The sequence below is a fragment of the Bos grunniens genome, chromosome 15 (genome assembly GCF_055505025.1).
Source record: "Bos grunniens cultivar Pamir isolate PY7600 chromosome 15, Bosgru_T2T1.0, whole genome shotgun sequence".
Classification (NCBI taxonomy): Eukaryota; Metazoa; Chordata; class Mammalia; order Artiodactyla; family Bovidae; genus Bos; species Bos grunniens.
The window spans coordinates 47,732,045-47,804,133 of NC_141179.1; the positions used below are offsets into that span (position 1 = coordinate 47,732,045).

A 72,089-nucleotide genomic window follows, 5' to 3' on the forward strand; every position below is an offset into this window, starting at 1 on the left:
AAAACTTTTCTCAGATTTATCCTTAGTTTAAGAAATTATACTGTGTGTATACTATATGTATCCCTCTTATTATTAATTACTTCACTTACATACATTTATTTTTCATCAGAATGTGATTTTCATACAGTGGGCATCCCTTAGCTGGGAAAACTGGAAATGCTTGAATACTTAGTTCAGCCTGTACTCAAAACTTAGTCTTTCTTGTTTAAACTACCAGTTTTTGATTTATCTCATTTTTGTGGCTGATTCATCTCTAAAACTTAGATTTGAAACATCCTACTTTCTGACTATCACCTTCTAACTGCAGGCTCAAATTTTTAACTATCCTTAATGCAGTCACAATTGTTGAACATCAAGACTACCAAGCCACTGAAAAAAATTTCCTTCATTTTATTATTTTTCTCTTTTCTTGACTTCTCAAGCTGAGCATCTACGGCCCATCATGCAATTATGCTCTTGGAAATAATCTGACCTTCTTTGTTCTCTTCCTCCATTGTAGTTGCTTGAAATAACCCAAACACTGACTAAATCTAAATATCTATTTCCTTTGTGGAAGATTGAAGCTTTCTAGAAAAAAATCCCCTGAGTAACTTGTTGATTTCACATTAAATTTATCATTATGAACTTCAAATGTAAGCTCAACAATTCCCAGAAATCTCACTATGTGATACAATTATAGTAAATGGGTCCATGTCTACTAGGTTATCAAAGAGAATCCTAGAATTATATTTGATTTCTACACTGAATGCCTCATTTTCTAATTCATCAGTATATTTATTTGACTATTCCTCCAAAATTTGTCCCCTCAAATTCATTTCCTCTGCCACCAGTCTGGTCCAGGCCACCATCTTGTCTGGGCAAGTAACAGTCTTCTGACTGGCTTCTCTGCTTCTACTCTTGTTTTTCTTCCCATTCATACCTCTCTTCCTTAAGGCCATTTTGATTCAACAACTTATCTAAAGTAATGCTCCCACAGTAATGTTCTATGATGGCTTTTGACAGGATTCTGTATATTTTCTTTTGTAAATTTTTTCTTTCGTAAATTTTACAGAATTTTCTTTTGTAAAATTACCAAAGCTTTCTACATTTTAATTGTATGATCAAAAGAATAAAATTAAAAGCATATTTAATTAAAAAATAGAAAATATATACACATAGTTCAAAGTTTTAAAAGTTAAAGGTATTCAGTAAAAATAATTAATTTTCCGTATCAGTTTTATTTCTGACGGCATATGTTAGAAAACCTAAATAATTATGGCCTAAACAAAATAGAAAATACTTTTTCTTCCATGTAGAAGAGTCTCAGAAATGGACATCTAGGACTGAAACCAGAGCTTCACTGTTTCTCTATTTCTGCTTTACCATGCTTAGAATCTAATGTTCATCCTCAATGTTACTGATAGTTTAAGGTGCTTACTAGAAATTCAGGCATCAGTCCTGTGCCTGTTCTACGTGGAAGGAAAGAGGGCAAATGACCTTCATTCCTCAGCTAAATTAGTTCACTTTAGAGAGTTTTCTTGGAAAGTTTGCCAAATTACATCTACTAACATTTGAAATCTGAGAGGTGTAGTATTTTGGTGCTATACGTGGGTACCCAAATAAAATAATGTTTTTTGTTATTAAGGAAGAATGGAGGTATTGGGTAAATAACCAGTAATCTCTAACATACCATTTACCCATCTGCCAAGTTTGACAAATTTGTCTTTCTCAGAAAGACCTACTCTTACAGGTTTGTTGTGTATCCTTTCAGAGGTAATTTGATTTCATCTAAGAACATATAATAAATTGTGTATATATATACACACTTATTTATATTATATTCTTGGTATAGCATTGCAAAATTATTTTGTATAGCATTCTACATACTGTTTTTGCCTCTTGCTTCTTTGCTAAACAATGTGTCTTAGAAATTATTCAAATAAATACATTTAGAGATGCCATTTTCTTTTAACAACCATATAATTAGAATGCACTCTTGATGAAGGCAAGAGCACATTTGCTTATTTACCATTGTATTGGGTTGGCCAAAAAGTTCGTTTGGGTTTCCATATGCTATTACGGAAGAACCCAAACAAGCTGTTTGGCCAATCTAATATTCAGTGTCCAAGACAGTTTGTGGATCACAAGATATAGTTAGTGTTTGTTTAATGGGTGGGTCATGCAAACAGCCGGGGAAGGCAGTGGCACCCCACTCCAGTACTCTTGCCTGGAAAATCCCATGGATGGAGGAGCCTGGTAGGCTGCAGTCCATGGGGTCGCTAAGAGTCGGACACGACTGAGCGACTTCACTTTCACTTTTCACTTTCATGCATTGGAGAAGGAAATGGTAACCCACTCCAGTGTTCTTGCCTGGAGAATCCCAGGGACAGGGGAGCCTGGTGGGCTGCCGTCTATGGGGTCGCACAGAGTCGGACATGACTGAAGCCACGTAGCAGTAGCAGCACGCAAACAGCAAATGCCAGAGCTGTGATTCAAATCTGTTTGTGATTTGAATGATTTTATTCCTTTATTTAATTCACAACCTTGATGTCTTAAATTAGATTGTCAGATTTCCTTTTCTTTCTCTTCACTCTTTAGGGGATAAATATATTTATTAGTTAAATAAATCTTAACAGTTTTCTGAACTTGATGTGCTAGGATTTTGTTTAGGAATTAAATACTTACAGTCACATTCATCAGATTAGTGGTGACAGTGGGAAAGGGTCATTTAGAACATAGACATTGAAGTCAGACGGATGTAGCTATAAATGTAGCCTAACTGTGTACCTTTGGGGACGTTTCCATCTCTCTAGCTACCCCCTACACACAGTAGGGATAATAGTTTCTACTCCAAAGAGTTGCTCATCCATATCCAAGAGAGATGATTCAATGAGAAAAATTATATAAAGAACTTAAGTAGTTTAGGTCACTCAGAAAGCACTCAAAACATTGGACTTACTGTAATAAAGACTCTGTAGTCTCTTTTTCTCCATTTTCAACAGGTTTGTGTGTCAGGGCTTATGCACCAGATCCTTGGCTTCTGGGCAATTTCTTACCTTAGTTTAAAACCAGTCCATTTTTCACATGTTAACTCCCTACCTGCAGGAGCATAATATGACACAGTTCCCAAAGGACTCAGCTTTTTACCCGTCAAGTCTCTGCTTCCCAAGTTCCCTTTTCCCATCTGGGTCTAAGAAAAAGGGTAGGAGAGGAATCAAATCAGATCAGATCAGTAGCTCAGTTGTGTCCGACTCTTTGCGATTCCATGAATCGCAGCACGCCAGGCCTCCCTGTCCATCACCAACTCCTGGAGTTCACTCAGACTCATGTCCATCGAGTCAGTGATGCCATCCTCTGTCGTCCCCTTCTCCTCCTGCCCCCAATCCCTCCCAGCATCAGAGTCTTTTCCAATGAGTCAACCCTTCGCATGAGGTGGCCAAAGTACTGGAGTTTAAGCCTCAGCATTATTCCTTCCAAAGAAATCCCAGGGCTGATCTCCTTCAGAATGGACTGGTTGGATCTCCTTGCAGTCCAAGGGACTCTCAAGAGTCTTCTCCAACACCACAGTTCAAAAGCATCAATTCTTCGGCGCTCAGCCTTCTTCACAGTCCAACTCTCACATCATACATGACCACAGGAAAAACCATAGCCTTGACTAGACAAACCTTTGTTGGCAAAGTAATGTCTCTGCTTTTGAATATGCTATCTAGGTTGGTCATAACTTTCCTTCCAAGGAGTAAGCATCTTTTAATTTCATGGCTGCAGTCACCATCTGCAGTGATTTTGGAGCCCAGAAAAATAAAGTCTGCCACTTTTTCCACTGTTTCGCCATCTATTTCCCATGAAGTGGTGGGACTGGATGCCATGATCTTCGTTTTCTGAATGTTGAGCTTTAAGCCAACTTTTTCACTCTCCACTCTCACTTTCATCAAGAGGCTTTTGAGTTCCTCTTCAGTTTCTGCCATAAGGGTGGTGTCATCTGCATATCTGAGGTTATTGAGATTTCTCCTGGAAATCTTGTGTTTCTTCCAGTCCAGCGCTTCTCATGATGTACTCTGCATAGAAGTTAAATAAACAGGGTGACAATATACAGCCTTGACGAACTCCTTTTCTTATTTGGAACCAGTCTGTTGTTCCATGTCCAGTTCTAACTGTTGCTTCCTGACCTGCATACAAATTTCTCAAGAGGCAGATCAGGTGGTCTGGTATTCCCATCTCTTTCAGAATTTTCCACAGTTTATTGTGATCCACACAGTCAAAGGCTTTGGCATAGTCAATAAAGAAGAAATAGATGTTTTTCTGGAACTCTCTTGCTTTTTCTATGATCCAGCAGATGTTGGCAATTTGATCTCTGGTTCCTCTGCCTTTTCTAAAACCAGCTTGAACATCAGGAAGTTCACGGTTCACATATTGCTGAAGCCTGGCTTGGAGAATTTTGAGCATTACTTTACTAGCATGTGAGATGAGTGCAATTGTGTGGTAGTTTGAGCATTCTTTGGCATTGCCTTTCTTTGGGATTGGAATGAAAACTGACCTTTTCCAGTCCTGTGGCCACTGCTGAGTTTTCCAAATTTGCTGGCATATTGAGTGCAGCACTTTCACAACATCATCTTTCAGGATTTGGAATAGCTCCACTGGAATTCCATCAGCTCCACTAGCTTTGTTCGTAGTGATGCTTTCTAAGGCCCACTTGACTTCACATTCCAGGATGTCTGGCTCTAGGTCAGTGATCACACCATCGTGATTATCTGGGTCATGAAGATCTTTTTTGTACAGTTCTTCTGTGTATTCTTGCCATCTCTTCTTAATATCTTCTGCTTCTGTTAGGTCCATATCATTTCTGTCCTTTATCGAGCCCATCTTTGCATGAAATGTTCCTTTGGTATCTCTGATTTTCTTGAAGAGATCCCTAGTCTTTCCCATTCTTTTGTTTTCCTCTATTTCTTTGCATTGATCACTGAAGAAGGCTTTCTTATCTCTTCTTGCTATTCTTTGGAACTCTGCATTCAGATGTTTATATCTTTCCTTTTCTCCTTTGCTTTTCGCTTCTCTTCTTTTCACAGCTATTTGTAAGGCCTCCCTAGACAGCCATTTTGCTTTTTTACATTTCTTTTCTATGGGAATGGTCTTGATCCCTGTCTCCTGTACAATGTCACGAACCTCATTCCATAGTTCAAGAGGCACTCAATCTATCAGATTTAGGCTCTTAAATCTATTTCTCACTTCCACTGTATAATCATAAGGGATTTGATTTAGGTCATACCTGAATGGTCTAGTGGTTTTCCCTACTTTCTTCAATTTAAGTCTGAATTTGGCAATAAGGAGTTCATGGTCTGAGCCACAGTCAGCTCCTGGTCTTGTTTTTGCTGACTGTATAGAGCTTCTCCATCTTTGGCTGCAAAGAATATAATCAATCTGATTTCGGTGTTGACCATCTGGTGATGTCCATGTGTAGAGTCTTCTCTTGTGTTGTTGGAAGAGGGTGTTTGCTATGACCAGTGCATTTTCTTGGCAAAACTCTATCAGTCTTTGCCCTGCTTCATTCCGTATTCCAAGGCCAAATTTGCCTGTTACTCCAGGTGTTTCTTGACTTCCTACTTTTGCATTCCAGTCCCCTATAATGAAAAGGACATCTTTTTTGGGTGTTAGTTCTAAAAGGTCTTGTAGGTCTTCATAGAACCGTTCAACTTTAGCTTCTTCAGCATTACTGGTTGGGGCATAGACTTGGATTACTGTGATATTGAATGGTTTGCCTTGGAAAAGAACAGAGATCATTCTGTCGTTTTTGAGATTGCATCCAAGTACTGCATTTCGGACTCTTTTGTTGACCATGATGGCCACTCCATTTCTTCTGAGGGATTCTTGCCCGCAGTAGTAGATATAATGGTCATCTGAGTTAAATTCACCCATTCCAGTCTATTTCAGTTCGCTGATTTCTAGAATGTCTACATTCACTCTTGCCATCTCTTGTTTGACCACTTCCAATTTGCCTTGATTCATGGACCTGACATTCCAGGTTCCTATGCAATATTGCTCTTTACAGCATCGGACCTTGCTTCTATCACCAGTCACATCCACAGCTGGGTATTGTTTTTGCTTTGGCTCCATCCCTTCATTCTTTCTGGAGTTATTTCTCCACTGATCTCCAGTAGCATATTGGGCCCCTACTGACCTGGGGAGTTTCTCTTTCAGTATCCTATCATTTTGCCTTTTCATACTGTTCATGGGGTTCTCAAGGCAAGAATACTGAAGTGGCTTGCCATTCCCTTCTCCAGTGGACCACATTCTGTCAAATCTCTCCACCATGACCCGCCCGGAACAGGAGCTCATAAAACCCTCAAGATTTATTTAGCAAATTCCCAACATGGTTTTACTACAGCTGATACATCATAAAAGACTCATCCCTCTACATCTTCTGTAAATTCCAGGGCTAAGGGCAGATAAAACAGGTTCTGTTGGATCTAGATATGAAGAATGACAAGGCAGTTAAGGATCCTTTTCTAATAGCCTCCAATAAATAGGAAGAAAAAGGCAATAACAAGGTAAGAGATATGGTAACTTTGGATGCATTAGCATCTAGAAACCCTAAGCAGATCCATAAGGAGCCAATTAGTTTTCTTTCTTCTCTCTGCCTTCCTAGAAGAGGACCCCATTTCATTTCTTGTTTAGGAGACTTAGTGAAAGTAGAGAATTGGCTTTCATCTTGCTTGACCAGGAAAGAGAGGAAGCCTATAAATTCTACAGTGCGATAAAAGGTGTACAAATGCTGAATTAGTATGTCACTGGACATCTGGCACATGGACTCAGGAAAAAAAAAAACAAAAACTGATGAAGAAGTTTTCCCCAAACTCTGTCCCCATAGAGCAGTTTAAATTGCAGACAGATAACTTTCTTTGGACTGACAGAACTCTTTCACATTTAACCAAACTCAGTTTCTCTGAGATTTTTCTCCAATGGTTCTGGTTTTGCCCTTTTGCCAAAGATAACCATTCAAATATTTTCAAGTTATCATTGATGTCCTTTGCAGATCACACATCTATCCAGTTCAGTTCAGTTGTTCAGTCGTATCTGACTCTTTGCGACCTCATGAGCTGCTCCACGCCAGGCCTCCCTGTCCAACACCAACTCCTGGAGCCCACCCAAACTCATGTCCATTGAGTCAGTGATGCCATCCAACTATCTTATCCTCTGTCATCCCCTTCTCCTCCTGCCTTCAATCTTTCCCAGCATCTGGGTCTTTTCAAATGAGTCAGCTCTCCGCATCAAGTGGCCAAAGTACTGGAGTTTCAGCTTCAGCATGAGTCCTTCCAATGAACACCCAGGGCTGATCTCCTTTAGGATGGACTGGTTGGATCTCCTTGCAGTCCAAGGGACTCTCAAGAGTCTACTTCAACACCACACTTCAAAAGCATCAATTCTTTGGCACTCAGCTTTCTTTACAGTACAACTCTCACATCCATACATGACTACTGGAAAAACCATAGCCTTGACTAGAAGGACCTTTGTTGGCAAAGTAATGTCTCTGCTTTTTAATATGCTGTCTAGGTTAGTCATAACTTTCATTCCAAGGAGTAAGTGTCTTTTAATTTCATGGCTGCAGTCACTATCTGCAGTGATTTTGGAGCCCCCCAGAGTAAAGTCTCTCATTGTTTCCACTGTTTACCCATCTATTTGCCATGAAGTGATAGGACCAAATGTCATGATCTTAGTTTTCTGAATCTTGAGCTTTAAGCCAACATTTTCTTTTTTTTTTAATTTTTATTATTTTTTTAAATTTTATTTTATTTAACTTTACAATATTGTATTGGTTTTGCCAAATATCAAAATGAATCTGCCACAGGTATACATGTGTTCCCCATCCTGAACCCTCCTCCCTCCCCATACCATCCCTCTGGGTTGTCCCAGTGCACCAGCCCCAAGCATCCAGTATCGTGCATCGAACCTGGACTGGCGACTCGTTTCATATATGATATTATACATATTTCAATGCCATTATCCCAAATCATCCCACCCTCTCCCTCTCCCACGGAGTCCAAAAGACTGTTCTATACATCAGTGTCTCTTTTGCTGTCTCGTATACGGGGTTATTGTTACCATCATTCTAAATTCCATATATATGCGTTAGTATACTGTATTGGTGTTTTTCTTTCTGGCTTACTTCACTCTGTATAATAGGCTCCAGTTTCATCCACCTCATTAGAACTGATTCAAATGTATTCTTTTTAATGGCTGAGTAATACTCCATTATGTATATGTACCACTGCTTTCTTATCCATTCATCTGCTGATGGGCATCTAGGTTGCTTCCATGTCCTGGCTATTATAAACAGTGCTGCGATGAACATTGGGGTACACGTGTCTCTTTAAATTCTGGTTTCCTCAGTGTGTATGCCCAGCAGTGGGATTGCTGGGTCATAAGGCAGTTCTATTTCCAGTTTTTTAAAGGAATCTCCACAGTGTTCTCCATAGTGGCTGTACTAGTTTGCATTCCCACCAACAGTGTAAGAGGGTTCCCTTTTCTCCACACCCTCTCCAGCATTTATTGCTTGTAGACTTTTGGATTACAGTCATTCTGACTGGCATGAAATGATACCTCATAGTGGTTTTGATTTGCATTTCTCTGATAATGAGTGATGTTGAGCATCTTTTCATGTGTTTGTTAGCCATCTGCATGTCTTCTTTGGAGAAATGTTTACTTAGTGCTTTGGCCCATTTTTTGATTGGGTCGTTTATTTTTCTGGAGTTGAGCTGTAGGAGTTGCTTGTATATTTTTGAGATTAGTTGTTTGTCTGTTGCTTCATTTGCTATTCCAGTTGAGCTATTCCAAATCATGAAAGATGATCCTGTGAAAGTGCTGCACTCAATATGCTAGCAAATTTGGAAAACTCAGCAGTGGCCACAGGACTGGAAAAGGTCAGATTTCATTCCAATCCCAAAGAAAGGCAATGCCAAAGAATGCTCAAACTACCACACAATTGCACTCATCTCACATGCTAGTAAAGTAATGCTCAAAATTCTCCAAGCCAGGCTTCAGCAATATGTGAACCGTGAACTTCCTGATGTTCAAGCTGGTTTTAGAAAAGGCAGAGGATTGCCAACATCTGCTGGATCATAGAAAAAGCAAGAGAGTTCCAGAAAAACATCTATTTCTGCTTTATTGACTATGCCAAAGCCTTCGACTGTGTGGATCACAATAAACTGTGGAAAATTCTGAAAGAGATGGGAATACCAGACCACCTGATCTGCCTCTTGAGAAATTTGTATGCAGGTCAGGAAGCAACAGTTAGAACTGGACATGGAACAACAGACTGGTTCCAAATAGGAAAAGGAGTACGTCAAGGCTGTATATTGTCACCCTGCTTATTTAACTTCTATACAGAGTACATCATGAGAAGCGCTGGACTGGAAGAAACACAAACTGGAATCAAGATTGCCGGGAGAAATCTCAATAACCTCAGATATGCAGATGACACCACCCTTATGGCAGAAACTGAAGAGGAACTCAAAAGCCTCTTGATGAAAGTGAAAGTGGAGAGTGAAAAAGTTGGCTTAATTTCAACATTCAGAAAACGAAGATCATGGAATCTGGTCCCACCACTTCATGGGAAATAGATGGGGAAACAGCGGAAACAGTGTCAGACTTTATTTTTCTGGTCTCCAAAATCACTGCAGATGGACTGCAGCCATGAAATTAAAAGATGCTTACTCCTTGGAAGGAAAGTTATGACCAACCTGGATAGCATGTTCAAAAGCAGAGACATTACTTTGCCAACAAAGGTTCGTCTAGTCAAGGCTATGGTTTTTCCTGTGGTCATGTATGGATGTGAGAGTTGGACTGTGAAGAAGGCTGAGCGCTGAAGAATTGATGCTTTTGAACTGTGGTGTTGGAGAAGACTCTTGAGAGTCCCTTGGACTGCAAGGAGATCAAACCAGTCCATTCTGAAGGAGATCAGCCCTGGAATTTTTTTGGAAAGAATGATGAAGCTGAAACTCCAGTACTTTGGCCACCTCATGCGAAGGGTTGACTCATTGGAATAGACTCTGATGCTGGGAGGGATTGAGGGCAGGAGGAGAAGGGGACGACAGAGGATGAGATGGCTGGATGGCATCACCGACTCGATGGACGTAAGTCTCAGTGAACTCCGGGAGTTGGTGATGGACAGGGAGGCCTGGCGTGCTGCGGTTCATAGGGTTGCAAAGAGTCGGACATGACTGAGCGACTGATCTGATCTGATCTCCCATTCTGAAGGCTGTCTTTTCACCTTGCTTATTGTTTCCTTTGTTGTGCAGAAGCTTTTAAGTTTAATTAGGTCCCATTTGTTTATTTTTGCTTTTATTTCCAATATTCTGGGAGGTGGGTCATAGAGGATCCTGCTGTGATGTATGTCAGAGAGTGTTTTGCCTATGTTCTCCTCTAGGAGTTTTATAGTTTCTGGTCTTACATTGAGATCTTTAATCCATTTTGAGTTTATTTTTGTGTATGGTGTTAGAAAGTGCTCTAGTTTCATTCTTTTACAAGTGGTTGACCAGTTTTCCTAGCACCACTTGTTAAAGAGATTGTCTTTAATCCATTGTATATTCTTGCCTCCTTTGTCAAAGATAAGGTGTCCATATGTGCGTGGATTTATCTCTGGGCTTTCTATTTTTTTTCCATTGATCTATATTTCTGTCTTTGTGCCAGTACCATACTGTCTTGATGACTGTGGCTTTGTAGTAGAGTCTGAAGTCAGGCAGGTTGATTCCTCCAGTTCCGTTCTTCTTTCTCAAGATAGCTTTGGCTATTCGAGGTTTTTTGTATTTCCATACAAACTGTGGAATTATTTCTTCTAGCTCTGTGAAGAATACTGTTGGTAGCTTGATTGCATTGAATCTATAGATTGCTTTGGGTAGTATAGTCATTTTCACTATATTGATCCTTCCACTCCATGAACATGGTATATTTCTCCATCTAAGTGTCCTCTTTGATTTCTTTCACCAGTGTTTTATAGTTTTCTATATATATGTCTTTAGTTTCTTTAGGTAGATATATTCCTAAGTATTTTATGCTTTTCGTTGCAATGGTGAATGGAATTGTTTCCTTAATTTCTCTTTCTATTTTCTCATTATTAGTGTATAGAAATGCAAGGGATTTCTGTGTGTTGATTTTATATCCTGCAACTTTACTATGTTCATTGATTAGTTCTAGTAATTTTCTGGTGGAGTCTTTCTATGTAGAGGATCATGTCATCTGCAAACAGTGAGAGTTTTACTTCTTCTTTTCCAATTTGGATTCCTTTTATTTCTTTTTCTGCTCTGATTGCTGTGGCCAAAACTTCCAAAACTATGTTGAATAGTAATGGTGAAAGTGGGCATCCTTGTCTTGTTCCTGACTTTAGAGGAAATGCTTTCAATTTTTCACCATTGAGGATAATGTTTGCTGTGGGTTTGTCATATATAGCTTTTATTATGTTGAGGTATGTTCCTTCTATTCCTGCTTTCTGGAGAGTTTTTATCATAAATGGATGTTGAATTTTGTCAAAGGCTTTCTCTGCATCTATTGAGATAATAATATGGCTTTTATTTTTCAATTTGTTAATGTGGTATATACATTGATTGATTTGCAGATATTGAAGAATCCTTGCATCCCTGGGATAAAGCCCACTTGGTCATGGTGTATGATCTTTTTAATGTGTTGTCGGATTCTGATTGCTAGAATTTTGTTAAGGATTTTTGCATCTATGTTCATCAGTGATATTGGCCTGTAGGTTTTTTTTTTTTTTTTGTGGCATCTTTGTCAGGTTTTGGTATTAGGGTGATGGTAGCCTCATAGAATGAGTTTGGAAGTTTACCTTTCTCTGCAATTTTCTGGAAGAGTTTGAGTAGGATAGGTAGAAATTTAGCTTTTCTCTAAATTTTTGTAGAATTCAGCTGTGAAGCCATCTGGACCTGGGCTTTTGTTTGCTGGAAGATTTCTGATTACAGTTTCAATTTCCGTGCTTGTGATGGGTCTGTCAAGATTTTTTTATTTCTTCCTGGCCCAGTTTTGGAAAGTTGTACTTTTCTAAGAATTTGTCCATTTCTTCTACGTTGTCCATTTTATTGGCATATAATTGCTGATGGTAGTCTCTTATGATCCTTTGTATTTCTGTGTTGTCTGTTGTGATCTCTCCATTTTCATTTCTAATTTTATTGATTTGATTTTTCTCCCTTTGTATCTTGATGAGTCTGGTTAATGGTTTGTCAATTTTATTTATCCTTTCAAAGAACCAGCTTTTGGCTTTGTTGATTTTTGCTATGGTCTCTTTTGTTTCTTTTGCATTTATTTCTGCCTTAATTTTTAAGATTTCTTTCTTTCTACTAACCCTGGGGTTCTTCATTTCTTCCTTTTCTAGTTGCTTTAGGTGTAGAGTTAGGTTATTTATTTGAGTTTTTTCTTGTTTCTTGAGGTATGCCTGTATTGCTATGAACTTTCCCCCCTTAGGACTGCTTTTACCGTGTCCCACAGGTTTTGGGTTGTTGTGCTTTCATTTTCATTCGTTTCTGTGCAAATTTTGATTTCTTTTTTGATTTCTTCTGTGATTTGTTGGTTATTCAGCAGCGTGTTGTTCAGCCTCCATATGTTGGAGTTTTTAATAGTTTTTCTTCTGTAATTGAGATCTAACCTTACTGCATTGTGGTCAGAAAAGATGCTTGGAATGATTTCTATTTTTTTGAATTTACCAAGGCTAGATTTATGGCCCAGGATGTGATCTATCCTGGAGAAAGTTCCATGTGCGCTTGAGAAAAAGGTGAAATTCATTGTTTTGGGGTGAAATGTCCTATAGATATAAATTAGGTCTAACTGGTCTATTGTATTGTTTAAAGTTTGTGTTTCCTTGTTAATTTTCTGTTTAGTTGATCTATCCATAGGTGTGAGTGGGGTATTAAAGTCTCCCACTATTATTGTGTTATTGTTAATTTCTCCTTTCATACTTGTTAGCATTTGTCTTACATACTGCAGTGCTCCCGTGTTGGGTGCATATATATTTATAATTGTTATATCTTCTTCTTGGATTGATCCTTTGATCATTATGTAGTGACCGTCTTTGTCTCTTTTCACAGCCTTTGTTTTAAAGTCTATTTTATCTGATATGAGTATTGCTACTCCTGCTTTCTTTTGGTCCCTATTTGCATGGAAAATCTTTTTCCAGCCCTTCACTTTCAGTCTGTATGTGTCCCCTGTTTTGAGGTGGGTCTCTTGTAGACAACATATGTAGGGGTCTTGTTTTTGTATCCATTCAGCCAGTCTTTGTCCTTTGGTTGGGGCATTCAACTCATTTACATTTAAGGTAATTACTGATAAGTATGATCCCGTTGCCATTTACTTTATTGTTTTGGGTTTGAGTTTATACACCCTTTTTGTGTTTCCTGTCTAGAGAATATCCTTTAGTATTTGTTGGAGAGCTGGTTTGGTGGTGCTGAATTCTCTCAGCTTTTGCTTGTCTGTAAAGCTTTTGATTTCTCCTTCATATTTGAATGAGATCCTTGCTGGGTACAATAATCTGGGCTGTAGGTTATTTTCTCTCATCACTTTAAGTATGTCTTGCCATTCCCTCCTGGCTTGGAGAGTTGCTATTGAAAGATCAGCTGTTATCCTTATGGGAATTCCCTTGTGTGTTATTTGTTGTTTTTCCCTTGCTGCTTTTAATATTTGTTCTTTGTGTTTGATCTTTGTTAATTTGATTAATATGTGTCTTTGGGTGTTTCACCTTGAGTTTATCCTGTTTGGGACTCTCTGGGTTTCTTGGGCTTGAGTGATTATTTCCTTCCCCATTTTAGGGAAGTTTTCAACTATTATCTCCTCAAGTATTTTCTCATGGTCTTTCTTTTTGTCTTCTTCTTCTGGGACCCCTATGATTCGAATATTGTAGCATTTAATATTGTCCTGGAGGTCTCTGAGATTGTCCTCATTTCTTTTAATTTGTTTTTCTTTTTTCCTCTCTGATTCATTTATTTCTACCATTCTATCTTCTAATTCACTAATTCTATCTTCTGCCTCTGTTATTCTACTATTTGTTGCCTCCAGAGTGTTTTTGATCTCATTTATTGCATTATTCGTTATATATTGACTCTTTTTTATTTCTTCTAGGTCCTTGTTAAACCTTTCTTGCATCTTCTCAATCCTTGTCTCCAGGCTATTTATCTGTGATTCCATTTTGATTTCAAGATTTTGGATCAATTTCACTATCATTATTCGGAATTCTTTATCAGGTAGATTCCCTATCTCTTCCTCTTTTGTTTGGTTTGGTGGGCATTTATCCTGTTCCTTTACATGCTGGGTATTCCTCTGTCTCTTCATCTTGTTTATATTGCTGATTTTGGGGTGTCCTTTCTGTATTTTGGCAGTTTGTGGAGTTCTCTTTATTGTGGCATTTCCTTGCTGTGTGTGGGTTTGTACAGGTGGCTTGTCAAGGTTTCTTGGTTAGGGAAGCTTGTATTGGTGTTCTGGTGGGTGGAGCTGGATTTCTTCTCTCTGGAGTGCAATGGGGTGTCCAGTAATGAGTTATGATATGTCTATGGTTTTGGGGTGACTTTGGGCAGCCTGTATATTGGAGCCCAGGTCTGTGTTCCTGTGTTGCTGGAGAATTTGCTTTGTATGTCTTGCCCTGGAACTTGTTGGCCCTTGTGTGGTGCTTGGTTTCAGTGTAGGTATGGAGGCATTTGATGAGCTCCTGTCAATTAATGTTCCCTGGAGTCAGGGTTTGGACTTAAGCCTCCTGCTTCCAGTTATAGGTCTTATTTTTACAGTAGTCTCAAAACTTCTCCTTCTATACAGCACCATTGATAAAACATCTAGGTTAAAAATGAAAAGTTTCTCCACCGTGAGAGTCACCCAGAGAGGTTCACAGCATTACATGGAGAAGAGAAGAGGAGGAGGGAGTTAGAAGTGACCCGAATGAGATGAGGTGGAATCAGTAGAGGAGAGAGTGGGCTAACCAGTAACCACTTCCTTATGTGCACTCCACAACTGGACCGCTCAGAGATGTTCACGGAGTTATACAGAGAAGAGAAGAGGGAGGAAGGCGACAGAGGTGGCCAGGAGGATAAAAGGAGGGAATGAAAAGGAGAGAGACTGATCCAGCCAGTAATCAGTTCCCTAAGTGTTCTCCACCGTCTGGAACACACAGAAATTCACAGAGTTGGGTAGAGTAGAGAGGGGTTAGGGAGGAGACACAGGCGACCTGGTGGAGAAAAAGGAGAGTCCGAAGCGGGAGAGAGCAGTCAAGCCAGTAATCTCGCTCCCTAGTAAAAAAATGGGTACTGAAGATTGGGTTCTTAAAGGTACAAAATTGGTAACAAATACCTAAAAGCAAAAATTAAAAATCTAGAGTAGAGTTTGGAATTTCAAAAATAAATGTTAAAGAAAAGAAGAAGGAAAAGAAAGAGAGAAAAAGAAAAGAAAAAAAAAACAACAACAAAGTCACAAAAATTATAAAGAAAATATAGGTACAAAATTGATAACAAATACCAAAAAGCAAAAGTTAAAAATCTAGAGTAGAGTTTGGAATTTCAAAAATACAATGTTAAAGAAAAGAAGAAGAAAAAGGAAGAGAAAAACAAAAACAAACAAAGTCACAGAAATTATAAGGAAGATATAGGTACAAAATTGATAACAAATACCAAAAAGCATAAATTAAAAATCTCCTTTCGAAGACAATGAGTTGCTTTTCTGGGTGCCTGATGTCCTTTGCCAGCATTCAGAAGTTGTTTTGTGGAATATACGTGGCGTTTAAATGTTCTTTTGATGAATTTGTGGGGGAGAAGGTGATCTCCCCGTCCTATTCCTCCGCCATCTTAGCTCCTCCTCCTAAGCCAACTTTTTCACTCTTCACACATCTATATTTTGTAACAATTACTTAACCCCACAAAGGGGGTCAGTGCCTTTTATTATGTTTTAACTTCCTATGACTTTATCTCAGTCTGACAAAGAATTTCCAAATCCATAGTGCCCTGAATTGGATAAGATACTCCAGAGGGCTAATTGAAACGGAGTTGAGAAAGACTCTCAGTTTTGTTTTTGACATTGTGTTTCTATGAAATAAATGAATAGATATGATATTCTCAGAAGAATGCCTGGTATATGCGAGATGCCTGATATATACCAGTGAATATTGTTGATCCAGCTTTAGAGTCCTTAAATTATTTTTTATTCCATGTACCAATACTTACACTTATTAGAACATCGAGAAATTTGCTTCCCTTTTCTTCTTTCCCATTCCAGATTTTCTCTCCTCCTACCTGCTATCCAATGTTAAACAGTGAAGAAATTGAATTGGACTTTAATAAGCTTAGAGTCCAAGTGATAACACTGGGTGGCTAAAGGCAAGTACCTTGGACTTGATGAGTTTTGGGCAATAACCCTTTCACAAGTAAATGGTGAACAAGTGATGAATAGAAGCAGATAAAGAGGAGAATTGATCAGCAAGTAGCCTTTGCGGAGGTGCATGAACAGGTATAAATATTATGTCAAACAATGCTAGAAAAGGACAAAGTGCAAAGAAGGGCACTCAACAGGGATGAGAAAACATGAGGAGGAGGAAGGTCAAGAAGAACAGGAAAGCTGGGTGCAGAGAGACGAGATTTTGTATGGATAAGTTGGTAATATTTTAAGCTGAAGGAAATTCAAGAAAATTTGTACTAACATAGCAGGAACAATAGAGTGATTCTGAGTTTGTTTTAGGGCAAGGGCAAAATATTTATTAAGTCAGAGACCTAGCCTAGGGTTTTACCATTCACCAAGGGACAGGCTCTTGAGCAGCACTGCAGACAGTGGTGTGAATGAGCCTCCAGGTTCTAACATGCATTGTGTGGCATGCTCTGTCCATCCCCTGAAGTCCACCATAAAAACCCTCAGTGACTACCATTTGTAGTATTTTTTTAAAACATTTTTCTTTAAAAATTTTTAATTTATTTTTTATCTTATGCTGGAGTATAGTTGATTACCAGTGTGATAGATTTGGGCAAAGTGATTCAAATTATGTGTGTGTGCTGTGCTGAGTCATGTCTGATTCTTTTGCGACCTCATGGACAGTAGTCCACCAGGCCCCTCTGTCCGTGGGATTTTCCAGGCAAGAAAACTGGAGTGGGTTGCCATTCCTTTTTCCAGGGGATCTTCCTGACCCAGGGATCGAACCCATGTCTCTGGTGTTGCAGGCAGGTTCTTTAACACTGAGCCAATTCAAGTTATACTTGCATCCTTTTTCAAATTCTTTCCCCATTTAGGTTGCTACATAATACAGAGCAAAGTTCCCTGTGCTGTTGAGTAGGTCCTTGTTGGTTATCCATTTTAAATATAGCCACCATTTGTAGTATTGATCAGAGCTTCTCCTTTCCCCTCCTCCAAGTTCCTTCAGCACTGAAACCCTGGCTAATTCTCCACTTTCACTCTCCTTCCTTGAAATTTTCCATCTGTGTAAAACACTAAGGTCCAGTTTTTTGCAATAGGCTTTTGTCAAGAATCTATGGGGCGTTAGAGAATGTTGATGTGTATCAGTGAAAAGTGCATGTTGTCAGTCCTCAGATATTTCAGAGTAGGGTGGAGGGAGACAAAGAGGTACAAAATCTATGTGTAAAAAATTACAAAGAAATGATAATAGTAAAGAAAAAAAGTTGCTTTCTTAATAAACAACTACTTCAATTATCTTACTTTCCATCTGAATTTGTAACCTTTCCCCAAATAGGCATGCTACAATATGATTCATTCTTGTCTTGCCTTTTCCTTTACCTGCAAGCTTGAATGAGCCTTTTAGCTATGTAGTCAGCCTTCTCTATCTACACTTTCTCACTTATTGAATCTTCAGCTCCTTTCATTCTGGTTTCTATTGCCACCAGTCCAATGAATTATCCATGTCCAGGTCACTAATGACACCCTTTCAATAAAATTTAATGACCATTCATATTCTCATATTATTAGACTTTTGCTTAGCTGACAAGTTGATCCTATGTTCCTTAAAATTTTCATGGAGAAAGCAACTTCTCCTTTACAGTATTATCATTTTTGTTTTCTTAAACTGATACAACACTGACTTAATTTATTGCACATTTTTAAATTGTGAGGTTACTACCTATCGTTATTCTCTTTTCACATCTTAGCATTTACACTGATTCTTTTTTTCTCTTTCATAGACTGTAGCATTAATTGTCTAGAGAAGGAAATGGCAACCCACTCCAGTATTCTTGCCTGGAGAATCCCAGGGACAGAGGAGCCTGGTGGGCTGCCGTTTATGGGGTTGCACAGAGTCGGACATGACTGAAGTGACTTAGCAGCAGCAGCGTTAATTGTCAAGTCCCACCACTCTATCTTTAGGATATTGCCTGGAATTTTCCTCCTTCTATATATCATTAGCAACCTACAGAGTGAGAGCTATATTTTTGAAATCAATTAAACAAAATTACCTTTTGTATCTGACCAAGCAAATAGTCAAGACAAGACTTCTCAGCTCAGGATTCACTGGATGACCTCACTCAGCAACTACTCCACTCCTTTAGTCTCTGAATTCCTCCTCATCTGCTTCCCTAACTACCAGAGCTGGCAGCACTGGCTGTCCCTGCCCCTCAGTCTCCTCTTTCTTCTGGTCCTGGGGGCCAATGCCACTCTCCTGATCACCATCCGGCTGGAGGTCTCTCTTCATGAACCCATGTACTGTTTGCTCAGCCTCCTCTTCCTGCTGGACATGGTGCTCTGCCTCACTGTCATCCCCAAGGTCCTGGCCATCTTCTGGTTTGACCTCAGGTCCACCAGCTTCTCTGCTGCTTCCTCCAGATGTTCATCATGAACAGCTTCCTCCCCATGGAGTCCTGTGCATTTTTGGTCATGGCCTATGACCGCTATGTGGCCATCTGCCACCCACTGAGGTACCCATCCATCTTCACTAACCACGTTGTGGCCAAGCTAGTACCTTCATTGTCATACAAAATGCCCTTCTCACTCTACCCATTCCCATTCTTGCTGCCAGGCTTTGTTATTGTGGGGAAAATGTCACTGAGAACTGCATTTGTGCCAACCTGTCTGTGTCCAGGATTTCCTGTGACAATTTCACCCTGAACACAGTCTACCAGTTTGTGGCTGGTTGGATGATACTAGGCTCAGATTTCATCCTCGTTTTCATCTTCTACATCTTCATCTTAAGAGCTGTGTTCAAGTTCAAGGCCGAGGGAGTTGCAGTCAAAGCTCTGAGCATGTGTGGCTCTCACTTCATCCTCATTCTCTTTTTCAGCACCATCCTTCTGGTTGTGTTGACAAATGTGGCCAGAAAGTGTCCCCATGGACATCCTGATCCTGCTCAATATCCTTCATCACCTCATACCCCCTGCCTTGAACCCTGTTGTATATGGGGTTTGGACTAAAGAGATAAAGCAAGGAATTCAGAAACTGTTGCAGAGAGGGATGTGAATTTATAAAACAGATTTAGAATTCTATCTGTCCTTCCTTCTCAGTGATTTTTCCCAGGCATGAGCTAGAGAAAAGCCTGACCCTGGTTTCTTCCTTTGTTCTTGCCTGGCTCAGGAGAGGGTAGGCAAGAGGAAGAAACTCATTTTTCTTGGGCAACTGCTTTGGTCCTGGGCAGTTACAGTGAAACAATTTAATCTTCACAACATTCATGTAGCTACTACTACTACTACTACTTCCATTTTACATAGTATAAAAAAAATATGATTTTAAGAGAAAAAACTACTGGAGATCATATATATATACATATAGCAGATATATGACAGAGCAGACATTAAAATCCAGGCTCTAGAGCCTGGTGTCTTTCTACAGAAATGTCCCACCCTTGCCTGTGTTTTGTCCTTCTGGATTTCCATGGATATTTCCTGCCTGTATCTCCTATTATGAGAGGGATGAGTTCTCAGAAAAGACAGAGTCCTGTGACAAAGAACCTGCAGGACCATAGGAAAAGAGCACTCATAATAATAATAAATCAGTGCTAACCTCTTACTATGTCCTCAACAGCCTCACTGCCCTCAGGGAGTCTAGAGAATGAGGAAATAGTTTGAGGTGGGGGGAGAGTGGATATGAATGGAGTAAGAAATTGGGGAATCAGGACAGTAAATTGGCCATGTCCCCGTGGGTTTAAGCGGCACATGCAGTGAACTGAAAGGCAGGTCTTATCTGTTGATTCATCTCAAGAGCTCTAGTTGAAGGTGAAAAGATAGAGCGAAGTGTCACGTTTGTGGATAAAAGTGGGTTCATTCAGGAGAAAATAAATCTCACAGATTACCTTTAGAGAATTTAAAGTAAGCACTTGATTAAATAAGTATTGGACTGCTGCTAAGTCACTTCCGTCGTGTCCGACTCACACATGAAAATTAAAAAAAAAAAAAAAAAGAGGGAAAAAGAGAGGATGCTGAAGTAACACAGGGATAGTACCTGAGGGAAGAACCTTATACTTGGGAATTGTTGGGTCATTAGGAGCCAGCAGGTTGGCGGTGGGCTTGCTGAACTGGGTTTCGCAGCTCTGAGGAGGGGAGCAGCCTCTGACTGGTACTCGTGTCACAAGGGCTCCGCGGAGGTGCCCTTAGAGCTGGGACAGAGACCTCTGAGCAAGGACTCTATCCTGATGCTGGTATCTCTGAAGGAGTTTAGAGAGGCTGACTTGATTCTGGGAATTCTGAAACTCTAACCCAAACAAAATCCAAAGCAACCAACCAACCAATCCTGGAAGCTAAAACCAATTTCAATGCCAGAATGAAGAGTCATTGCTGAGGGATACTGATGAAAGGGGAAGGAACAAGTATCCCACCTCACCCCCCACCGCCTCCACCTTCCAGTCTTTGTCTGTTGCTCTCTGTAGGTAAAAGCTGAGAGGGATCCAGCTGACCCAGAGTCCTAGAGTCTAAGCCCCAGCATCACAAGATGTTTGGATGGGAGGGTGTAGCTCTGAGTGACAAGAGGTAATTATTGGCACAGCTCCAAATGTTTGAGTCTGAAAACTTAGGATCACCTGAAGGACAGTTATACAGTCCCTGCAGTATAGGATACCACCCGGTGGGCTGGAGACAGAGTGAAGTCCTACAGGGCAGACAGGTGAAGAGATGTGACATGATGCTGTAGGGGCAGCTTTCAAAGTTATGAAAGAATTTGATATTAAGCTGGTAACAGGAATGGAGATCCACTGCTCCACCCTATGGGGATAAAAATAACTGCAAATCAATGCTGATATTGGGCTCCAGGGGCAGATTCTTCCAAAGAAAGCCACACTCAATAACAGTCTGAAAGGAAAAATGACATCTCTGCAAGATAGTGCTCTTCATACCCCCAGACCGGGCTCTCATTTTCTCAAGCCAGAGCCACAGATGTGATTCAGTATTTGTCATTTGATAAATGTCCTTTGATAGGACTTCTCTCTATCTCATGGCTGCCCAAATAATTTTTCCACCATCATCTCCTACTGTTCCTCAGAAGACAGAAGGGCCAACTTCAACACCTCTTGCCTAATATGATACTAATAATTACAATGTCCAGATATACTGATAATAATTATAGTAATATTAATGAAATTAAAAGCTCAAATATTTTGAATGCTTGCAATATTCCAGTTTTTATGCATGATAATATTTAATTTTCATAAGAGTCTTTTGTAGATGATTAAGGTTAAGAGGACCACAGTTTCTCAGAATTGTCAAGCCCAGTGCAAGTAGTTCAATGAACGAGACACAGTGGTACCAAGACAGGCTTTGGGGTGAATCTACGTGTAGATAAAGAGAATGGAGGAACAGGGTAACTCAAAGAGCCTGGTCTTGAAAGGCAGACACAACTCAGCTGTAAAGTAATCATAGCATTGCAAAGGTACTTAGTAGAAATCTTTGAGCGCTGTCTTGAGTGGATAGAATGAAGTGGCATAAACTAAAGGAGTTTTAAATTGGTGGGGTATAAATGTCCAAACTTCCAGTTATAAATAAGTATTGGAGGTGCAATGTACAACATGATGACTATAGTTAATACTGCTCTGTGTTGTATTTGAAAGCTGCTCAGAAAAAGAATCCTAAAAGTTCTCATTGCAAAGAAAAATTGTTTTTCATTTTTTTGGCTATCTATATGAGATGTTGGATGTTAACTAAAATTTTGTAGTAATCATTTCACAGTATATGTAAGTCAAGTCATTGCTGTGTGCCTTCAACTTATACAGTGCTATATGTCAATTATATCTCAATAAAACTGAGAGAAAAAAATAAATAAAATGGAGGGATATAGATTTTTTTTTCAGTTTAACTGAGAAGGTCTGTGAAGAGTCACTTTGCTAACTGTGGTCCAGTTGTATTAGAAGGGGGTGTACAAAGAACAAGAGGAGGGGGAGAAAGTTGATCTGTCAAGGCCACTCAGGTTAGTCACACTTACATGAGGAACACAGAGTCTTTTGAGAAAGATCTGAAACCGCTGAACACCGCTCTCTAGGAACAAGGCAGATTTAAATCAAGATTCAGCGACAAGAGAAAGCAACAAGTTTCCTGGAATTAAATTATCTGGAGGAAAGAGAGTCTATGCTGGTGATCAATGTTCAAAACAAAGACCTAAACATTGTTAAGGGAGCAAAACTACATTTCCACAGATCATAAAGTGGAGTTTGGGAGCCTCTTAGCACATAGCCATTTGGTGTGTTCGGGGTGTACTCTGAGCATGAGGGTGTTAACCATGAAAGGTATGACCTCAAAGGCAGACTGTGGGACATCAAGACTGCAGCCAAGGAGTCTAAACAGGATAGCCTTACTGCAAGGAGTAAAGAAATGCTTCGTTGTTGACATGTCAACGGTGCCCCCCTGTGGCTATAAGTAGGAATAGCAATATTAGAGTGAATTTGGTTCTCAACCTCTTCTCATTCTTAAAAAGAAACTGACAACTCTGAAAAATTCCTGGGATCTCCAATACTCAGCTGGAGGGCTAGGGTAGATTTGAGACAAAAATACTGTACTTCCTGCTCAGAAGTCTGTGGGGGTGGGGGTGGGGTTGAAAGATTAGAAAATAAAATGATACAATAATTTACAGTCTGGTTTCCTTTATTTCAGTGACATTTAAGAACAATATCAAATCAATCACATGAATCAGATATTCATGTTGCTGGCTTACATCTTGGCTGTCTCTGCCCACTGAAGTCAAATAAAAAATATGGAGACTGAGTTTGGAGGAAATAGAAAGGTGGCTTTAATTCTTAGTCTGCCAAGAGGGAAACAGGGTAGGCTCGTGCCTCAGGAACTGTGCCCCGTCTCCATGAGAAGTCTAGGGGCTTATATAAGATGAGGGCTTGCAGTCAAGAGTCAGTGATGGAGAACAAAGGTGTTAGGATGGTGTCTCCTTCTTGCATTGTTTCAAAAATAGTCATAGGCTGGAGTCAGAAACCCAGTTATTGAGTCTGCAGTTCAGTAGCTTGGCAGCCTTTTTTCTGATATGCAAAACAGAAGAACTACAAGGGGAAATTAAAAGATGCTTGCTCCTTGGAAGAAAAAGTATGACAAACCTAGACAGTGTACTAAAAAGCAGAGACATCACTTTGCTGATAAAGGTCTGCAGAGTCAAAGCTATGGTTTTTCCAGTAGTTATGTATGAATGTGAGAGCCAGACCATAAAGAAAGCCGAGCACTGAAGAACTGATGCTTTCAAATTGTGGTGCTGGAGAAGGCTCTTGAGAGTCCCTTGGACAGCAAGGATACCAAGCCAGTCAATCCTAAAGGAAATCAACCATGAATATTTACTAGAGGGACTGATGCTGGAGCTGAAGCTCCAATAATTTGGCCACATGATGTGATGAGCCAACTCATTGGAAAAGACTCTGATGCTGGGAAAGATTGAGGGCAGGAGGAGAAGGGGCAACAGAGGAAGACATGGTTGGATGGCATCACTGATTCAATGGACATGAGTTAGAGAAGCTCTGGGAGATACTGTGGGACAAGGAAGCAGTTCATAGGGTCACAAAGAGTTGGACATGACTTAGCAACTGAACAACAACAACAAGGAAAAGAGATATTAGGTGTAAAATGTAGCTCTTGCAGAGTTAGGGGAGCAGAAAAGCAAACTGAGTTACAGACATGCAGAGTTTGAAGGAGTTAAAGTAAAAAAAAAAACCTTCGAATGTTCAGGCCTACTCACTGTTCTGTTTATCTTTTCTGTTCTTAGGAAAGGGAAAGAAAAAAAATTCATTCTTCTCTTTTCCTTTCCACTACAACATTGATAAGGGTATATTGTATCATAATATTTAATAAGATTCTAAATTAGGTGTATTTTGCTAAGGACTATATGAAATAGTAACTTTTCCCCCCCATTTCTTCATCTATACAACCAAAAATTAGTTATTGAGTGCTTCATGTGTAATTAGCACAGTAGTGATTAGCATAGATGGTTACCAAGAGGTAAACTACTTTCAGAGAGATTTTGGTCAAAATACCATGAATTATCATTTTTGAAAATTTGCAGGAGAGACAACTGAGTTAAAAGATAAAATACTAATGGTCATTCAACTACCAGGCACAAGAGTGAAGAGAGAGAAATTAGGCATATTTGCTACTTAATCTAGTTTTCTTACTATATTGTCTAGGGATTGATCTACATTTTTTTCTACTTTAATTAGATAGTTGTAGGGTTTTCTGAAGGTTTTCATGCTCTAAATTATAGATAGCAGAGGCAGTGCACATCAAAATCCATGTTATATTGAATTAATAAATGCCCATAAAGTTAGTTACTGCAATAAAAATACCACAGGAACTTAACACAATTTGTTTACTTCTCATTCACATCCTGATTTCAGTGCATGGGGGCTTTGTTTCATGTCGTCATTTAGACATGAAAGGACAACAGAGGAAGAGATGGTTGGACGGCATCACTGACTCAATGGACATGAGTTAGAGAAGCTCTGGGAGATACTGTAGGACAAGGAAGCCTGGTGTGCTGCAGTTCATAGGGTCACAAAGAGTTGGACATGACTTAGCGACTGAACAACAACAACAAAGGAAAGAGATATTAGGTGCAAAATGTAGACCCATGCTTCTGTCATATTTGGGTATTCTGCATCATAAGGCCTTACAGACTTTCACAGATCCTTCTGCATCTGACTTTCACACACTGAGGCTTACCAGGTGGCTCAGTGATAAAGAATCCACCTGCCAATGCAGGAGACACAAGAGCAGTGGGTTAGATCCCTGGGTCGGGAAGATCCCCTGGAGAAGAAAATGGCAACCCACTCCGGTATTCTTGCCTGGAGAATCCTCATGGACAGAGGAGCCTGGTGGGCTACAGTCCATGTGATCGCCCAGTGTTGGACACGACTGAATGACTGAGCATGAATGTGTCACACAGTGAAGGGAGACAGTGTGCAGAATCTTGCGGGATATTTTAGGGGCCAATCTGGGAGAGATTTACATCATTTTCTTTACCATTGTGTTGGCCAGAATCCTCACATAAATCTAGCTGCCTAGAGGAGAGGCAGGGTGACTAAATATTTCTTTCTTAAGAGAAATGATATGAGAGACTCTCACATGTAACACATACTTGACTCTTTCCAAGTGAGGCTACCCAAACTCTCATTTAGTCACTGAAGGCAGCACAGAGTCCAAGATCACCAGGAATGTGTGGTCTTCTTCATCAGTCCTGATGTGGCTCCTCTTGGACCATCATCTTCCTTCTTTCATCACATATTTAATGGTGGAGCAGAAACTGGGTACTAGCCATTAAGAGTCTAAGTTGAAAGTGAAGCATGGGGTACATTTCACAGAAACTTGTCAATGGTAATGCTGGAATGCTTTGGGGGCAGGCATCACATCTTAACCTCCTGACAGCTGGGGAAGATCCCTAACTAGATACTGGTTATGTTCTTTGGGAGAGGATCTCCTGACCATTGTTTTCTATGTCCCCTTGTTCTTCTTTTGGGGGGGTTGTCCCCAGTGACATTAAATGAAGCAGGCATTGGAGCACGTGACTTCTTTCAGAGGTACTGTATTTGTAGCCTGTTCCCTGCTCATAAAATATTAGGGTCAACAACTATTTTAATTGTTTACCAAAAGCTTTCTCTAAAAGCCAAGCTATTTACAGCAATTGTTTTCTAAATGTTGTTTGTTTTGGTCACTAAGTCTTGTCTGACTCTTTTACCACCCCATGGACTGTAGCCCACCAGGCTCCTCTGTCCATAGGATTTCCCAGGCAAAATATGGGAGTGGGTAGTCAATTCCTTCTCTAGGGGATCTTCCTGACCCAGGGATTGAACCAGCGTCTCCTGCACTGCAGGCAGATTCTTTACCACTGAGTCACTTAGGAAGCCTATATTGGGAAATGTATATGCTGGGTTGCTAAGTTGTGTCTGACTCTTTGCGACCCCGTGGACTGTAGCCCACCAGGTTCCTCTGTCCATGGGGATTCTCCAGGCAAGAATACTGGAGTGGGTTGCCACATCCTCCTCCAGGGGATCTTCCCAACCCAAGGATGGAACTCAGGTCTCCTGCACTGCGGGCAAGTTCTTTACCCACTGAGCCACCAGGGAAGCCCAAGAATACTGGAATGGGTAGCCTATGACTTCTCTGGGGGAACTTCCCAACCCAGGAATCGAACCGGGGTATCCTACATTGCAGGAGGGTTCTTTACCAGCTGAGCTACCCAGGGAAGCCCTCTGATATGTTAGTACTAGGTCAATTCCAGATGCTAGAATCACACTGTAGTGTAAGCACCTGACAGGTAGCTTTTTTGATTATAGTGTAAGTGCCTGGCATTGGGTTTTGATTGCTGAAGCATACGCTTTAAAAATATTCATCTCCTTCAAATAAAACAAAAATAAGATATTACCTCAGAGTGGTCAGAATGGCCATTATCAAAAATTTACAAACAGTCAGTGCTGGAGAGGGCATGGAGAAAAAGAAACCCTTCTATACTGTTGGTAGGAATGTAAATTGGTATAGCCTTTATGGAGAACATTATGGAGGTTATTTTATAAACTAAATATAGAACAACCATATGATTACCAAGGGGGAAAGTGGGGGTAGGGATACACTGAGAGACTGGGATTGAGATAGGAGGTAGAGAGGCTCCAAGTTGGACATCATAGCCAGCCTCCCTTTGCATTTCCTGAGGCAACAGATAGGTGGGCTCCAGTTGAGAAATTTACAATGAGCAAGCCTCCCATTTGTTCTCCAAAATGGAAGTAACACAGAAACAGGGTAAATAGCCAGTCTTTGTCTCCTGTAAACATGTCAAGGGAATAATCAAGGCAAGGACAAAGAGAGGCAAAAACTCTGTCTGAGTAAAGGATTGAGGGATCTCCCCTTCCTTCTTTTTTGGGACAAGGAAGACACTATACATGTGCAGAAAGGCTCCCTAGAGTCAAAAGTCAGAGAATAATTCCAGGCCATAATGAGTCTTGCTCTTCCCAGAAGCCTTCACTTTGAGATCTATCTTGGTAAAGGTGTGCATGCTCACCCCAGGGGAGGGTCCTGAAACAGATTAACACGGGCGGGGGACAAAGCAAGATGACTGGCCTCAGAGAGGACAAAGACCCAGAAAACTGCCCCCTTATAAAGGATTAAAACTTCCCAAAGGAGCGACTCTCTCTCTGACCTCGTCTGTGCCCCTTTCTGCAAGTACTTTTCAATAAACTTTTTACTTTACCTTCTGCCTCCTCTCCTGAATTTGTTCTTGATGAGGCAGGCAAAGACTAGGGATCCTGGCTCTAACTGCTGGCCCCATGTGGCTCAGTGATTAGGACTCCTGGTCTGGGAAACTAAGACCTTGTTTCTAACTACTGCTCACTACTGCTTGCTGTAAGTTGATGTTCACTGCTGTGCACATCTGAAATCAGGATTGACATATACACAGTGCTATATGTAAAATGGGCTTCCCTGGTGGTCAGATGGTAAAGAATCTGTCTACAATGTGGGAGACATGGGTTTGATCCCTGGGTTGGGAAGATCCCCTGGAGAAGGAAATGGCAACCCACTCCAGTATTCTTCCCTGGAGAATCCCATGGACAAGGAGCCTGGTGGGCTACAGTCCATGGGGTCGCAAAGAGTCAGACATGACTGAGTGGCTAAACACCGCATATGTAAAATACATAACTTAAAGGACCTACTATAGCACAGGGAAATCTACTAAATACTCTGTGATGACCAATATGGGAAAAGCAATTTTTTAAAAAAGTGGATATATATATATATATATATATATATATATATATAACTGATTCACTTTGCTGCACAGCAGAAACTAACACAGCATTGTAAATCACCTATGTATACTCCAATAAAATTAATTAAAAAATAAAAACATTCATCTAAACATAAGACCAGAAACTATAAAACTCCTAGAGGAGAACATAGGCAAAACACTCTCCGACATACATCACAGCAGGATCCTCTATGACCCACCTCCCAGAATATTGGAAATAAAAGCAAAAATAAACAAATGGGACCTAATTAAACTTAAAAGCTTCTGCACAACAAAGGAAACTATTAGCAAGGTGAAAAGGCAGCCTTCAGAATGGGAGAAAATAATAGCAAATGAAGCAACTGACAAACAACTAATCTCAAAAATATACAAACAACACCTACAGCTCAACTCCAGAAAAATAAATGACCCAATCAAAAAATGGGCCAAAGAACTAAATAGACATTTCTCCAAAGAAGACATGCAGATGGCTAACAAACACATGAAAAGATGCTCAACATCACTCATTATCAGAGAAATGCAAATCAAAACCACTATGAGGTACCATTTCATGCCAGTCAGAATGGCTGTGATCCAAAAGTCTACAAGCAATAAATGCTGGAGAGGGTGTGGAGAAAAGGGAACCCTCTTACACTGTTGGTGGGAATGCAAACTAGTACAGCCACTATGGAGAACAGTGTGGAGATTCCTTAAAAAACTGGAAGTAGAACTGCCTTATGATCCAGCAATCCCACTGCTGGGCATACACACTGAGGAAACCAGAAGGGAAAGAGACACGTGTACCCCAATGTTCCTCGCAGCACTGTTTATAATAGTCAGGACATGGAAGCAACCTAGATGCCCATCAGCAGATGAATGGATAAGAAAGCAGTGGTACATATACACAATGGAGTATTACTCAGCCATTAAAAAGAATACAGTTGAATCAGTTCTAATGAGATGGATGAAACTGGAGCCTATTGTACAGAGTGAAGTAAGCTAGAAAGAAAAACACCAATACAGTATGCTAACGCATATATATGGAATTTATAATGATGGTAACAATAACCCTGTATACGAGACAGCAAAGAGACACTGATATATAGATCAGTCTTATGGACTCTGTGGGAGAGGGAGAGGGTGGGGAGATTTGGGAGAATGGCACTGAAACATGTATAATATCATATATGAAACGAGTCGCCAGTCCAGGTTCGATGCACGATACTGGATGCTTGGGGCTGGTGCACTGGGACGACCCAGAGGGAGGGTATGGGGAGGGAGGAGGGAGGAGGGTTCAGGATGGGGAAGACAGGTATACCTGTGGCGGATTCATTTTGATATTTGGCAAAACTAATACAATATTGTAAAGTTTAAAAATAAAATAAAATTAAAAAAATAAAAACATTCATCTCAAATAAACATATCACCAGTGACATGACTAGGTAAAGAACCAGGATATCAGCCTGTGAAATTTTAGAAAGCTCTGGTCCTGTAAATAAATTATCTGCTGATTGTCCCTGCTTTTCTTTCCTTGTACTTTAATTTTCTCTCTTCTGTTTTAAACTCACCAATAAAGAGTGAAACTGTGAAAACCTTGGGACCTCACTCTTGACCCCAGTAAAAGCAGAACCTCAGGTCCATTCTCTGTCTCTCCCTCTTCTGTACCCCTGACCTTCTTGTGTGGCTCAGGTATACTCTTTACCCTATAGGACGTGTGAGCAATAAACCTTGTTTTCCCAAAGTTTCTTGATGATTGTGGCTGAGGAGTATCTTGTAATCATAGTAAGAACTACAAGGACTGATTCAGCCTCAGCCTTGGCTCTGGTTGGAAAAATATCTCTGGGGGTTTTCTGCAAGGAATAGGAACCCATAATTCCAGAGATGTGGGTTTGACCTCTGAGTTGGGAAGATCCCCTGGAGAAGGAACTGGCAACTGACTCCCAAGAATGCCTGGGAAATCCCATGGACAGAAGAGCCTGGCAGACTGCAGTCCATGGGATTGCAAAGAGTCAGACACCACTTGGCAATTAAACACACACCCCAGACATTTTTAGCCGATAGCATCACAAAACACATAAGAATTTTCTTTGGCATAATGTAACATTTTTCTTTCTTTTTTTATTTCCTTTTTCCCCATGACACTCCTTTTCTGCATAATTGTGTCTATCTAACACTATCAGTCTTGAGAGGACAGCTATCCACACCATCTAGTCTCTTTTCAGTGGTGGTTTCTATGAGTCTTTGCTGCTCAGTTCAGTTCAGTTGCTCAGTCATGTCTGACCTTTTGCAACCCCGTGGACCATAGCATGTCACACTTCCCTGTCTTTCACCAACTCCCAGAGCTTACTCAAACTCATGTCCATAGTCTGTGATGTCATCCAACCATCTCATCCCCTGTTGTTCCCTTCTTCACCTTCAATCTTTCCCAGCATCAGGGTCTTTTCCAATGAGTCAGTTCTTCACATCAGGTGGCCAAAGTATTGGAGCTTCAGCTTCAGCAACGGTCTTTCCAATGAATATTCAGGACTGATTTCCTGTAGGATTGACTGGTTTGAGCTCCTTGCAGTCCAAGGGACTCTCAAGAGTCTTCTCCAACATCACAGTTCAAAGCATCAAGATAACTTGGCAGCTGCCAAAACAAAAAGTGAAGAACTAAAGAGCCTCTTGATGAAAGTGAAAGAGGAGAGTGAAAAAGTTGGCTTAAAACCCAGTTATTCAGAAAACTAAGATCATGGCATCTGGTCCCATCACTTTGTGGCAGATAGATGGTGAAAGAGTGGAAACAGTGACAGACTTTATTTTTTTGGGCTCCCAAATCTCTGCAGATGTTGACTGCAGCCATGAAATTGAAGAGTGATTGCACCTTGGAAGAAAAGTTATGACCAACCTAGACAACATATTCATTAACAAGCAAAGACATTACTTTGCTGACAAAGGTCCGTCTAGTCAAAGCTATGGTTTTTCCAGTAGTCATGTATGGATGTGAGAGTTGGACTATAAAAAAAGCTGAGTGCCAAAGAATTGATGCTTTTGAAGTGTGGTGTTGGAGAAGACTCTTGAGAGTCCCTTGGACTGCAAGGAGATCCAACCAGTCCATCCTACAGAAAATCAGTCCTGAATATTCATTGGAAGGACTGATGCTGAAGCTGAAACTCCAATATTTTGGCCCCCTGATGTGAAGAACTGACTCATTTGAAAAGACCCAAATGTTGGGAAAGATTGAAGGCGGGAGGAGAAGGGAATGACAGAGGTTGAGATAGTTGGATGGCATCACTGACTCAATGGACATGAGTTCGAGCAAGCTTGGGAGTTGGTGATGGACAGGGAAACCTGGTGTGTTGCAGTCCATGGGGTCGCAAAGAGTTGGACACGACTAAGCGACTGAACTGAACTGAATTGAACTATCATTTATATACACTGATGGCCAAGCAAAAATCCAACTGTGGCGTGAGAAAAGTGAGAAGTGGTAGGAGAATCTTCGGAAATTTCTATGGCTTTTCTGGTCTGTCTGAGACACTGTCTACCCTACAGCCTGATCTACCTCTTGTTTGCATCTTCCAGATGATTTATTAAGTAATTCTCCATGTTTTATTTTAGACATAAGAAAGAGAAGCAGAGGGACACACTTAGATCCCTTCCATGGTTTTCTGTCATCCCCATCACCTGTAGTAGGAAGAAGAGAAGGCACTGGGTGGAGCATAGGTAAGCTGCATGCCAGGGATAGAAGTCCAGTGGATGTGGTACAGAGATCTGAATCCCTCCCCAGACCCAGCCCCGAGCTCAGGACCATCTAAATATTCTCCTGAGACCTCCCTTGTCACTCTGCCATGGTGACCTCAGGAGTTCAACATTTAATTAAAACAAATGATGATTTTCTGCTCAGTCTTTGAGTTCATGTAGTTTGTTGTCTGTCAGGAGACACTGTTGTTGGGACCTAATTGCGAAGGGGAACTAGAGGTGTTTATATTTGGGGAAGACAGACCTTGATGGATTTCCTCAACAAAGTCACTGAATTTGTTGCATTTACTTGGATGTTTATAATAGAATTAAGAACTGTGTCCCGTTTGAAAAATAGGCTGAGAGTTTCCAAAGACCTATGATCACTGCTGTAAAAGTAACTATTGATTTGTATGCAGACTGAGCCAAAAGAGGGACATTTATGGGTCCATGTGTCTTGTTTCCTCATGGGTGAGGTGGGTGCAGGCTTCCTGACTTCCTAGGTTTATTGATTACTTGAAAGAAGTCTGAGGAGCTCTGTACTACATTATCCAGCTGACTAGTATCAGCTAGAAGATATTCTTGAGACTATAACTTTTCATTTCTTTTTCCTGCTATGGGGTAAATTCTGCCTTGCTTAGAATCATAAACTTTGATTTTCTTTTGCACCAATCTTTTTTTCTCAGCCAAATGGATTGCATACTTAACCAAATAACAAACACGATATAGTGATCACCATGCCTCATTCTTCCTGCTCTTCACTGAGTGATGGAATGGTCAATGTGACATATACTCTTGAGAAAGAACCTCCTGACACTCACTTTTTTCTAAAAAGACTTGAATTTTAATATTTGGAAGTCACCTTTATTAGCCTGCCTAGGCTACGGTTAGCTATATGAATTGGGTAGATAATTTAAACCTGCCATATTTCAGTTTCATTTTCTCACAAGCATGGACAAAATCATTTTTTTAGCTGTGTGATTTTGTAAATTCAATTGTATACATAAAAACATTAACTACAATCATTCAATAGCTTTGTCATTCGAAGAGTTGACTCATTGGAAAGGACTCTGATGCTGGGAGGGATTGGGGGCAGGAGGAGAAGGAGACGACAGAGGATGAGATGGCTGGATGGCATCACTGACTCGATGGACGTGAGTCTCAGTGAACTCCGGAAGTTGGTGATGGACAGGGAGGCCTGCCGTGCTGCGATTCATGGGGTCGCAGAGAGTCGGACACGACTGAGCGACTGATCTGATCTGATCTGATGTTTCCTTAATAATCTCCCCTCTTCCTCTTTCCTTCTCTCCCTTCCCTTTTTTTTTCTATCTTCCTCTCCTCTTTTTCTCTGCTTCTTCTTTTTTTTTTTTTCCCGCCCTGATATCTCCTTCTCCAGCAGTTGTGTGTAGGAGAGTGTGAGACCTAGAACCAGACTCCACCTGGACTCCTCTCTGTGATTCCTGTGCACAAGGTCCCAAAGATCCTACATTTAGCCTGAGTGTCCCTTTCCTAAGAAGCATATGAAGACCTTCACAGGAGAGGCTATTTTTAGGTCTGATTTTCAATTCAGAGTGGTGGCTGTACTGGTGGCAATCCCTCTTGTTTTCCCAAGAAAGCAATGCTAAGTGTTGCTCTGTATAAGATGTGTATTGTTAACAGTAGCATTTCCTACAACCATAGTGACAGTTCAGACAAAGACCAGTCATGAAGGTGAAACCCTGGACATGAGTCCACTTGTAAAGAAGGCCACTCCGAGCTACTTGCTTGGATCCAAACCACTGATCCTCCCATCACATGAGATGGGACACATGGAAAGTGCTTCCTGGCCCCCACGGTTGCCTGTGGTCCATGCTCCTCTGAGATCCCTGCTCTTTTGATCACTGGGGGTGTTCCTCTGTCACCTCCCTACACGGACTTACAGTTGCTAAGGGTAATTTATTCTGTCCTTTCCCCACAGGTGCAACTATAGAAATTTTTTTCTGAGAAGGTTCTCATCCCTCATCTTACACTTCTTTTCTTGGGGTTTCTTTTTCTTTATTCAGATTCCCCAAGAGCTTTTGATCTCTCTCTCTCTCTCTCACTCTGTTCACAGTGCTGAATTAATACACTCTATTGGGAAATAGACCACAGGGCCTTGGGGTACAGGTATCTGACAAGGGGACCAACCCCTGTGAGCAATGAGGATGGAAGGGGCACAGCGAAGCTAGAGCCCATAAAATCGGCCTGTAGAGCCTTTGGAAGGGCCAGTTCAGGTACTTTCCCCAACAACCAGAAGCAGCAGCAGTGCAAACTTCTGGAGGTGGTAAGTCCAAGCTGGGGCCAGGAAAATGTGAGGAAGGAGGCAATGAGGAAAGGAGGCGAGTCCAGGAATAAAAAGGAGATGGAATGCTTTCAATAGGGCCTAGTGCAGATGTTGATCCTGTGAAGATACTTAGATCCTGTGGCCATACAAGGTATATGGGCTTCAAACAACTCTAGGCTCAAAGCCCTTCACCCATATCATGGCTGGGAGACCAAGGCTGTGTGCCTGGCTGGGTCAGGATTTTTCTTTCCGACCTAGTCTAAATCCATCTGTGAGCCAAGATGATCATTCCTTTTTCTAGGCAGCCATTTCTGGGCTTGGATATCCTATTATATTTTTGGTTATTTAAGACTTATCTGACCTTTCCAGATTCAATATATCATGGTCAGAGAACATGTTTTCTTTGTTAGCACCTGGAACAAAGAATCACAGCAGCCACTCCTTTATAAATATCAGCCTGTGAGTAAAAACTAATGGAATTGGAGTATTGGCAATCAAATCTATACCCTAGATGGCCAACAAGTCCTCACTTCTTAGAATAAGAAGCCTTACTTTCAATGAGGAGAATACATATATAGAGAAAAAAAATGGTTCCAGCTATTAAGGAATTTAAAAGAGACTATAAGATGGAGCTGAAAGTATATTGCTATACTATATCAGTGTTATTGGAGGTCTGAAAGGGACATTTCTTTCCCGTGTCACTTAAAAGACTTTTGGTGACGTTCTTAACTCTAGTCTCCCTGCATCTCGTCTTTTCTTACACCAAATTCAAGAGTCCTCCTCATCCCTCTAATACATCCTTTCTTCTCCACCTACATGCCTGTGTTCAGATCTTGATCATTTTTCCTTTGAACTATTCAGTATTCTCTAAAAGGCTTGTGTGCAAGTCTCCTTTGTCCTGTCTGTAGCACGGCACTTCCCTGTGTCAAATTCTCTGTTGATTCCTTAGGATGTACCTGACAATGCCTATTGCCAGGTGGGCTGTGAATGGCTGCATATGCTCCTTCATGCCTGTAAACTTTGTCTCCTGATGCTCTTCTCTCCCATCTCCTCTCCCCAAAGAAATTGGGATCTACCAGCCCAGAAAACCCCATCATTATTTATTACTGAGTCCACCTAGGCAGACATTTCTTCTCTTGCCATTACCTATAAGAGTGAGCCTCTCCTCTCTCCAGGTGAATGTTATCCCTTTTTGTTTCCTGTTCTGATGCTCTTAGCTTGTCATATCCCTGGGCTAACAGAATCTCAGGAAATGATCCTTTTTGTCTCCCCAAAAACACTGAAGCTAAATATCATTTATCTGTTTTATAAATGGGAAAACTAGGTACCAAAGAGTTTAAATAGCTGTCAGGGTGGTACAATGAGTATAAAAGCCAGAATTGGAATTCCTTTCCATCTAAGGTCCACATTTCAAGCATAACACATTGTTTCATTCATCTGTACTTTTGTCTCTTTCCAGTTGCTTCTAAGATCGTCTTTACTAGAGCCACAACTATACTGTATTGTAAGTATTGATAGGTTAATTTTCCTCTATTAATTAAGCTCTCAGAAGATAACTGTTTTTCCTTAATCCATGTTATACATTTGTATGCTTTACGATAAGACCAAGTACTGAGAAGGCACTGACTCTTTCTCATTTGTTCAAATAGATCAAGCCACTCTGAGGATTCAGAACTTGAAGTTTTTGGAAAGGAGAAGCCTTTTCAGGAAAGGTGGATATGTTTACTATTCTTCTTATTTCTCTGATTCACATAGGGTAATTTTCTTAATCACAAATCGGAATACAGGACAGAGTTGATACATAATTTTCCCTATTGCTGTTTTAATCTCAGAATCCTTGGTTTGTCTTAAAAGCCCTACAATGGGTAGAAATTGTGTATGTGTTTGTGTATGGGTTATATTGATAAAATCTGCATTTGGGAAGTCTGAGACATAAAAAGTGAAAGTTCTTTTTCCAATTCTTATCTGACAGCAAAAGTCTGATACCTCCTTGCACACACTTCACCCTCCTACATGATACTTGTCAGATAGTACTCATAAGCATCGTTAAGAACCGTAACTCTGTTGATTATAGACTGCCTGGGCTCCTGCTTTCATCCTGCCACGATTCTCTGGCTCTTTCCTGTTCTTTGACTGTTGCATTCATTGTTGTCAGCCTTCTTAGTACTTGGTTCACCCTGATCTCTGTTTAGCAGTGAGGGGGATAAGACAGTACCCAATCCAAGAAACAAATGGAATCAAAGCAGATAAGTTTACAGAACAGATTCCAAATGCTGGGATCATTGGGTCCGGCCACAAGAAATCACAGATAATTTTGCTAACAAGGTATATGAATTCCTATTGAAGTTAATATGCCTAAAACTCACTCACTAACTAGTTTTCTATTTTACTTTTGGTAACCTCCTGGTATCCCTCAATACTGACTGTCTCTGTCACTAGGATAGAAAATTCACAGTCTTTTCTAAAGGACTCAAGCCAAAGAAAGCACTCTTCAAATTTCACAAAGAGAAATAGCAGCAAATAATCCAGTAAGAGAATGATAAACATTATGCCTTGAAGTAAAATCCTCTTTGAGGTTGGAAGAACATATTCTCCTTGGGTGGGGTCAAGGAATATTTACCTCTAATCTTTTATGAAGATAAAGAATCCTGAAGTCAGTCCCTGTCCAATTGTACAGAAATGGCTGGGCTTTTCTAAGACTTCCATGTGGTCAGCTGAACAGAGCCCTCTGTATGGCTGTCCCTTCTAAACTCTGAGGGAAGGAAAGCCTTAATTAAACTGTGCTTATTGAGGCTAAATATTGTGAAAGAGCTCTAGAGTCAGATTCCTTGGTTCTCAGTCCTGGCTTCACATACTAACTTTTAAATTCTGATCAAACTATCTTGCTCCCCTTTATCTGTACACTTTCATTATCTGCAAACTTAGAATAACAATATTAGTTATATTTAAGTGCTTTTAAAAGGATGATATGAGTTAATGAATATTAACATTCAGCATAATATAGCATGAAGTTTGTTCAGTTAAATGTCAGCAATGATTGATGATGGTTTGAAAACTTCATTGGGACAGGTGAAGAGCATATCTAGAATGCATACTTTCTGTGGTAATATATTCTGTCTTACATTTTAAGGACTGAATTTTCAATGTGATCAGAAAACATTACATGATATCATACAGCAACTACTCCATTCCCCCAGTCTCCAAATTCCTCCTCATCTGCTTCCCTAACTACCAGAGCTGGCAGCACTGGCTCTCTCTGCCCCTCAGTCTCCTCTTCGTCCTGGCCATGGGGGCCAACGCCACCCTCCTGATCACCATCCGGCTGGAGGCCTGTCTGCGTGAGCCCATGTACTACCTACTCAGCCTCCTCTCCTTGCTGGACATTGTACTCTGTCTCACCGTCATCCCCAAGGTCTTGGCCATCTTCTGGTTTGACCTCAGGTCCATCAGCTTCTCAGCCTGCTTCCTCCAAATGTTCATCATGAATTGCTTCCTTGCCATGGAGTCCTGCACATTCATGGTCATGGCTTATGACCGCTATGTGGCCATCTGTCACCCACTACGATACCCCTCCATCATCACTGACCAATTTGTAGTTAGGGCTGCCATCTTTGTGGTGGCCCGGAATGGCCTCTTTTTTCTCCCTGTTCCAATCCTTTCTGCCAGACTGAGATACTGTGCAGAGAACATCATCAAGAACTGCATCTGCACTAACCTGTCTGTGTCCAAACTCTCCTGTGATGACATCACCTTCAATCGGCTCTACCAGTTTGTGGCAGGCTGGACCCTACTGGGCTCTGACCTCATCCTTATCATTCTCTCCTACTCTTTTATCCTGAAAGCTGTGCTAAGGATTAAAGCTGAGGGAGCTGCTGCCAAGGCCCTGAGCACCTGTGGTTCCCACTTCATCCTCATCCTCTTCTTCAGCACAGTCCTGCTGGTCCTAGTCATCACTAACCTGGCCAGGAAGAGGATTCCCCCAGATGTCCCCATCCTGCTCAACATCCTGCACCACCTCATCCCCCCAGCTCTGAACCCCATTGTTTATGGTGTGAGAACCAAGGAGATCAAGCAGGGAATCCAGAAACTGCTCAGGAGGTTATAAGGGGTAAAAAGAATCAGATCCAACTCCTGGAATTGTTAAAGAAAGTCAGGAATTATTTGTATACTGGAAAGGGAATTTCACTTTTTAATTCTGAAATGAATTCCGATTTTTCTTTGCCTTAATATCTTAGATAAGAATGAAAACATTCCTCCATTAATCTTTGTTTCCTGTTGCTTCAAAAAAATTCTTTCTTTGTTACATATTTTGGGGAATTTTTCTTGGCAGAATCCTTAAATGAGAGGCATGGCAAGCCTTAGTCAATGGCGTAGGATTAGATTAGGAGTGTTTGACCACTAAAGACACAGAATATATATGATAACCTTAAAAAGATCTGCCTGCCCCCTGATTTACAAAGGATGTGGAAGCCTTCCCTGTCTCCAGTTTCAACCTGATAGAGCCCTACATGACTTCTGCATTGTGAAGGGTTGATTGGGCTAGACTATAGACATTACTCTGACTCTCAGTGTCAAGCGCTTTGCCCTGAGCATCCCTGACATTCTTCTCTGGCACTTGTGGCAGAGGTGACATCTTCCGGCTCCTCAGGTCATTTCGGACCTGATAAAATTTTCCATCTGTGCAATGTCTACATATTTTTTTTAATCACCATTTTTCAGAATGAGTAAGTATGAATATTTTGTTTAGTACTCTGCATGTTATTGTTGTTGTTTAGTCACTAAGTCAAATCTGACTCTTTGCAACCCTATGAACTGTAACCCGCCAGACTCCTCTGTCCATGGGATTTCCCAGACAAGAATACTGGAGTGGGTTGCCATTTCCTTCTCCAGGAGATCTTCCCAACCCAAGGATAGAACCTTGTCTCCTGCACTGCAGGTGATTCTTTACCACTGAGCCATCAGAGAGGCCCACTTGGCATGTACATACATTAAATTGTATAGACATTAAATGAGTGGTTAATTATTACCATTTTCCTAAGCACACTGTTTCCTGCTGCACTCTGAATAGGAGGAAAATCATTATCATACATCCCATTTACCTTGGGGTGGAAGATATCCATGCCATTTTAGTGCTCCTCTGTCCCTACAGTCATTTCTACCACTAGTTTATTCTCTTGAGAAAATTTTACTTACATGAAGGTTCAAACCACTGGATCCCAAAACATTGAATGCCACTTAAAACTATAAATTGAGCATACTATATTCATATCTATTTCAGTCTGAATACACCATGAGGCTTCCTACAAGCATATCTTCTTGAATTCCAAGAGATAGTCTCTGGTTATAAGTGGCTATGGTACCACTCTAGTACTCATACATTTTGAAGCTCTCTGGCTTCTAGTGTTACTTGGTGCCCCCAGTTCTCTCCACTTTCCCATCTGGTATAGTCAAGGGATCAAAACAGGCTCTGAGGCACCAATCATGAAACAGCAATCTGCTTTCACCAGACCTAGGCAGCTATCTTAGTAAATTATCTTACTGACTTATGGCTACACAGTGTATAGATACTTGACAGCTTTGCAACCCCTGCCTAGAGCAGTACAAAAGAGTATAACTATCAGTTTATCTATAAAATAACCAAAGAGATAAATAGAGCTCATAATGCTATATATCATGTTTTCTTCAGATCCCATGGACTCCTTAATTTACTCTAATTTTCCTTCTTAGGGAAGAATAGCTCCTGCAACTTCTCTCGGAACCATCTATGACTTGGTGCTTCCTCTGAGAAAAGCTGTTAAGATGTTATTCTTTGCTTCTGAAATATTCTCAGTAGAAAAGAGTGATGGTATCATTCACTGTTGTTATCACCTTTGTCTGCCTCCATCCTATCTGTCATGATTTCTCCTTTCTTTGATTGATTATCTTTCCTAGTTTAGACTCTTCCTGAGTGAGGATTTTTGATTCTGGCATGCTGACAATACATTAACCAGGTAGTAGCAGATGCCCCTGGGATCCCAGTTTCTGTTCAGAAAGAGGTGGCAGAGTTGGAAGAATGAAGTATAGCAGCGTTATCTCTACCCCTAAGCTTTACTTATGGTCAGTACTAGCATTGTCAGATGGGATGAAGCTGATATCCAACCCAAGGTTCCCTTCAGAAGACGTAGAGTTAGGTTTACAGTACGAGACATAGTATCGTGTCCAGCTATACTCCGTCACCTAAAATACACAGTTGCAAACATAGTCCTGGAATTCAGGTAAGGTGGGAAAGACAGACTGTATCTCAGCATCATCTCCAGCTCCCTCACTCCTCTTGCTGGTACCCAGAAGCTTTCTAAGGCATTTCCCTTTTGTTTCTGCATGTATTCAGATGAAGCTTATAGTCACCCAGTGAGTGCTGCTGCTGCTGCTAAGTTGCTTCAGTCGTGTCCGACTCTTTGCAGCCCCACAGACAGCAGCCCACCAGGCTTCCCCGTCCCTGGGATTCTTCAGGCAAGAACACTGGACTGAGATGCCATTTCCTTCCCCAATGCATGAAAGTGAAAAGTGAAAGTGAAGTTGCTCAGTCGTGTCCGACTCTTAGCGGCCCCATGGACTACAGTCCACCAGGCTCCTCCCTCCATGGGATTTTCCAGGCAAGAGTACTGGAGTGGGTTGCCATTGCCTTCTCCAACCCAGTGAGTGAGTCAGATTTTAATGCCCTTATTGTCCTATCATTAATACTAAATACTTCATTTGTCCTTTCCTACTTCCATTCAGAAAACGAAGATCATAGCATCCAGTCCCATCACTTCATGGGAAATAGATGGGGAAACAGTGGAAACAGTGTCAGACTTTATTTTTTTGGGCTCCAAAATCACTGCAGATGGTGACTGCAGCCATGAAATTAAAGACGCTTACTCCTTGGAAGGAAAGTTATGACCAACCTAGATAGCATATTGAAAAGCAGAGACATTACTTTGCCAACAAAGGTCCGTCTAGTCAAGGCTATGGTTTTTTCTGTGGTCAGGTATGGATGTGAGAGTTGGACTCTGAAGAAAGCAGAGCGCCGAAGAATTGATGCTTTTGAACTGTGGTGTTGGAGAAGACTCTTGAGAGTCCCTTGGACTGCAAGGAGATCCAACCAGTCCATTCTGAAGGAGATCAGCCCTGGGATTTCTTTGGAGGAAATGATGCTAAAGCTGAAACTCCAGTACTTTGGCCACCTCATGCGAAGAGTTAACTCATTGGAAAAGACTCTGATGCTGGGAGGGATTGGGGGCAGGAGGAGAAGGGGACAACAGAGTATGATATGGCTGGATGGCATCACTGACTCAATGGATGTGAGTCTGAGTGAACTCCGGGAGTTGGTGATGGACAGGGAGGCCTGGCGTGCTACGATTCATGGGGTCACAAAGAGTCAGACACGACTGAGTGACTGAACTGAACTGAACTTCCATTTAAGCCACTGTACAGTAGGTAATAGGGGGAAGTAATACATCTGAAGCACATTACACTTTATGCCCATTTGCATGCATTCACCATAATCAGAGTGCATAAGAAGAAATGACCCTCTTTAACGGATAATATTCCGACTCAATGGACATGAGTTTGAGCAAACTCTGGGAGATAGTGAAAGATAGGGAAGCTTGGTGTGCTGCAGTCCATAGGGACACAAAGAGTTGGACATGACTTAGTGACTGAACAATGACAACAAAGTTAAATTCTCATCTAAATGTAACTTTTCTAAGAGTACACTTAATGTCTGAAATACATTTCTCTCTGTCCTCAGTCTTGAATGTTTATTTTTCAAACATTTATACTCCTTATGTAGACTGCCCCAGTTTCCCCACAAGTCTTCCTGGTTCAACTCTCTACCTATTTGTCACAACTCCCACATTGAGTGTTTTTATGTGTGTGTTTTCTCCAGTCCATGTTCTCCCCCTCCTTTTATCCCATTCCTCCTTCACCATTTTTTTTTTTCTCCTCCTCTCCTTCCCTTCACAAGAAATGTGCCTATGCTCTAGGTTCAGATGTCTAAAATGGTCTTAGCCCCACTGTGGGCTGTGGGAAAAAAGGGACAGAGTAGAGTTCATGGAGGTAAAAATAGCCTCCGGATCCTCCAGAGGGCTGGACCAGAAGGTGCAGCAAGCAGTCATAAATAACAGCAGCTCACAGTTCAGTCTCCTCAAGCTGGTAGGTCTGGTTTGTGTCTGGGAAGATCATTAAGATGGGAATGGTGAGGCATGTAGAACTTCAGGTATTCAATATAAACAGAGAGAAGAAATTCTTCTAGTAGAACTAAAGCGGGTCTGGTTCTGCATAATCAGTCTACCACTTTCCAAAAATGTGGTGCATCACAGCTTTCAAATGGGAGCAAAGTGTTTCTAGTGTAAGCTGTGTATTATCCACTGAGATGTCTGAGTAAGTGTTCTTGAACTAAATTTATACATTCATTATTTCCTGTGGCAACTAGAGAGCAAGAGTTTATATTTTCAACTGTAATTCAGCCCCTGCTCTTGAAGATTGCTCTAGAAGCACCAGAAGAGAAAGTACCAGTAATCTCAGCTGCCTTGATTACTCCTGCCTTGCCTTCCTATTTCATTCTGCTGTGTTCCCCAGTGCTTTTTCCTACTTCTCTAGCTAAGACAGAAGAGCTTTTCTATTGCTCGAGCCTTCATGCTCTCCAGAGGACTTGACACTGTGTGCAGAGTCAATATTTTCAGTTCACTGATCCAGGGAAAAGAACACAACAACCAACTGGAAACAAAGCAGATGAGTTTATAGAAATATATTTATTTCCTTACGGTAATTGGAATCTGGTAAGTTCGTATAGTTTGATGAACACAATAAAGAGTTTCTATCTTGATTTATATCTGAAGTTATAGCTGTTTTAAGTCCAATTCTGCCTTTTGAACCTTAGCTCTTTTGCCATGTTTTGTTAACAAAACCTAGTTCCAGCTTCCAAATATATCTTATATGAAAGAATGGTGTTCCTAGGACCAGATTTAGAGATATCTGGACATTTTGGCATTCTTTACTGAATAGTGACACTGATTCTAAAAAAATGAAATAACATCACTGGTTTAGGGAGGATGGGAGGAAGTTGATATCTAGTCTGAATCAGGGAGATTAGGGTTGCTGGGAAGCCCTAGTCTCTGGTATGTCTGTTTTATCTAAGGTGAGAGCTCTGGAGGTGTGGATTATCTCTGTCCTAAAGGAGGTGTTCCCATCATGAAGCTGAAGGATCACTTTTCTAGGAAATCTCTAAAGGAAACTTGATGGGGTGTACTGAAAAAGAAAATAAAAGCTATAATTTTGAGCTGACCCAGAAATAGAACCAAATGAAAGAAGTTCCCATATATAATCCAGGAACCATAAATGCCATATGACCAACACCAAGAGCAAACCATAGTTCAAGCAAAAAAAAAAAAAAAAAAAAAGAGAGAGAGAGAGAGAGAAACATACAGTTTTCCCTAAACTCTAGACATTGATGTCCAATCCAGTAGCCAGTGCCCAGTCAGAATTGAGATATGCTGTGAGTGTAAAATGCACACTTAATTTTAAACATTTCATACAAAAAACAAATAATGTAAAACAGCTCTTTAACAGTTTCTTATATTGATTACTGGAGAAGGCAATGGCACCCCACTCCAGTACTCTTGCCTGGAAAATCCCATGGACGGGGGAGCCTGGTAGGTTGCAGTCCATGGGGTCATGAAGAGTCGGACACGACTGAGCGACTTCACTTTCTCTTTTCACTTTCATGCATTGGAGAAGGAAATGGCAACCCATTCCAGTGTTCTTGCCTGGAGAATCCCAGGGACGGGGGAGCCTGGTGGGCTGCCATCTATGGGGTTGCACAGAGTCGGACACGACTGAAGTGACTTAGCAGCAGCAGCAGTAGCAGCAGCATATTGATTAAATGTTAAAGTAATAATATTTTGGATATTTTGAGTAAAATAACATATTATTAAAATTAACTTCACATGTTTCCTTTAAATTTTTCAAGCTGGCTACTAGAAATTTAAAATTGTGCATGTGGCCCACATTGTATTTCTATAAGTGCTGCTATAGGTTGTCTGGAAAGTGATAACATATGAGGCAAAACAGAAGAGCAAATTTGTTTCTTTCAGCTTTGAAATTTGCCATTAGATATTCACATTTACTTCTTAGTTTGAAAGAACAAGCTTCTGCTTTCTCATAAAGGAGAGGGAAGCTGAGGAGGGTCCAAAACTCATTAGGAACACTGCCATTGTTGATAAAAATTGGCTGAGTTTGGGATTCCTCAGAGTATTAAAAACAGGGACTTCCCTGACCATTCAATGGTTAAGGCTCTGTGCTTACTGTAGGGGATGCAGCTTTCATCCCTGGACAGGGAATTACATAAATACATTCCTGGACACCTGCATGCTGTGTGGTACAGCCCAAGAAACAAACTAAAAAACAACAAAATGTCCTGGGGCCCATCAACCAATGTTCTAAGTTTTAGTATGACAACCATTTATAAGGTGATCTCATAATTATCTTAGATTTATTCATAAGTGGTTATAGTGTACCAGGCCAGGAACACATGGAAATCTGTTTATCTGTGTTTGTGAATGATGGGGAATCCATGTGTGGTCAGATAAATACAGCATGTGCTGCTATCACTTACTCCTATAATAGTACCTTTAAACCCAAACTGTTGACTCTAAGGGGCTTCCCTGGTGGCTCAGCAGTGAAGAATCCACCTGCAATGCAGAAGTCCTGGGTTCCATCTTTGGGTTGGGAAAATCCCCTGGAGGTGGGCATGGCGACCCACTCCAGTATTCTTGCCTGGAGAATCCCTTGGACAGAGGAGACTGTAGAACTAAGAGTCAGATACGACTGAAAGTACTTAGCATGCACAAACATTGACGCCTACAATTTCTTTTTCTTCTCTCAACTGCTTGCATCAGGAGACTTTTCCATACATTCTTATTGCAAAATTTTTCTTTTTAGAACTCTTTAAGGTGCTATTTTCTGTAAAATGATAGTCATAATTCTAAAGGCTAGTATTTTCTGGTGAGGCACATAGGCCTGATTTCTGCTTTGCCTGTATTGTCCTCTCTTGCTGGAAGGACAAGAATAGGATTCATGGGGCCTATGCTGATCCAGCATCAAGGCCTATGTAAGTGTTTTTGTAAATAGAGGCAGAAATTTTAGTGGCTAAGAGCTTCAGCTGTAAATTCAGATTTAAGATTCAGAAGTTGGGAAAATGTGAACAGTGAGAAGGGGTATAAATGGGAATTATTCAAGCTAAAGTGGAAATATGGTCATTTTACTATCATTTTATTTGTAGAATTTTAATAGAATAAATGGGTTTATATTTAAAAAGTGATGTGCTAAAAAATGTGATGTGCTTATACTTATAAAATACTCACTCCATTATTATAATTTTTCAGTGGTTCTTTGGAAAATAAATTACTTTCCCATAGGTAGTCATGTTGTTGGAATGGGTTTACTCTTGTCTTTCAGGTTTTCCAAAGGCTCAGCTGTGATCAGGATTACATGGGATTACCCAGCAACTACACCACTGCTCCAGTCTCAGAATTTCTCCTCATCTGCTTCCCTAACTACCAGAGCTGGCAGCACTGGCTGTCCCTGCCCCTCACTCTCCTCTTCCTCCTGGCCATGGGGGCCAACGCCACCCTCCTGGTCACCATCCGGCTGGAGGCCTCTCTGCATGAGCCCATGTACTACCTGCTCAGCCTCCTCTCCCTGCTGGACATGGTGCTCTGCCTCACTGTCATCCCCAAGGTCCTGGCCATCTTCTGGTTTGACAATAAAGCCATCAGTTTCTCAGGCTGCTTCTTCCAGATGTTTATCATGAATAGCTTCCTGACCATGGAGTCCTGTACATTCATGGTCATGGCCTATGACCGCTATGTGGCCATCTGCCACCCATTAAGGTACCCGTCCATTATCACTGACCAATTTGTAGCTAGGGCTGCCATTTTTGTTGTGGCCCGGAATGGCCTTCTTACTATGCCTATCCCCATACTTTCTTCCCGACTGAGATACTGTGCGGAGAACATCATCAAGAACTGCATCTGCACTAACCTGTCTGTGTCCAAACTCTCCTGTGATGACATCACCTTCAATCGGCTCTACCAGTTTGTGGCAGGCTGGACCCTACTGGGCTCTGACCTCATCCTTATCATTCTCTCCTACTCTTTTATCCTGAAAGCTGTGCTAAGGATTAAAGCTGAGGGAGCTGCTGCCAAGGCCCTGAGCACCTGTGGTTCCCACTTCATCCTCATCCTCTTCTTCAGCACAGTCCTGCTGGTCCTAGTCATCACTAACCTGGCCAGGAAGAGGATTCCCCCAGATGTCCCCATCCTGCTCAACATCCTGCACCACCTCATCCCCCCAGCTCTGAACCCCATTGTTTATGGTGTGAGAACCAAGGAGATCAAGCAGGGAATCCAGAAACTGCTCAGGAGGTTATAAGAGGTAAAATGCGAGAGGGACTTGTCAAGCCATAGTTAACAAGAGCTTAACTAGAGTGATATTATTTTTCAAATAAAGAAAACCTGTTTCTATGAGTTTGCTTCTGTTATGTTTTGTTTGTTGGTCTTGCTTTTTAGATTTCACATATAAGTGAAATCATGTAGTATTTGTCTCTTCTCTGTCTGACTTCTTTGACTTAGCATGTCCTCTAGGTCTAACTTGTTGCAAATGGCAAAATTTTGTTCTTTTAAAAAATGCCTGCATAATAGTTTTTTATACATAACCACATTTTCTTTATCCATTTATGTATAGATGGACACTCAGGCTGCTTCCATATCTGGGCTATTGTAAATAATGCTGCAATGTACATAAGTGTGCATCTATCTTTTTGAATTAGTGTCTTCCTTTTCTTTGGATAAATACCCAGAAGTGGAATTTCTGGATCGTATGGTAGTTCTATTCTTAGTTTTTTTGAGAGGGACTTGTCAACTTTTGTACATTGTAGCTGCAGCAATTTACATTCCCACCAATAGTGCGCAAGGGTCCCCTTTTCTCCACATCCTTGCCAACACCTGATTTTTGGTTACTGTCAGAAGGGATGAGCATTGTGTGTTGTGTGTGTGTGTGTGTGTATGTGTGTGTGTGTGTGAGGGTAGGAACAGGTGAGGTAGATAAAGGGCATTAAGAAATAAAAAATTTCATCTATAAAATAAATGTAATGCACAGTGTAGGAAATATAGCCAATAATATTGTAATAACTCTGCATGGTGACAGATGATACCTAGACTTACCATGGTGATTATTTTGTAATGTGTAAAAATAACAAATCACTATGTTGTATACCTAAAACTAATATAATATTGTATGTTAGTTATAAGAAAAAAGAGAAATAAATTTTACTGTAATCATTTTCAGTGGCTCTCAGTTTAATTGCTTAATAATTTGCTATATGTTAGATCACTTAGTTCCACCTGACACAGTTCAAACTGGTTTTGTGCCATGGATATATCTCTCATGGTGATGTAGAAGTTGGCTTCAAAACTTCGATTCTTATAGTTGAGTGAATAGGGCTATCTCCCTTAGCTCTGCCAGATCTCGTTACTTATCTAATGTCAGTTCTCTGGAGCATGAATGTCTCATAGTTCTTTCCTTCTTTTTAATGAATCAAAAAAGTTAACAATGACTTGTGTGTGTGTGTTAGTGTGTGTATGGGCACATTTTAAGTGAAAATGTGTATTCTTTTTTCATATGTACTTTGTCAACTTCTGACTTCATCTTGTCCTACCTGACTTTTTTATCATATTTCAGGTACCATGTGCATTCCCATTCTCTCCTGCTTACCTTCAGTCAGTCAGTACAGTCACTCAGTCATGTCCGACTCTGCGACCCCATGAATCGCAGCACTCCAGGCCTCCCTGTCCATCACCAACTCCCGGAGTTCACTCAAACTCATGTCCATCGAGTCGGTGATGCCATCCAGCCATCTCATCTTCTGTCGTCCCCTTTTCCTCCTGCCCCAAATCCCTCCTAGCATCAGAGTCTTTTCCAGTGAGTCAACTCTTCACATAAGGTGGCCAAAGTACTGGAGTTTCAGCTTTAGCATCATTCCTTCCAAAGAAATCCCAGGGCTGATCTCCTTCAGAATGGACTGGTTGGATCTTCTTGCAGTCCAAGGGACTCTCAAGAGTCTTCTCTAACACCACAGTTCAAAAGCATCAATTCTTCAGTGCTCAGCTTTCTTCACAGTCCAACTCTCACATCCATACCTGACCACTGGAAAAACCATAGCCTTGACTGGACAGACCTTTGTTGGCAAAGTAATGTCTCTGCTTTTCAATATGCTATCTAGGTTGGTCATAACTTTCCTTCCAAGGAGTAAGCGTCTTTTAATTTCATGGCTGCAGTCACCATCTGCAGTGATTTTGGAGCCCCCCAAAATAAAGTCTGACACTGTTTCCACTGTTTCCCCATCTATTTGCCATGAAGTGATGGGACCAGATGCCATGATCTTCGTTTTCTGAATGTTGAGCTTTAAGCCAACTTTTTCACTCTCCTCTTTCACCTTCATCAAGAAGCTTTTGAGTTCCTCTTCACTTTCTGCCATAAGGGTGGTGTCATCTGCATATCTGAGGTGATTGATATTTCTCCCGGCAATCTTGATTCCAGCTTGTGCTTCTTCCTGTCCAGCGTTTCTCATGATGCACTCTGCATAGAAGTTAAATAAACGGGGTGACAAATTATAGCCTTGATGTACTCCTTTTCCTATTTGGAACCAGTCTGTTGTTCCATGTCTAGTTCTAACTGTTGCTTCCTGACCTGCATACAAATTTCTCAAGAGGCAGGTCAGGTGGTCTGGTATGCCCATCTCTTTCAGAATTTTCCACAGTTTATTGTGATCCACACAGTCAAAGGCTTTGGCATAGTCAATAAAGCAGAAATAGATGTTTTTCTGGAACTCTCTTGCTTTTTCCATGATCCAGCAGATGTTGACAATTTGATCTCTGGGTCTTCTGCCTTTTCTAAAACCAGCTTGACATCTGGAAGTTCATGGTTCACATATTGCTGAAGCCTGGCTTGGAGAATTTTGAGCATTACTTGACTAGGGTGTGAGATGAGTGCAATTGGGCAGTAGTTTGAACATTCTTTGGCATCGCCTTTCTTTGGGATTGGAATGAAAACTGACCTTTTCCAGTCCTGTGGCCACTGCTGACTTTTCCAAATTTGCTGGCATATTGAGTGCAGCACTTTCACAGCATCATCTTTCAGGATTTGAAATAGCTCCACTGGAATTCCATCACCTCCACTAGCTTTGTTTGTAGTGATGCTTTCTAAGGCCCCCTTGACTTCACATTCCAGGATGTCTGGCTCTAGGTCAGTGATCACACCATTGTGATTATCTTGGTTGTGAAGATCTTTTTTGTACAGTTCTTCTGTGTATTCTTGCCACCTCTTCTTAATATCTTCTGCTTCTGTTAGGTCCATACCATTTCTGTCCTTTATTGAGCCCATCTTTGCATGAAATGTTCCCTTGGTATCTCTGACTTCCTTGAAGAGATCCCTAGTCTTTCCCATTCTTTTGTTTTCCTCTATTTCTTTGCATTGATCACTGAGGAAGGCTTTCTTATCTCTTCTTGCTATTCTTTGGAACTCTGCATTCAGATGCTTATATCTTTCCTTTTGCTTTTCGCTTCTCTTATTTTCACAGCTATTTGTAAGCCCTCCCCAGACAGCCATTTTGCTTTTTTGCATGTCTTTTCCATGGGGATGGTCTTGATCCCTGTCTCCAGTACAATGTCATGAACCTCATTCCATAGTTCATCAGGCACTCTATCTATCAGATCTAGTCCCTTAAATCTATTTCTCACTTCCACTGTATAATCATAAGGGATTTGGTTTAGGTCATACGTGAATGGTCTAGTGGTTTTCCTTACTTTCTTCAATTTAAGTCTGAGTTTGGCAATAAGGAGTTCATGATCTGAGCCACAGTCAGCTCCTGGTCTTGTTTTTGCTGACTGTATACAGCTTCTCCATCTTTGGCTGCAAAGAATATAATCAATCTGATTTTGGTGTTGACCATCTGGTGATGTCCATGTGTAGAGTCTTCTCTTGTGCTGTTGGAAGAGGGTGTTTGCTATGACCAGTGTGTTCTCTTGGCAAAACTCTATTTGCCTTTGCCCTGCTTCATTCCGTATTCCACGGCCAAATTTGCCTGTTACTCCAGGTGTTTCTTGACTTCCTACTTTTGCATTCCAGTCTGCTATAATGAAAAGGACATCTTTTTTGGGTGTTAGCTCTAAAAGGTCTTGTAAGTCTTCATAGAACTGTTCAACTTCAGCTTCTTCAGCGTTACTGGTTGGGGCATAGACTTGGATTACTGTGATATTGAATGGTTTGCCTGGAAACCAACAGAGATCATTCTGTCGTTTTTGAGATTGCATCCAAGTACTGCATTTCGAACTCTTTTGTTGACCATGATGGCTACTCCATTTCTTCTGAGAGATTCCTGCCCGCAGTAGTAGATATAATGGTCAAATGAGTTAAATTCACCCATTCCAGTCCATTTTAGTTAGCTGATTCCTAGAATGTCAACATTCACTCTTGCCATCTCCTGTTTGACCACTTCCAATTTGCCTTGATTCATGGACCTAACATTCCAGGTTCCTATGCAACATTGCTCTTTACAGCATCAGACCTTGCTTCTATCACCAGTCAAACCCACAACTGGGTATTGTTTTTGTTTTGGCTCCATCCCTTCATTCTTTCTGGAGTTATTTCTCCACTGATCTACAGTAGCATCTTGGGCACCTACTGACCTGGGGAGTTCCTCTTTCAGTATTTTATCATTTTGCCTTTTCGTACTGTTCATGGGGTTCTCAAGGCAAGAATAATGAAGTGGTTTGCCATTCCCTTCTCCAGTGGACCACAGTCTGTCAGACCTCTTCACCATGACCCACCCATCTTGGGTGGCCCCACAGGGCATGGCTTAGTTTCATTGAATTAGACAAGGCTGTGGTCCTAGTGTGATTAGACCTGCTTATCTTAAATATACAGTTAAATTGACTTTCTCATTCTACTTTCAGCCTTGTTGTGTCAATTCTTATATCCTGTCCTGGTGCTACCTTGTCTTCCCATAGAATTCAGACTTCCAAATTAATGGATTAATTGAACAAAGATAAGTGGATTTTACTCTTTGCAATTCCTTCCATGATCACCCTAAAAATAGTGGAGACTCAGATTTTTGTCAGTATTCCTAGGATTAATTTGCTCCTTTTTGTGACCATACCCCTTTTGGGGCACTCCAGTATTCTTGCCTGGTGGGCTGCTGTCCATAGGGTTGCACAGAGTTGGACACGACTGAAGTGACTTAGCATGCATGAATGCATTGGAGAAGGAAATGGCAACCCACTCCAGTATTCTTGCCTGGAGAATCCCAGGGACAGGGGAGCCTGGTCGGCTGCCATCTATGAGGTCGCACAGAGTCAGACATGACTGGTGACTTAGCAGCAGCAGCAGTATATGTTATTTTATGAATCATTTGAGGGTATCCTCTAGTATAGCTGGTCTATGATGAAGTTGTGTGCTCAGTGATGTCCAACTCATTGCAACTCTGTGGACTATAGCCTGCAAGGCTTCTCTGTCCATGAACTTTTATAGGCAAGAATACTGGAGTGGGTTGCCATTTCCTACTCCCGGGGATACTTCCCACCCAGGGATCAAACCCACATTTGCTGTGTCTCCTGCATTGGCAGGGGTGTTCTTTTACCACTGAGCCTCCTGGGAAGCCCATGATGAAATTAGTCATTCTTTAAGCAATTATTAAATAATTTACTTCCATGGTATTGTCTTTCATCAAAACAATAGCTTTCAACTGCTCTCTCTTCTCTGTTTCACAATTCCCAAAACTAATTCTAACCCAAGTACAAAGCTTCTCAAGTGCTCTCCTATATGACCACTATTCCAGTAGCTCCTAGCTCATTATTTTCAGAATATGTCCTTCTATGTGTGCTTACAGATTTACTACACATCCCTACAATTATTCACCTTACTATTGCTGTTTCATTTTTGGGGTGAAATTTTGTGAAACTAGAGGATAGAAAGTTTCTATTTATCCATATATTTGTTTTCACTTAAGTGACATATTTTTTCCTGTGTAAAGATATTTCTAGTTTCAAGAGGGAGGGGATATATGTATACCTATGGCTGATTCATGTTGAGGTTTGACAGAAAACAACAAAATTCTGTAAAGAAATTATCCTTAAATTAAAACATAAATAAATTAAAAAAGATATTTATAAAATTTAATAACTAAAAATTAATGGTTTCCCTCATGGCTCAGATGGTAAACAATCTGCTTTCAATGCAGAAGACCTGGGTTAGGTCTCTAGGGTGGGAAGATTCCCTGGAAGAGGGCATGGCTACCCACTCCAGTATTCTTGCCTGGAGAACTACATGGACAGAGGAGCCTGGCAGTCCATGGGGTTGCCAAGAGTTGGACATGACTGAGCCACTAATACTTTCACTCAATAGTAAAATAAATCATCATAAAGTACTCATTAAAAAATAGTTTTTATAGAATGCAGCTAATGTGTAAGAGGAAGTCATTTCTTATCTAATGACATTTGTTTTTTTTAAAGGATCTCTTAAATACATCTTCCAAGTCTCTGAGTGATACTTCTTTCCATCACCAATAATATCTCAGTTTATATAACTCTCAGACATCTCAAGAGAAAATGTACGCTGGTCACTGATTTCTCATTTCATCTGAGTTTAAATGCAAAATTCTCTCTTTTTATACTGAAAGTGTATGTGTATTTGCAGGGAGGCAGGAACCCAAGGGAGCAGTATTCTTAACCAACTCTTCATGTCTCCAGCTGCACAACAGTGACTGTTATAGACACAGCATCTTCATCTGGGCAAAGCCAGAGTAGGAGGCCAAGTGGAGGAGTCACACATTGTCTGAAAGCAGCTGGGTTGTTAAACTGTTACTATTATTTGGCACAGACTTTCTCTGTAAGAATTTTTGGAAACAGTACATTGGAAAGCCAAGCATAAGTGATACTTGCAGTTTGGTCCTCAACTTTACTTACTGTTTACTTTAGAGAATGTTATTATAGCTGCAGCTGTTAGTATGTGAAGACCCTGAAGATCACTGATATCAGAAGAGCATGAGCATATTAAAGTGTGGGTCAACTGAGCTCATGGAAGTTTGGACTGGGAGTCTGACTAGAGAGTAGTCCCTGACTTACTACAGGCATATTGTAAGTGTCTGAATTTGTGCCAACTGCCATGAAGAAAAAAGATAGATATCAATTACGTCTAACTGGTCCATTGTATCATTCAAAGTTTGTGTTTCCTTGCTAATTTTCTGTCCTTAGGGATAAATCTATCTAAAGAAACAAAATGCCTATATATAAAAAACTATAAAACACTATGAAAGAAATCAAAGATGGAGAAATATACCATGTTAATGGATGGGAAGAATCAATATAGTGAAAATGAGTATACTACCCAAAGCAATGCATAGATTCAATGCAATCCCTATCAAGCTACCAACAGTATTTTTCACAGAACTAGAAAAAATAATTTCACAATTTGTGTGGAAACACAAAAAACCTTGAATAGCCAAAGCAATCTTGAGAAAGAAGAATGGAACTGGAGGAATCAACCTACCTGACTTCAGGCTATACTACAAAGCTACAGTCATCAAGACCATATGGTACTGGCACAAAGACAGAAGTATAGATCAATGGAACAAAATAGAAATCTCAGAGATAAATATGTGCACCTATGGACACCTTATCTTTGATAAAGGAGGCAAGAATATACAATGGAGAAAAGACAATCTCATTAACAAGTGGTGCTGGGAAAACTGGTCAACCACCTGTAAAAGAATGAAACTAAAACACTTTCTAGCAACAAATACAAAAATAAACTCAAAATGAATTAAAGATCTACGTGTAAGACCAGAAACTATAAAACTCCTAGAGGAAAACATAGGCAAAACACTCTCTGACTTAAATCATAGCAGGATTTTCTATGACCCACCTCCCAGAGTAGTGGAAATAAAAGCACAAATAAACAAATGGGACCTAATTAAACTTAAAAACTTTTGCACAATGAAGGAAACTATAAGAAAGGTGAAAAGACAGCCTTCAGAATGGGAGAAAATAATAGCAAATGAAGCAACTGACAAAGAATTAATCTCAAAAATATACAAGCAGCTCAATACCAGAAAAATAAACGACCCAATTAAAAAATGGACCAAATAACTAAACAGACATTTCTCCAAAGAAGACATATGAATGACTAACAAACACATGAAAAGTTGCTCAACATTACTCATTATCAGAGAAATGAAAATCAAAACCACAATGAGGTAACATCTCAAGCCAGTCAGAATGATGCTATCAAAATTCTACAAACAATAAATGCTGGGGAGAGTGTGGAGAAAAGGAAACCCTCTTACACTGTTGGTGGGAATGAAAACTAGTACAGCCACTATGGAGAACAGTGTGGAGATTCCTAAAAAGACTGGAAATAGAACTGCCATATGACCCAGCAATTCCACTGCTGAGCATACACATCGAGGAAACCAGAATTGAAAGAGACACATGTATGCCAATGTTCATTGCAGAACTGTTTACAAAAGCTAAGACATGGAAGCAACCTAGATGTCCATTGGCAGAAGAATGGATAAGCAAGTGTGGTACATATACACAATGGAATATTACTCAGCTATTAAAAAGAACTCGTTTGAATCAGTTCTAACAAGGTGGATGAAACTGGAGCCGATTATACAGAGTGAAGTAAGTCAGAAAGAAAAACACCAGTTCAGTATATTAATGCACATATATGGAATTTTGAAAGATGGTAATGATGATCCTATATGCAAGACAGCAAAAGGGACACAGATATAAAGAACAGACTTTTGGACTCTGTGGGAGAAGGCAAGGGTGGGATGATTTGAGAGAATAGAATTGAAACATGTATATTGCCATATGTGAAATATATCACCAGTCCAAGTTTGATGCATGAAACAGGGCACTCAAATCTGGTGCACTGGCACAACCCTGAGGGATGGGATGGGGAGGCAGGTAGGAGGGGGGTTCAGGATGGGGGACACATGTACACCCATGGCTGATTCATCTCAGTATATGGCAAAATCCACCAAAATATTGTAAAGTAATTAGCCTCCAACTAAAATAAATTAATTAATTAAAAAATAAATTGTCCCTGATCCTAATGACCTTAATGAGTCACCAGGAGAGGTGGCTAAGAACTGTAGGTCTAGGAAGAGAGATAAAACCATGAAAAAAAACTAGAGAATTCCCAGAGAGTCCATGGGAGGAAGATAATTTTCAAATCGGGAGACTAGAGATTGGCCAGAATTGTACTTAAATGTCTAAAGATAATGGGAGAAACAGTTTGATGTCTAAAGCTGAGCAGAGCTTCCCTGCAGACAGACCTACAAAGTTGGCAACTCTGCAGACTATCCTCTGTGCGTCAGGCAACCTGTGCATCAACAAACTCTCCAGGTGATTCTGATGCACACTAGTATTGAGGAACCACTGGTCTAGATAAAAGTCCTGATGTGATGCCCATAGTACAGGGTCAAGAAAAAGAAACATCTCCAAACCTTGATAGGGAGATTTTTTGTGTGTGTGCTCCAAAATTCATCTATTGCTTCAGGAGAGAGCAAGCCCAACCTGGCAACTACTTTACCAGCAGGATCCTGGATGGTTAAGAGGATACTCAAAAGGAATTGACACTTCTGTCTGTGAGCTTTTATTCTGGGGCATGTTTAAGTATTCCTCAGTTCTTCCCTTGTCTTAGAACCTCATTTCTTTAATTTTTCTTCTTTTTTCAGGAAATGATAAACAATTTGTTTGTTTGTTTTAAGCAGTTACTTACCAAAGACTCATGCAAATAAGACACTGTACAGCTGTCTTTTGTATTTATTGTTCTCTTTTTCCTCTCAGCACTAAAATATTTACCCATTTTGTTTTGTTCAGATTTTTAATAAGTGTTAAGCAACAGTGCCAGTGGTTAATGTTAGAGCAAGATGTGGAGATAGTATTAATGAGTTAAATGAGTGCAAGGTGTTATGATGCTTTCAACAATCTATCAGTCTCCTATCTGAATAGTACTTATTGAGTGCTTATTGTGTTACCAGATATATTGTATTTTTCTTTGTGCTATAATAAAGAGATAAGATTCCACTGCTGGAAGATGGAACACAGAGTTTTTGGAAGACAAATAGGAAATGTGAAGGAATAAGAGAAAGTTTTATTAACAGTTCAATAGTAGCATGCTCAGGATGTTTAAGGGTCACAGAGAACAAGGAGATGTGGAAGAAGCATTTAATTTTATATGTATGTAAAAAGAGTAACAAGAAAAAACATATTTTTTCTTAAATTTCTAAGAGGTGTAACTCATGGCACAGATAGAATGGGGCAAACAGAAGCTATTTATTTAAGGGCAAGAGAGTTAATTCTAGGAGAAGGATATGATACATGCTAAAACACAGAGGTGAGACAAAACAAAGCATGCTCTATAAGGGGCTGTGTCTATGTGTGTGGAGTTGGAGCATACTCATGTGAAGGGAGTTATTCTTGCTTCATAAACTTATGAATGCTAAGGAAAATGTTTTAACAAGGAGTGATTTTATCTAATTTAAATTTTTGACAGATTTTATGTCAATAGAATTATGGAGAAACTTGATGGCCTAGAATGAAGGCAGATAAATCAGTCAGGGGATTACTAATGTAACAATCAAACTCTGAATTCATATCTCTTTTCTTTCAGTCAGTTTCAGGCTTACCTGCCAGCCATGGTGTCATCTCTCAACCACACAGGGACCCAGGTGACTGAATTCCTGATGATCTGCTTTCCAGGAATGCAGGATACCCAGCACTGGCTGTCTCTAGTCCTGGCTCCTCTCCTGGTTTTGGCCCTTGGGGCCAACTTTCTGTTATTACTTGCCATCTGGCAGGAGGCATCTCTGCACAAGCCCATGTACTACCTGCTTGCCATCCTTTCTGTGCTGGATGTCATCCTCTGCCTCACAGTCATCCCTAAGGTCAGACCCTCCCTGGATTTACTCCTGGGTATTCAATCATCTTTCTCTAACACTACCTTGCATTCCAGATGTAAATACTCCTGTAAAATTTTCAATCAGTTGCCAACAGTATCATACTAGGTCTATCACAGCTTCCAGATATGTCTTCTCTCATTCTCAATGCCTATGATTTTTAAGGTTTCACATTTTTTTTTCAAACTGAGAAGCCCTCTCTCAATGTCTGAGTCAGTGATATTCCAAGTTTTGACTTTATCTTTACTTCTAAGGAGATTCTCCTTGACTCTGAATCACCCCACCCTTATATTCAAGGGCTCAAGACTTTTCTTTCTAAAACATAACTAGGGACTTCCCTGGCAGTCCAGTGCTTAAGACTTCACCTCCCGGTGCAGGTCGTATGGGTTCGATACCTATTGGGGGAGCTAACATCCCACGTGCCTCAAGGCCAAGAAACCAAAACATAAAACAGAAGCAATATTGTAACAATACTTATTGTTCAATAAAGCTTTTAAAACTGATCAACAGTAAAAAAAAAACTTAAAAATGTAAATAGATGTATATTTATGTCATATACCTAGGTAGGAGGCATAACTGGAAGATGTTTCTTATCTATTAGGAGAGGTTGGAGGGTGTCCAAATATAAGTATTGGGCTTATTGGACTTGATGTCCTTGTGATACATTTAGATGAGCAGATGTGTTCATATGAAGTTTGGGTAAGAACTCTAGAGATCAAGAGAAGACGAACTAGAAATAAATTTTTTTAAACAAAAAGGTGTGATCTATAGTTGAAAAGTGTATAAATCGGGCTCTGGAAGTTGGAATGCACATAGAAGGTATTTGAAATTAGGACACTGTCCCTGTTAGGATTATGAGACTGTGGTTTGGGGATATGAGTGGTTGAAGCCATCAAAGGATTATCCAAGGGTTAGGTACCCTAGGGTGGGAGTGAATGCACTGCTTTTGAAAATAATAATTCTGGCAGGTCCTGTTCATCTTCTGGTTTGACATGAAGCCCATCAGCTTTATGGGCTGCTTCCTGCAGATGTTCATCATGAATACATTCCTTCCCATGGAATCCTCCACCTTTCTGGTCATGGCTTATGACCGCTACGTGGCCATCTGCCACCCACTGCGCTATCCATCCATCATCACGGAACAGTTTGTCATCAATGCGGCCATCTTCATCATCTTCCGCAATTTGCTGGCTACGTTGCCTACACCAATTCTGGCTGCGAGACTCAATTACTGTGCCAGCAATGTAGTGGAAAACTGTATCTGTGCCAACATTTCTGTAGCAAAGCTCTCCTGTGGAGATATTCACGTAAATAAGCTCTACCAATTTGTGAGTGTTTGGTGCCTACTGGGTTCTGATCTGGTCCTTATCTTGGTATCCTACTGCTTCATCTTGAGTGCTGTTATGCATTTGCAGTCAGGAGATGCATCCACCAAGGCCTTGAGTACTTGTGGTTCCCATCTCATTCTTATACTTTTCTTCTATACATTGCTGCTAGTCTTCATCTTCACAAATAAGGCAGGGAAAAAATTGTCCCCAGAGGTACCCATTCTTCTCAATGTCTTGCACCATCTCATCCCACCAGCACTGAACCCCATTGTTTATGGAGTACGAACCCAGGAAATCAAGCAAGGGATTATCAAGCTATTCAAGTACCAGTGCTGAGAGATGTGAGTCAAAGATCAAGGATTATGGAAATTTGAGTGTGTCAGTGATGGTTTCAACTGAATACCACAAGGAACACCATGTAACATCTGTGCTTCTACCCTTATCTTTTATTTAAACCTTCCTCAACCACTATCACAATATTTACTCTCAGTAACCCTGTCCTGAAACCCTCATTGAATATATGTTTTGGTATCCATTATTTTCTTCATTCTGACCCTTTGCCATTGTGATGTCTCAATTACTCATTCATTAAATAAGTATTTAGTGCCTTTACATACTACTCAGTCTTTACATTCCAAATGCCTTCACATGTAATTACCAGAGCAGGGATGGAACTATGCTTCAAATAGAACATGAGGAGTATGGGTAGGACTGGAAAAACCAATGAGGACTTTACTTCAATAATCCAGGTAGGAAATGATAATGATTTGAACTAAGGTGGTGAGTGAAAATTGAAGTTATGGGTCACAAGATTTGCTGAGAGTTCTTATGGAGGTTATAAAAGATTGAGAGGAGCAAAGGGTGGCACCAAAGTTTTTTTTGCAAGAACAATGGGAAAAGTAGAATTGTCATCAATGGCAGAGCTTTTTTTTTTTTACATATGCTATCAGAAGTTTGGCTTTAAACACTGAACTCTATTTCCATACAAATTCCTCCAAATGACTCTACTTTTGAAAAGATCTCCAGTATTCTGACAGGCCTACAATGATAGTCACCTTCTCATAGCCAATCTTCCTTTGTTTGTTTGGAACCAGAGGTTCTGCTATTTGCCATCAGATCTTCCCTGTTACCTCTGCCTTATCCTCCCTGTGGCTGTATCCCTCCCTGCTGCTGCTGCTGCTAAGTCGCTTCAGTCGTGTCAGATTCTGTGCAACCCCATAGACGGCAGCCCACCAGGCTCCCCCATCCCTGGGATTCTCCAGGCAAGAACACTGGAGTGGGTTGCCATTTCCTTCTCCAGTGCATGAAACTGAAAAGTGAAAGGGAAGTCGCTTAGTCGTGTCTGACTCTTCGCGACCCCATGGACTACAGCCTACCAGGCTCCTCCATCCATGGGATTTTCCAGGCAAGAGTACTGAAGTGGGGTGCCATTGCCTTCTCCGGTATCCCTCCCTAGGACTTCCACTACTTCTTAGACTTCTGCTTTTTCTTTGCTTAGTACTCTGTACTAATTGCTCCAACTGACTGGAACAGTATTCTCCTTATGTTCAAATGATGAACTTTTCAACATTCATAATCTCAATTAAAAAACCACCTATACAGGGAGTACTTCCTTAATAATTACATCCAAAGTAGCATACTTCTCTTAGAACATGCTAACACGTTGTATTACCTTTTTTCTTTATAGCACTTATCATTTTCTGAATTTATTTATTTCTTTAATTTCCCTGTAAATATATTTAGATTTAAGTCTCTTTTGCTCATGACCCTATCCTCAAATCCTAGATCCTGATATATCTGACAATATTTCATGTGTTGAATAAATAGATAAAGGAACAATTGGTTTCAAAATTTGGTGTGTATGGTCACTGTCATGTCCTGGAAACATTCTGAAACATATACTTAGATCAATCTCCAGTGTCAGTTGGCATGTCCTCTAAGACAGGGGTCCCCAGCCTCCGGGATCCAATGGCTGATCATCTGAGGTGGAGCTGATATAAATATAATACAAGTAAAGTGCAAAATAAATATAATGTACCTAAATCATTCTGAAACCATCTCCCATCCCTTAGTCCATGGAAAAATTGTCTTCCACAAAACTAGTTCCTGGTGCCAAAAAGGTTAGGGACTGATGCTCTAAGATATCCATTTGATACATATATCAGTATAGGGGAAGACTTTTAAATTCTTAGTAATGTTAAAATTGCCAATATAGCCTTCATTTTAACATTACCTGGATATTTGTTCTAAGGTTCAAAGGACCTCATTTCCTATTTGTGTTTTTTTCCAAACATTAGATTATAAAACATTCTATTTCTCTTACAAGTTCTTTAAAAAAGTTTTTCAAAAATTAAAATCAGCCAATTTCAGATACCCATGTATAAGATTATGAAAATCTGATGAAGCAAGATTTAAACGAGATAAAAATGCATGTTTCCTTTATGAGAATTGCCTTTAAACATAATCAACCATTGCTTGCTGTTGCTAAGTTCCTTCAGTTGTGTCCAACTCTGTGCGACCCCATAGACGGAAGCCCAGGAGGCTCCCTGGTCCCTGGGATTCTCCAGGCAAGAACACTGGACTGGGTTGCCATTTCCTTCTCCATTGCTTATCCTGATGTTGCTGCTGCTAAGTCACTTCAGTCGTGTCCGACTCTGTGTGACGGCATAGACAGCAGCCCACCAGGCTCGGCTATCTTATTCACCAATAAAAACTAATTAGGAATAACTATTTCCTGGATCTATTTACAGCTTATCTTCAGCCTCAGGGCTGTCACTGCAGGATTTGGGCATGTCTGATATACATAATGCTAATACAAAAGACTTCCTGCATTTTAGTCTTTTCACTCTATTTTCTAATATTCTATCTTCTCTCATTATTTTAGCACAAAGAAGCCTGATTCCCTGGCTTCCTTTTCTATTTGTGGTAAAGTAAAAACAAATGACAGAAACATCATTTATTATTATGGGCATTTTTTGAGAGTAAACTTTTCTTTGTCTAATTAGCTAACTTTTCCTATCCACTTCCCTGAGTTTCACATCAGTGATTGGAAAAAGAATCTTAATTCATATTATGTATTTTGAATGGGATATAGCCATTCTTACTCTGTTGTGTTTTTCACATAGAAAGTGGGCATACATTTCTTAAGCTATACAGAATTTCTTTCCCCACATTAAAATAATCTGTAAGTAGGCAAAATAAAGCAGAGTTTTAAATAAAACAAAAAAAATTTAAAACTCTGTTTTGGTAGATATAGCCTGTGGTAAATTCTTCAGTTCTGTGAATCCATTTCATCTAAGTTTCAGTCTGCAATTTTATTGGAAAGTCTGTGTTTACTTTAAGTTGATGTGAGTCATAAAATCTCATAAATTTTTAGACCATCAGTGGGAAGATGTTGGGAAAAAATCAGTTAGACTTTGCAAGCATTATTTATTTCATAATAGCTGTTAATTAAATTTGCTTTAGAAGTAGATCCCCTTTTTCTTTTGAGAACTCTTCTCATTGATAGTTAAAAACATGTTGAATTGAAACCTTCTTCTGAAATAGTAAAGTTTGTAAGAGACTTTAGTTAGTCATACTCGTTTATATAATAGTGTATTGTAAAAATGGAATTTGAACCTAATAGCACCTGAAATTATTGTTTATTATTGTTTGTTATGCTCAGTCATGTCCAGCTCTTTGTGACCCTATGGACTGTAGCCCACTAGGCTCCTTTGTCTATGGAATTTTCCAGGCAAAAATACTATAGTGAGTTGCCATTTCCTTCTCCAGGGAATCTTCCCAAAACAGGGATTGAACCCATTTCTCTTGTGCCTCCTGCATTGGCAGGCCAGTTCTTTACTACTGAGCTACCTGGGAAGCCCAACTTAGGCTGATACAAACACATTTTCATTTTCAAATAGTTACTAATAGAAGTTCAAAAGTCATGAAACCAAAGAAAAAATTCAAGATTCATTTCTTTGCATCACTGGATGGAGGAGTCAAGAAATTGACAAAGTATGGAAAACTATACCTTAAATTGATCAGCAATTCATCTAATATTTTACCTCAAGCTAAATGGTCCAGACTTTGGGAACAGTACTGATAGTGGAATTTAAGCATTTTTATTTTGGGATCAGAAAGCAGAAACCCATAATTTTGGATTGAGTAGGACTTTCCCTGAATCAAATTGATATTTTCCTGTGTTGGTAATCTTGGGAACATGTCACTCCTAAAGAAAAGATAAAGATTTACATAGTATGACTTGGGCTTTCAGAGGAAAATGCTCTTTGTTTCTTAGGGTCTCCTGGCTTTTAGACCAAGAAGTAAACATACATGGAGTCCTTCCAATAGAGAAAGCCATAAGCTTCTCTGAGCAGATGAATGTAGGCTGGGACCTGTAAATGATGTGAATATATAAATGATCTTGGGTTTTGGCCTGATCATTTGACCTTATGATTTGAACAAAATCATACGTGGTGGTATTTGGAAGTTACCCTTGATACGATGTTTTAATTTCCCATTTCCTTTCAACTGTCCTGAGGGTGTGTATGAAGGTCCATGCCAGTAGCTTGAAGGGAAAAAGTGAAGAAAAGAGACTGGATAAGATGAGTGATGCCTGTCTTAAAGCAGGGCATGGTTTCATAGACTAGAACTAGAAATGTATTTTGAAATAACCAGTTCACTGTCTATGTAACAGATGAGGACACTGAAACTCAGTGAGGCTGCTGATTGGTTTCCAATCACACACGTTATTTGTGGTTGTGCTACTGACCTGGGTTCCTACACTCTAATCAATGGAAATTGATAAGAGGTAAGACAAGAAATTTATGCAAAACAAAACTTTACTGGAACTCGTGCTGCAGCATGAGGGAGTGAAAAGGAGTAACAGGTTTCCTTGCTCAGCTCCCTGATAGGGGCAAACTAGTCCCTTAAACGAAGTGAGAATAGAGGTAAGTCCAGGGGTCAGGCCAGAGTGTTGGTTTGGGTGATCTGCTCACCCCCTTGATGGTGCTGTTTGCAAGGATCACGCCCAGTGCCTTGCTTTTGCTCCTGACACCTGAGAAATATTAGTTGTGCTTTCTTTTGTATCTTACTGTTCATGGTGGTCCCAACTGTGTCTGCATTTCTAGTCCCTTATAGTTTCTTTGTATTCTGTTGCTCAAGAAGATATTCGTCCAGGTGCATGTGGAAGCACTGCAGGAAAGGGACCATGTCTTAGCCTATCTCATTGTGTAAGGTCTAGAATGCAGAACTGCTAAGACAGGCACAGGCTCTTTCTTCAAGTAGCTTACTGTACTTATTTGCATCTCCTTTCTACTTCCTTCTATGTAAAAGACAACATTCCTTCAACATTTTAGGATCCAGATTGCTTTAATTCCATTTGAACAGCACATGAGTTCCTCGATGACTGCAAATTTGTCCTGTGCATCTTTGTACCCTTGGGCTGTAACAAAGTTACTGTACTATAGCAGTTAATTAGAAAATATTTCTTCAATTAATAATGAGCCTAGTATATTTTAGTGTCATTACTGGGACAACTTATGATATGGTGATATATTAGTATCCTAAAACAGAGCCTAACTATGTATGTACCCTAAATACATACCACAAACTGAGTCATTGTGAATTTCAAAGGTGAAGCTTGAAGTGCAGACAATGGGGTGAAGACATTGAGGAAGAAGAGTTATGTGATACCCCTTCTCCTAAACCTAGTAAGTTCCATTTCCTCAAATGTGAGCAATTCTTGCAAGAGATCTTTCCTTTCAAGGGTTGGACCTGATAATAAGACACAAGTTTGCTTGATAAAGAGTAGGTGGAGAAGAAATTTATTGGCCGATCTAGAGGTAAGTGAGAGAGATTTATTTATGGAGTCCAGCTACTTTTCATCATTCAGGACTGACATTTAAAATAATGTGAACTTTTCACAATTGCATTATGCAGCTGAGCTAATAATAACAAAAATAGTAATAATAATATGCTACATGCAAGGATATTTATGTCCACAATTACATATTAAAAATTACATGTACATGAAGCAGGGTACCCAAAGCCAGTGCTCTGTGACAACCTAGAGGAGTAGGGTGGGGAGGGAGGAGGGAGGGGTTTTCAGGGTGGAGGGGACACATGTATACCTATGGCTGATACATATTGATGTATGGCAAAAACTGTCACAATATTGTAGTTATCCTCCAATTAAAATAAATACATTAAAAAATAAATAATAAAAGATTACATGTACTGAAATATTAAGTTCAATACTAACTGGGATTTATTTCTCCACTATAGAATTCATCCTCCAGAGTTCTCACATTTTAGATAAAACAATAGCAAAGATTTGAAAAAAAAATTAAAAAGTCCCAGAAATGCCAGACTTTTGGGGGGAAGCACTGAAGTTTGAAAAAGTGAATAAAGTCAAGAAAATTGTTTCAGAATTAAATTTATTCTCTGCTTGAACTTATGTTTGTGAGCTATGGATTTCAACCAAATTTCCCATCAACTAATTTATTAGTTGATTTATTAACTGATTCCTATTTTAGGAATGCAAAGATCCAGTTGTCCTAATTACCATCCTTTCTTCAGTAACCTCTGGATTCCTTGCTTGATCTCCTGGGTTTGCACCCCATAGACAATGGGGTTGAGGGCTGCAGGGATGACATGATGGAGGACATTGAGCAACACTGGCAATCAGGGGACGCTTTCCTCTTTGCCACATGGGTGAGGACAAAGACCAGGAGAATGGTGCTGAAGAAGAGGATCAGGATAAAGTGGGAGCCACATGTGCTTAAGGTCTTTACAACAGATCCTTCTGCCTTGAGTCTCAGAACAGCCCTTAGTATGAGGGTGTTGGAGAGGAAGATGAGGATGAGGTCAGATCCCAGCAGAGTCCAGTCTCCAGCAAATTGGAGGAGACGATTGATAGTGACATCATCACAGGAGAGTCTGGAGACGGACATATTGGCACAGATGCAGTTCTCAATGACATTTCTCCCATAATAATGGAGTCGAGCAGAGAGGATGGAAACAGACATAGTTAGAAGTGCATTTCTGGCTAAGATAAAAATGGCCACCTTGGCTATAAATTGCTCAGTGATGATGGATGGGTATCTCAGTGGATGGCAGGTGGCCACATAGCGGTCGTAGGCCATAACCATGAATGTGCAGGACTCCATGGTAAGAAAGCAATTCATGATATACATCTGAACAAAACTGGCAACAAAGCTGATGGACCTGAGGTCAAACCAGAAGATAGCCGGGACCTTGGGGATGACGGTGAGGCAGAGCACCATGTCCAGCAGGGAGAGGAGGCTGAGCAGGTAGTACATGGGCTCATTTAGAGAGGCCTCCAGCCGGATGGTGATCAGGAGGGTGGCATTGGCCCCCATGGCCAGAAGAAAAAGGGTGCTGAGGGGCATGGACAGCCAGAGCTGCCAGTTGGGAGACTTGACAAAGCAATTCAGGAGGAAGTGTGAAACCCTAGTGGAGCCATTTCTGTGAGATGTCATCTTGTGGATTTTGTTTCTACAGACTTCCTTTTATGATCTAAAAAAGTTACGATTGTACTAACAATGGGAGAAAAGTTCAGGGGCAAACTTAAGGTTTCTAGCAGATTATTTTGCTTTAAATGAAAATTTTTCATGTTGCACTCAGAAAATAAATTCATTTCAATCTTCTGCAATTTTTGTGTCTCCTCACTTATGAAATAGTTCTATTTTTTTCAATGAAAATATCTTATAAAGTAGAATGAGTTATGAACAGTTAGCTATAAGATGTTTTCTTGCAACTGAGGATTTTTACAGATCAGGTCCTCTGATTTTAGAAGTGTGGAGGTCTTTAGTGATTCCTCTCTGAATCTCTGCCCAGTTGACCAGATAATCTCTCCTAAATTCATACCATACACCATCCAGTGTTGCCACTCCTTTCTTCTAATTTAGCTTTTTTTTTTTTTAAAGCTCTTTATAGAGAGGGAACAAAAAGATTAAGTCTTGTTCTCAGGTGAAAATTCCCTTGAGATTGTCAGTTATAAGACAAAATGATAAGATAATAACAGAGTAATGTGCAGAATATTTTGAGAGTAGATGAGGACTAAACTTACATGAAAGTAAAGTGTTCCCAGGACTACTCTCCTGCTGAATTTTAAAGGCAAGTTCAAAGGAAGCTGCAAAAAATGAGCTGCTTGTTGCAGTGAGAAATGCCTACAAAATGTCTGATATTAGCATTTCTGGAGTCTTTAAAGTCATGTTGTGTATAGTCCCTCTATCTGTCTACAAAGATATTCTGCTCCAGTGTCATCCTATGGGTATAAATTGTTTCATCAATATATCAACTTCACTGTTTTACATCTGTTTAACCAGCAGGTAAAATGCAAATATTGTTTGCGGTGAATCAAGTGGATTTTGAATACTTACTAGACATTGTGCTAAAATACATTAGGAGCTTGCGTGTGTGTGTGTGTGTGTGTGTGCTCAGAAGTGTCCGACTCTTTGTGATCTGGTGAATTGTAGTCTTCCATGCTCCTCGGTCCATGAGATTCTCCAGACAAGAATACTGGAGAGGGTTGCCATTTCCTCCTCCAGGGGATCCTGTGTCTCCCGAGTCTCTTGTATTGGCAGGTGGGATTCTCTACCACTGAGCCAAACTGGAAAGCCCAGGATCAAACCCTTCTCTCTATATTAGGAGCATTTCTCAATTATTAAAATGACCCAGGAGGTATGTCTTATGTAACTTTACAAATGAGGGGGAAGGAGAGGCAGAAAGGTTGAGAAAATACCAAGACCACACAGGAAAACTTTTGTTCTTTTTTCTTTTTCTAACTTAATTTATTTTAATTGGAGGCTAATTACTTTACAGTATTGTATTGGTTTTGCCATATATCAACATGAATCCGCTGCGGTGTACACGTGTTCCCCATCCTGAACCCCCGTCCCACCTCCCTCCCTGTACCATCCCTCTGGATCATCCCAGTGCACCAGCCCCAAGCATCCTGTATCCTGCATTGAACCTGGACTGGCGATTCATTTTTTTATATCATATTATACATGTTTCAGTGCCATCTAGATGCAAATTTCCACTTGATTTTCAACCCAGTTCTTAGCTGTACTACATCTAATTAGTTAAAGAACATTGGTTGGACAGTCAGGATTCCTATTATAATGAGCTCTATAATGATGCCGCTGCTGCTGCCACTAAGTTGCTTCAGTCATGTCCGACTCTGTGTGACCCCATCGACTGCAGCCCACCAGGCTCTGCCGCCCCTGGGATTCTCCAGGCAGGAACACTGGAGTGGGTTGCCATTTCTTCTCCAATGCATGAAAGTGAAAAGTGAAAGTGAAGTTGCTCAGTCGTGTCCGACTCTTCACGACCCCATGGACTGCAGCCCATGAGTTTCCTCCCTCCATGAGATTTTCCAGGCAAGAGTACTGGAGTGGGTTGCCATTGCCTTCTCCGCCTATAATGCTATGATAATGTATTTGGTTCCTCAACGTCGTCAAAAGAGAGCAACTATTCCTCTAGGAATACAATTTTTGAAAGTTGAATACAGTAGTAATTAATTTTGGAATGAGAGCTCAGTAGATAGGAATGGATTTTTAATAGGAGTATGAACCCAAAGATGAAAAGATTTTTCAATCAAAAATACCTAATTTGATGTGACTGTTAAAAACACATATTAGTTTCCACCTATGCATGTCCTTGATCCCACACTTCCAATCCTGTTCACTTTGTTTTCTGTTAGGCTTCAACCTTCCTACCAATTGGCCCTGGGAAATTTCTGGGTTAGCAAAGATACTGGACTTTATCCTCCTCTTCCCCAACTCTTCTCTTCATTCCTTTTTATGTTCTGATTTAACATCAAGGGAGGTCTGTCTTAGTAGGGTCTGCCAGGAACTGTCCCTCTCTCTGGGGCAAAAGTAATTTCAAGATCCATTGGGAGTTTACATTAAATCTCAGTTCTTTTTCAGTTTTTAAGAATAGCAATGCTTACACGGTCTTGGTAAATTTCAAAGTGGTTTTAAAATGGTCACATCTGTGCCTCTGAGACAGTACACAAAGCAAGAGTTGCATTTATACCAGTTAATTTTGTCACAACACATGCAAATTTCCACGTCAAATTTTGACACACTTTCCTTCAAACAGGACTTGTCATTTTGTACTGAATTTTGTGTTTTAGCTCTTTGCTTTTTATTCTTAGCACAATCCCAAATCTCACCGTAGTTAAACCGCATTAAATACTCCTGCCTGATTTCTGGAGGATCCAGTCACATGAAAACATCTCAGACACAGGGAACAAGGACCCATAAGGAAACCTATAAGAAATGCAGTATTTTAAAAATTCCTGGATAGTTTTGGAAAGATTATTTCTAGCACTACAATAGAATTTCTAGAGAGCAGAAATGAGGAATTGCCCATTTATTTTCTATTCTTTCTTTTAAAAGATTTATTGCCTTTTTCCCCCTCTCATTCTTTCTCTTCTTTCCCTTCAACCAATACTTTATTCAATAAGCACTGAGTATCTATCTACTCAACTATAGGACTGAAGTACTTGGATTACTTAAATATGCATATACATTTTCCCTTTCTTCTTCAATTTTTCCTCTGCATTCAGAGATAGCCTATGGCAAGAATAGGATTGAGACCCCAGAGCTAATAATTTCTTGTCTCCATCAGGGTCAGGCTGAGGAAGCCAGCTGAAGCTGGAGACCAATGCAGGAAACTAACTCAAGTGTAGATTCCAGGATGGAACTATGTCACAGCACACTGGAAGCACAGACTTTGAAATTTGCAAGGGATGAAAAGGATTGCCCAATTCCATATTATTTGGATAAATGTGAAATACTACCATCAGTCTGTCTTTTAAACTTATGGGCTGGATCTAGAGACAGAAAAGAAGTTACTAGATTTTCTAGTATTAGCATTTTAGCTTTTATAAATTCTTTTTTACCACTCAACCCTCAAGCAGCAGGATCTTAGTTCCCTCATTTTAGTTCCCCGATTAGGGATTGAAACTATACCCCTGCAGGAAAAGCATGGAGTCTTAACCACTGTATCACCAGGGAGGTCCCTAGAAATTCTTTGGATTGAACTGAGGTATGTTATTCTCCCTCTACTCCTTCTCATACACACCCTTGTTTTCTGGTCTGTCACTATGTAGAGTATCTTTCTCCCCTCTGATTAATCAAGTATTTATGCACAGATTCTCTCTTGTCAGGTTTCTAGATTTCCAGACTTCAGACTGAAAACAGCTGAATTGTTCTACTAGGTCCTATTTGTTAGCTATTCCAAGACATTAGTTAATTTAGAGACTTTAATACCCCACTCACACCTATGAATAGGTCAACTAAAAAGAAAATTAACAAGGAAACACAAACATTAAATGATACAATAGACCAGTTAGACCTAATTGATATCTATGGGACATTTCACCCCAAAACAATGAATTTCACCTTTTTCTCAAGCGCACACAGAACCTTCTCCAGGATAGATCACATCCTGGGCCATAAATCTAGCCTTGGTAAATTCAAAAAAATTGAAATCATTCCAAGCATCTTTTCTGACCACGATGCAGTAAGATTAGATCTCAATTACAGGAGAAAAACTATTAAAAATTCCGACATATGGAGGCTGAACAACACGCTGCTGAATAACCAACAAATCACAGAAGAAATCAAAAAAGAAATCAAAATTTGCACAGAAACGAATGAAAATGAAAACACAACAACCCAAAACCTATGGGACATTGTAAAAGCAATGCTAAGGGGAAAGTTCATAGCAATACAGGCACACCTCAAGAAACAAGAAAAAAGTCAAATAAATAACCTAACTCTACACCTAAAGCAACTAGAAAAGGAAGAAATGAAGAACCCCAGGGTTAGTAGAAGGAAAGAAATCTTAAAAATTAGGGCAGAAATAAATGCAAAAGAAACAAAGGAGACCATACCAAAAATCAACAAAGCCAAAAGCTGGTTCTTTGAAAGGATAAATAAAATCGACAAACCATTAGCCAGACTCATCAAGAAACAAAGGGAGAAAAATCAAATCAATAAAATTAGAAATGAAAATGGAGAGATCACAACAGACAACACTGAAATACAAAGGATCATAAAAGACTACTATCAGCAATTATATGCCAATAAAATGGACAATGTGGAAGAAATGGACAAATTCTTAGAAAAGTACAACTTTCCAAAATTCGACCAGGAAGAAATAGAAAATCTTAACAGACCCATCACAAGCACGGAAATTGAAACTGTAATCAGAAATCTTCCAGCAAATAAAAGCCCAGGTCCAGACGGCTTCATAGCTGAATTCTACCAAAAATTTAGAGAAGAGCTGACACCTATCCTACTCAAACTCTTCCAGAAAATTGCAGAGGAAGGTAAACTTCCAAACTCATTCTGTGAAGCCGCCATCATCCTAATACCAAAACCTGACAAAGATGCCACAAAAAAGAAAACTACAGGCCAATATCACTGATGAACATAGATGCAAAAATCCTTAACAAAATTCTAGCAATCCGAATCCAACAACACATTAAAAAGATCATACACCATGACCAAGAGGGCTTTATCCCAGGGATGCAAGGATTCTTCAATATTTGCAAATCAATCAATGTAATACACCACATTAACAAATTGAAAAATAAAAACCATATGATTATCTCAAAAGATGCAGAGAAAGCCTTTGATAAAATTCAACATCCATTTATGATTAAAAAAAAAAAAACTCTCCAGAAAGCAGGAATAGAAGGAACATACCTCAACATAATAAAAGCTATTTATGACAAACCCACAGCAAACATTATCCTCAATGGTGAAAAATTGAAAGCATTTCCTCTAAAGTCAGGAACAAGACAAGGGTGCCCACTTTCACCATTACTGTTCAACATAGTTTTGGAAGTTTTGGCCACAGCAATCAGAGCAGAAAAAGAAATAAAAGGAATCCAAATTGGAAAAGAAGAAGTAAAACTCTCACTGTTTGCAGATGACATGATCCTCTACATAAAAAACCCTAAAGACTCCACCAGAAAATTACTAGAACTAATCAATGAATATAGTAAAGTTGCAGGATATAAAATCAACACACAGAAATCCCTTGCATTCCTATACACTAATAATGAGAAAATAGAAAGAGAAATTAAGGAAACAATTCCATTCACCATTGCAACAGAAAGAATAAAATACTTAGGAATATATCTACATAAAGAAACTAAAGACCTATATATAGAAAACTGTAAAACACTGGTGAAGGAAATCAAAGAGGACACGAATAGATGGAGAAATATACCATGTTCATGGATTGGAAGAATCAATATAGTGAAAATGAGTATACTACCCAAAGCAATTTATAGATTCAATGCAATCCCTATCAAGCTACCAACGGTATTCTTCACAGAGCTAGAAGAAATAATTCCACAATTTGTATGGAAATACAAAAAAACTCGAATAGCCAAAGCTATCTTGAGAAAGAAGAATGGAACTGGAGGAATCAACCTGCCTGACTTCAGGCTCTACTACAAAGCCACAGTCATCAAGACAGTATGGTACTGGCACAAAGACAGAAATATAGATCAATGGAACAAAATAGAAAGCCCAGAGATAAATCCACGCACATATGG

At 40.2% G+C, this 72,089-nt stretch overlaps 3 protein-coding genes and 2 pseudogenes across 3 annotated transcripts; 4 read left to right on the plus strand and 1 right to left on the minus strand.

Moving 5' to 3' along the window:
* The first annotated feature begins 18,451 nt into the window (after window positions 1-18,451).
* On the plus strand, window positions 18,452-19,389 carry LOC147357911 (olfactory receptor 56A1-like; annotated as a pseudogene).
* A 17,903-nt stretch (window positions 19,390-37,292) lies between these two features.
* On the plus strand, window positions 37,293-38,234 carry LOC147357912 (olfactory receptor 56A4-like). The gene has a single exon (XM_086341978.1). It carries the CDS (start codon window positions 37,293-37,295, stop codon window positions 38,232-38,234), a length of 942 nt encoding a protein of 313 aa, XP_086198104.1.
* A 7,403-nt stretch (window positions 38,235-45,637) lies between these two features.
* Window positions 45,638-46,674, plus strand: LOC147357913 (olfactory receptor 56A4). Its single transcript, XM_086341979.1, has one exon. It carries the CDS (start codon window positions 45,638-45,640, stop codon window positions 46,577-46,579), a length of 942 nt encoding a protein of 313 aa, XP_086198105.1. The 3' UTR covers window positions 46,580-46,674.
* A 10,235-nt stretch (window positions 46,675-56,909) lies between these two features.
* Window positions 56,910-58,834, plus strand: LOC147357914 (olfactory receptor 56A4-like). Its single transcript, XM_086341980.1, has 2 exons — window positions 56,910-57,158; window positions 58,139-58,834. The coding sequence occupies exons 1-2, from the start codon at window positions 56,910-56,912 to the stop codon at window positions 58,832-58,834; spliced, it is 945 nt and encodes a 314-aa protein (XP_086198106.1).
* A 6,207-nt stretch (window positions 58,835-65,041) lies between these two features.
* On the minus strand, window positions 65,042-65,982 carry LOC147357915 (olfactory receptor 56A3-like; annotated as a pseudogene).
* Between the last annotated feature and the right edge of the window lie 6,107 nt (window positions 65,983-72,089).

What these genes read in the sequence shown, in the direction of transcription:
- LOC147357912 (XM_086341978.1), top strand. Translation starts at nt 37,293, where the DNA reads ATGATATCATACAGCAACTACTCCATTCCCCCAGTCTCCAAATTCCTC.
- LOC147357913 (XM_086341979.1), top strand. Translation starts at nt 45,638, where the DNA reads ATGGGATTACCCAGCAACTACACCACTGCTCCAGTCTCAGAATTTCTC.
- LOC147357914 (XM_086341980.1), top strand. Translation starts at nt 56,910, where the DNA reads ATGGTGTCATCTCTCAACCACACAGGGACCCAGGTGACTGAATTCCTG. An exon ending in GCCTCACAGTCATCCCTAAG is followed by an intron (nt 57,159 to 58,138) that starts GTCAGACCCTCC and finishes TAATTCTGGCAG; the next exon opens with GTCCTGTTCATCTTCTGGTT.